This window comes from Salmo salar, chromosome 02 (genome assembly GCF_965601325.2).
Source record: "Salmo salar chromosome 02, fSalSal1, whole genome shotgun sequence".
Lineage (NCBI taxonomy): Eukaryota > Metazoa > Chordata > Actinopteri > Salmoniformes > Salmonidae > Salmo > Salmo salar.
In genome coordinates, this window is record NC_138292.1 from 32563823 (window position 1) to 32634179 (window position 70357).

Consider the following 70357-nt stretch of genomic DNA (forward strand, 5'->3'; position numbering starts at 1 on the left):
CGGGCACTGATGTTGGCCAATTAGGTCTGGCTCGCTGTCAGTGTTCCAACTCCCCCCAAAGGTGTTCAATGGGGTTCAGATCAGGGCTCTGTGCAGGCCAGTCAAGGTCTTCCACACCGATATTGACAAACCATTTCTGTATGGAGCTTGCTTTGTGCAAAGGGGCATTGTCATGCTGAAACAGGAAAAGGCCACAAAGTTGGAATGTCAAGATTCCAGCGTTAAGATTTCCCTTCACTGGAACAAAGGTGCCTATCCCGAACCGTGAAAAACAGTGATGTAAGGCTGGTGTGCGGCTGCTTGGCCATGGAAACCCATTTTATAAAGCTTCCGACGAACAGTTCTTGTGCTGATGTTGCTTGCAGAAGCAGTTTGGTGCTTCCAGAGGCAGTTTGAAACTCTGTGAGTGTTGCAACTGAGGATAGATGATTTTTATGCACTACGCACTTCAGCATTCAGCCGTCCCGTTCTGTAAGCTTGTGTGGCCTACCACGTCACGGCTGTGCCATTGTTACTCCTAGACATTTCCATTTCACAATAACAGCGCTTACAGTTGACCGGGGCAGCTCTAGCTGGGCAGAAATTTGATGAACTGACTTCTTGGAAAGAGCTGAAGTCACTGAGCTCTTCAGTAAGGCCATTCTACCATCAATGTTTGTCTAAGGAGATTGCGTGACTGTGTGCTGATTTTATACGCCTGTCAGCAACGGGTGTGGCTGAAATAGCCAAATCCACTAATTCGAAGGGGTGTCCACATACTTTTATATAAATAGTTTATATACACTGCCTTCAGAAAGTATTCAAAACCCATTCCTTTTTCTCTATTTTGTTGAGTTACAGCCTGAATTTAAAATTGATTACATTTGTTTTCTCTCACTGGCCTACACACAATACCCCATAATGTCAAAGATCTACACTGTATCGGCAGGATAGAACAGCAGCATCTGGTAAGACAAGGGGTGACGGTCTATGTATATTTGTAAACAACAGCTGGTGCATCTAAGGATCATCTAAGGAAGTCTCGAGGTTTTGCTCGCCTGAGGTAGAGTATCTCATGATAAGCTGTAGACCACACTATCTACCTAGAGTGTTTTCATCTGTATTTTTCGTAGCTGTCTATTTACCACTACAGACCGATGCTGGCACTAAGACAACACTCAATGAGCTGTTTACCGCCATAAGCAAATAGGAAACGCTCATCCAGAGGCGGCGCTCCTAGTGACCGGGGACGCCCTCCATTATGAAAATCTGACTATAATTCTATCCTTCTGATTCTTGCTTACAATAAATAATTAAAGCAGGAAGCACCAGTGACTCGGTCAATAAAAACTACACTTTGCACAACCAAATGCTGTTTTAAGAGCCATCCACATTGCAATAAGAGTATTCTTCCATTTACTTAGCTATGTTACCTGCACTCAACTGCAATTCCCAGTTTCTCTCCTTTTTGATTTCTACTTCTCTGGTGAGGGTGCTGTTCAGGTAAGGGTGACGTCTGTACAAAAACAAGGTATTTTAACAGGCTGACCACACCACTCGCGTTGCGTGCGCGAGCGTTGCAAAAATAAATGTAGAAATCTATGTTATTCAATTATTGCACCCACACACCGAGCGTCTTGTGGTGGCTAATTTCTGCATTACCAAATGAGGAGAGTTAAACTTCACACACCAGTCAGTTATACTTAAACTACATCTTTAATAATTAAGAGCTTTGTATTAGCAATGACTTTCAATGATGCGCAATCTCTAATGAACCATTGAAAAGTGACAACACAAAAGTTCCTGCTTACAATAAATAATTACAGCAGGAAGCACCAGTGACTCGGTCAATAAAAAAGTGGTCAGATGAAGCAGATTGTAAGCTACAGGACTGTTTTGCTAACACAGACAGGAATATGTTCCGGGATTCTTCCGATGGCATTGAGGAGTACACCACATCAATCACTGGCTTCATCAATAAGTGCATTGATGACATCATCCCCATAGTGACTGTACGTACATACCCCAACCAGAAGCCATGGATTACAGGTAACATACGCACTGAGCTAATGGGTAGAGCTGCCGCTTTCTAGGAGAGGACTCTAACCTGGAAGCTTATAAAAAAATCCCACTATGCCCTCCGACGAACCATCAAAAAGGCAAAGCGTCAATACAGGAGTAAGATCGAATCGTACTACACTGCTCGTCGGATGTGGCAGGGCTTGAAAACTATTACAGTCTACAAAGGGAAACACAGCTGAGTGCTTCCCATTGACACGAGCCTACCAGACGAGCTAAATTACTTTTATGCTCGCTTCGAGGCAAGTAACACTGAAATATGCATGAAAGCATCAGCTGTTCCGGACGACTGTGTGATCACGCTCTCTGCAGCCGATGTGAGTAAGACCTTTAAACAGGTCAACATTCACAAGGCCTCAGTGCCAGACGGATTACTAGGACGTGTACTCTAAGCATGCGCTGACCAACTGGCAAGTGTCTTCACTGACATTTTCAACTTCTCCCTGACTGAGTCTGTAATACCAACATGTTTCAAGCAGACCACCATAGTCCCTGTGCCCAAGAACACTAAGGTAACCTGCCTAAATGACTACCGACCCATAGCACTCATGTCTGTAGCCATGAAGTGCTTTGAAAGGCTGGTCATGGCTCACATCAACACCATTATCCCAGAAACCCTAGACCCAATGAAATTTGCATTCCGCCCAATATGATCACTTCAAGAAAGAACAGCTGTGCAACCTGAGGCAAGGAACAGAGCGCAAGTTGTTTTTGTTGCTACTTTCTCAAATCATCAATAGCTTATGTTGCACCATGCAGCCCATATATGTTTTGATTTCTAAGACATTCTAAGGTTTGTATCATTCACAACTAAAGTTGCCAAGTAACTCTAAATCTATCATATAGGACCTGTTTAAAAGTATAATTTTACGCTCAACATAGCCACTTCATATGGGCACTCACTCTGTAGGCTAATGGGGAAAATATCCTTTCTATTTTATTCAGCTAAATGTAATTATATTCTTTCTATAAAATCTGATAAAATAAAATAATTGGACTTATAAGCATATATTGTCAGCTAAATGAACAAGCCTACAGCCTATGGCATGGAGCATAGCCAGATAACATATGTCTACAGTAGGCCAAAAAATATTCTGTTCTTCTGAAATACATTTTCTTCATATCATAATCAATGTTCCCTCAAACTGAGCAAATTTCAGGTCTGCTGAGCGCAAACTTAAACGTTGTGAACATTCTATGCAACTTCCAGGGCCGGTTTACTGTGAACACTGAGGCTGTACCTGCTTTAAGTTTCAGTTTTAACAGTGGTCATGTAGTCTACTGTGGCTATTTGGTCATAATGTAGGCCTACCAGAGTGGTCCTCCATCAAAAACAATGTAGAAAATGCATCCCATAACATTTTAACAAGGAAATAGCTGTTCTACCATTCAGCCTACAGTATAAGCCAATGTGTGGTGTTCAATGTAGACCTAGATTCCATTAGACTTTTGAAAAAAAACATGCAGGGCTTGACATTAACCTCTTTATCCACTTGACCTTCAGACAAGAAGGTGACTGAAAATGCTGTTGTGTTGTTTGATGCAAGAAACAGCTTTACAAAATAAAATTGTAAAGCCACCCCAATCATGGACACTCTTTCTGACAGTTTCTGTTGCTTTGCGTGATGTATTGTTGTCTCTACCTTCTTGCCTTTTGTGCTGTTGTCTGTGCCCAATAATGTTTGTACCCTGTTTTGTGCTGCTACCATGTTGTGCTGCTGCCATGTTGTGTTGCTACCATGCTGTGTTGTAATGTGTTGCTGCCCTGCTATTTTGTTGACTTAGGTCTCTCTTTATGTAGTGTTGTGTTGTCTCTCTTGTCGTGATGTGTGTTTTGTCCTATATTTTTATTTAATTTATTTTTAATCCCAGCCCCCATCCCCGCAGGAGGCCTTTTGCCTTTTGGTAGGCCGTCATTGTAAATAAGAATTTCTTCTTAACTGACTTGCCTAGTTAAATAAAGGTTCAATAAAATAATAAAATAAAAATCTGAATCCATGCTCCAAGACTGTTTTGATCACGTGGACTGGAATGTGTTCCGGGGTGCCTCTGGGGATAACATCAATGAATATGCCGACTCATTAACCGGATTCATAAAAAAATGCATAGATGATTTGATACCGATAGTGTCTTTCAAAACTTACCTGAATCAAAAACCGTGGATTGATGGCAGCCTTGTCAGGAAACTGAAGGAGAGATATGCTGCTTATAAATACGGCAAGGGACAAAGTGGAGAAGTAATTCAGCGGGTCGTACACAAGGCGTATGTGGCAGGGGCTTATAACGATTACGGATTACAAAAAGAAAGCCAGTTATGTCGCAGACACCAACGCCACCCCAACGGACAAGCTAAACACCTTTTTCTCATGCTTCAAGCATGACTCTGAGCTGCCGAGGAGAGACCTTGATGACAACGAGGGCTACGTGCTTACGGTCTTCACGGAGGACGTATGTAAGTCATTCAAGTGTGTCAACCCTGGCAAGGCTGCCAGCCCAGCTAGCTGTTGTGTTTTCAGACATTTTCAATCTCTCCCTCTAGCTCAGGCCGTTATCACCACCAGCTTCAAGATGTCCACTATCATTCCCGTGCCCAAGAAAGGGAAAGTAACTAAACTGAATGACTACCAACCCATAGAACTCACTTTTGTCATAATGAAGTGCTTCGAGAGGCTAGTCAAAGACCACATCAGCTCCTCCCTCGACCCTCTCCAATTCACCTACTGCCCTGACAGATCCAGACAATTACGCAATGGCAATTGCGTAATTGCCATTGCACTGCACACTGCCCTCACCGACCTGGACAAAAGGAATGTGAGGATGCTGTTCATTGACTACAGCTCAGCCTTCAATAACATAGTACCCTCTAAGCTCACCACAAAGCTCATGGACTGAACTGCTCCCTCTGCAACTGGGTCCTGGACTTCCTCATGGGCTATGCAACATTACCTCCTACGAACTGATCCTCAACACTGGGTCCCCACAAGGGTGCATCCGCAGTCCCCTCCTGTACTCCCTGTGTACACACCGCAGCCTCACACAGTTCCAACACCATCATCAAGTTAGATGACAATACGACAGTAGTAGGCCTGATTACCAACCATGACAAGATGGCCTACAGAGGAGGTAGGCACTGACGGCATAGACCTAGGTAAACAATCTCTCCCACAACATCAGCAAAACAAAGGAGTTGATTGTGGACTTCAGGTGGAACCAGGCTGGGCACGCCCCCATCCTCATTAACGGGGCTGCCGTGGAGACGATCAAAGCTTCCAAGAGAAATAAACTGTGCATGTGACTAATAAACTCATCTAATCTGAGAAGTGTAACAATGTTTATTAAACAACAAACATAACAATTCTGATATTGAGATTAAAACAATTACAGTATATTGACTATTGAACTGGAAAGACAATCATAAGTTTAAGCTTAAAGAGCAATTTAAGGCATTAAACAACATCTCTGGTATAAAACAGCCTATGTGGCATCAATATTAGTCAGAAACATTTATTTTAGCTTCAAAATTTTCTACAAAGTGTAAATAAGAACATTTGTCATGAAGTCAGTTTCGTCCAAAACAGAGATTTGCGAGATAATTATGAAGGGTACCGTAACAGTTTTCCTTATGTTGGGTTTATTTCAATCCTGCCCACAGCTGGCAGCACCCAAGTAATCATCAATTCGGAGTGCAGCTACATGTGACCCAATCGTAATGTAATATATTGACGTCCCTAACTAGCTCCAGAGATAGGCTATCCAAAGTCAAACCAACTTTGCCATGGTCGCACACCAGCCAGCTGAAGCTAATTGGAGAAAGAAGTTGGCCAACTGAAGCTAATTGGAGAAATAAGTTGGCTAGTACTTGCTAGCCTAAGTGACTTCAAGACACAAGACCTGGTTAGACTACTTCAAGTTATCTAGAAGGGCGAGTGACTGTGTACTGTTTTGGCAGAGTGAATGTACAAATGCTTGCCACGTGCGAACACAGACGTACACACATACATTAAACCACACCCCCAAGACAACTTGTTTGGCTTCAGTCATGGCCACCACATTTCTTATTGAGCAAGCCAAGGGCAACTGAGGTGTCATGATTCCAAAGTCTAAACCCTGGGAAGAGGGGCTCAGTGAATGTGTTTTGGAACGTGTGAATGTGGGTCAGGGTGTCAGAAGAGACGCTGTAGAAGGACAATGTGCCGGCTGGCCAGTCCAGATACACTCCTACTCTGTGGGAGCCGGAGGAGGGAGCAGGTATGGCAGTGCTGCTAGTATTATGATAGGCAACAAAAGTGTTATCAGAGCAGCGCAGACTCCAGGACTTGTCATTGTATCTTAGCCCACAATCATAACCCTCTCCTTTCCTGCCGATTCCTCCATAGGTCAAACCTACATGAGTCTCAGGCCCACTCCACTCTACCTCCCAGTAGCAGCGCCCAGACAGGCCCTCTCTACACAGCACCTGTGACCAGTGATCAAATCTCGCTGGGTGATGAGGATATGGTTGCTCCTCTTCCACCCATGTCACCTTCTTGTTTCCCTCAGACAGAAAGAGATGTTTGTGTGCTGTGTTTGGGTCCAGTGTGACCTGACAGGCATCTGATGGAGGACAAAATGAATTGCAAATCAACAACTATAGTATGAGAAGACAGTTTGTTTTATTCAAATGTTAAGGTTATTAGATAAGCAGCCTTCAGGAGTGCCATCAAAACTTACATTTCTTCAGGCCAGATTTTAACCAGCACTCTGCATCATGGTCCACACTGTAGGAAAGTAGAAGAACACAGTAATTTAAGTGTGAGAAGTGCAGTAAACCACACAATTTGTTTGAATCTGTATTTCTACCTGAGTGTCTCCAGTTTAGTTTGTGGATCCTCCAGTCCACTAGAGAGCAGTTCCACTCCTGATTCCCCTGGGTGATTATAGCTCAGGTCCAGCTCTCTCAGGTGTGAGGGGTTTGACTTCAGAGCTGAAGCCAGAGAAGCACAGCCTTCCTCTGTGACTCCACAGAATGACAACCTGCAGAAAGAGGAATTTCACTTTCAGAAATGGGTACCTTTTTGTTTTTCATTTCAAACACGGAGTCACATTATATTAAAGCAGAGAGACATTTTAACACTTTTAACATCCATGGTGGACACCAATAACAAATGTTAAATTGTAATTTTGGAATATCTTATACATCACATCCTGACAGTACTGACTTCAGTGTCTCCAGTCTACAGTGTGGACTCTCCAGTCCAGTAGAGAGCAGCTTCACTCCTGAATCCTGCAGGTCATTGTCACTCAGGTCGAGCTCTTTCAGGACTGATGAGTTGGAGCTGAGTGCTAAGGCCAATGCTCCACAGCATTTCTCTGTGAGGTTACATCCTTTCAGCCTGAAGAAGAATCAATGATCAATAATACGTTCATTTAAGGTAATTTCCCCTTTTAAAATGTTTGGTGTCTAATGAGGGTTTAGGTACACTCACACAGCTCTTCTGGAGGCTTTGACCACTGGCAGAAGCCTCAGAAGACCTTCCTCAGAACTGGAATATTTATTCAGCTCAAACACATCCAGGTCCTCCTCTGAAGTCAGCAACACAAAGACTAGAGCTGACCACTGTGCAGGTGAAAGTTCTTCTCTAGCTAGACTTCCTGAGCTCAAGTAGCTTTGGATCTCATCCACTAGAGAATGGTCATTCAGCTCATTCAGACAGTGGAAAAGATTGATACATCTCTCTGCAGAAGGATTCTCCCTGATCTTTTGCTTGATGTACTCAACTGTTTCCTCATTGGTCTGTGAACATCTTTCTGTCTTTGTCAGTAGGCCCCGTAGGAGAGTCTGGTTGGATTCCAGTGAGAGGCCCAGAAGGAAGCGGAGGAACAGGTCCAGGTGACCATTCTCACTCTGTAAGGCCTTGTCGACTGCACTCTTGTGTAGGATGGTTTCAGTTGTGTATTTCGATGTCTGATGCTTTCTGGTGTTGGTTTCCTGTTCAGCCATTAGATTCACACTGTTGTTAATGAATGTGAGAAACACATATAACGCTGCCAGAAACTCCTGAATGCTCAGATGCACAAAGCAGTACACCTTGTCTTGGTACAGCCCACACTCCTCTCTGAAGATCTGTGTACACACTCCTGAGTACACGGAGGCTTCTTTGACACCAATGCCACACTCTCCCAGGTCTTCCTCATAGAAGATCAGATTGCCTTTTTCCAGCTGTTCAAAGGCCAGCTTCCCCAGTTTCAAAATTATCTCTTTATCGATTTTCATCTGTGAATCTCTTTCAGCTTTCTGTGGTTCCCCTGGATACTTTTGTTTTTTTATCAGTATGTTGAAGATCAGGAAGTGTTCGTACATTTGAGTTAGAGTTTTGGGCATCTCTCCACTCTCTGCTTCACTCAACAGTCTCTCAAGAACCGTTGCTGAAATCCAACTGAAGACTGGTATGTGGCACATGATGTAAAGGCTCCTTGACAACTTAATGTGTGAAATGATTCTGCTGGCCAGGTTCTTATTACTGATTCTCTTCCTAAAGTAGTCCTCCTTCTGTGGGTCATTGAACCCTCGTATCTCTGTCACCTGGTCAACACACTCGGGAGAGATGCGATTGGCTGCTGCAGGCCGGGAGGTTATCCAGAGGAGAGCAGAGGGAAGGAGATTCCCCTTGATGAGGTTTGTCAGCAGCATGTCCACTGAAGTTGACACTGTGACATCACTCAAGCTCTCGTTGTTTTGGAAATCTAGAGGAAGTCGACACTCATCCAGACCATCTAAGACAAACAGAACTTTGTACTTTCCAAAGTCTGAGATTCCTGACTCTTTTGTTTCTATGAAGAAGTGATTGAGAAGTTCAATCAAGCTGTATGTTTTCCCCTTCCTCACATTCAGCTCCCGAAATGGGAGTGAAAATATCAACTGGATATCCTGATTGGCTTTTCCTTCAGCCCAGTCCAGAATGAACTTCTGAGCAGAGACTGTTTTTCCAACACCAGCGATTCCCTTTGTCAACACAGTTCTGATAGGTTTGTCTTGTTCAGGTAAGGGCTCAAAGATATCATTGCATTTGATTGATCTCTCTTGTGTTACTTGTCTTCTGGATGCTGTCTCAATCTGTCGCACCTCATGTTCTCTATTAACCTCTCCACTTCCACCCTCTGTGATGTAGAGCTCTGTGTAGATCTTATTGAGAAGTGTTGGGTTTCCTTGCTTTGCTATCCCCTCAAAAACACATTCGTATCTCCTCTTCAGATTGGATTTGAGTTTGCTTTGGCACACAGCAAGCTCGCCTAAATAACCTGATAATTCAGAAAATATTCAGATTAAAATCAGTAGCCTTTATATCATAGCTTTTATTGAATAAATGAGGCATTGATGACTAAAGGCAGAGAGTTTTTACTTTTCTCAAGTGTGTTAGCAAGTCCCTTCTGGTTTATGCCTCTCAGGATGTGCAGTGTGATCTTCAGAGCCCCCTCTTTGGCACTCTTCTCCTGCTTCTTCTCTTCAGCGTCCACTTTCTCCTCACCCTCCCTCTGGCTCTCAAAGCATTCTGGGAGATCTGGATTAAGAATCCTCTGAAACGTCTTCAACTCACTCTTCACAAAGGTAATGATTTTGTGTTCAAGTAGCTTAGAGAAAGAATGAAAAGGATATCAAAATGGAACAAATGTTATTCTTTAGTTTTTGCTTTTTGTTTTGATACCATTAGTATCATACTACTCACTTGTTGGCACTTCATGCAAATTACTGTTACTTTGCATATGAGCCAGCGGTGTATTCATTACTGAAACTGTTTAAGAAACAAACGGACGCAAACAGAGCAAAGCGAGATGTTTCTATTGGACAAATTCAGGTAGGTCCCTCCCCGTTTTTGTTCTGTTTGCTTCAGTTTAAGAAAGGTTTTGCAACATAACCGGCAGAATGAGCCCAGCTCACCTTGAAAATGCAAGACAGGTCTGTTGGATGACTCTGGGAAGACTGACCACTGGGAATCTCTGATCTCTGTTGTGCTCTGTGGCTTCAGGGGGAAAAAAAACATTTTCAAAATGTTCAGACAGGCTAGTCACTAGGTGCTTTCTATCTATACTGACAAATATATAAAATGTAACATGTAAAGTGTTGGTCCCATGTTTCATGAGCTGAAATAAAAGATCACAGAATTTTTCCATATGCACAAAAAGCTTATTTCTCTCAAATTCGGTGCACAAATTTGCTTACATTCCTGTTAGTGAGCATTTCTCCTTTGCCAATATAATCCATCCACCTGACAGGTGGGGCATATCAAGAATCTGATTAAACAGCATGATCATTACACAGGTACACCTTGTGCTGGGGACAATAAAAGGCCACTCTATAATGTGCAGTTTTGTCAGAACACAATGACACAGATGTCTCAAGTTGAGGGAGCATGCAATTGGCATGCTGACTACAAGAATGAGCTGTTGAATGTTCATTTCTCTACTATAAGCTGCCTCCAATGTTGATTTAGAGAATTTGGCAGTACGTTGAAATAGCCTCACATCCGCAGACCACGTGTAACCACGCCAGCCCAGGGCCTCCACATCATCTGAGACCAGCCACCCAGACAGAAGATGAAACTATGGGTCTGCACAACCTAAGAATTTCTGCACAAACTGTCAGAAACCGTCTTAGGGAAGCTTATCTGCGTGCTTGTCATTCTTACTAGGGTCTTGACCTGACTGCAGTTCGGAGTGATAACCGACTTCAGTGGGCAAATGCTCATCTTCGATGACCATTGGCATGCTGGAGAGGTGTGCCCTTCATGGACGAATCCTCGTTTCAACTGCACCGGGCAGATGGCACACAACATGTCTGGCGCCATGTGGGCGAGTGGTTTGCTGATGTCAAAGTTGTGAACAGAGTGCCCCATGGTGGTGGAGGGGTTCATGTATGGACAACGAACACAATCGCATTTTATCAATGGCAATTTTAATGTACAGAGATACCATGACGAGACCCTGAGGCTCATTGTTGTGCCATTCATCCTCCGCCATCACCTCATGTTTCAGCATAATAATGCACGGCCCCATGTCACAAGGACCTGTACACAATTCCTGGAAGCTGAAAATGTCTCAGTTCTTCCATGGTGTCATGACTTTTCCTCTTGGGTGAGGATCATAGGCTTCAGATCATCTAAATGTTGTGGAACTTATGTGATTAAATATGAAGCTATTTGTGAGAAGATGAAATATGATTTTAGCCTCTAAATGGGAGAATTGTTTTTCATATAAAGTTTTACCCAGTCAGTAACCTCGCCCATGCGAGCACAGACCTTGTGGCAACGTGATGAAACCGCCTTCCAAGGCAAGGGCATAAAAGAACTGCTAACGAAATTGACATTAGACCAGAGAATGTGAGGACCAACCACACGTTGAAATGGTTGGAATCTCTACAGACCAGTATACGGACGGTAAGCCGGACGTGTAAAATGGTTCGACTCTACATTAGACCAGTGTGACCGACAGCGCGAGCTGAAAGGTACGAAGTGGTTATAAACTCTGAAACTTTCAACAGAGAAGACGAAAATCTCTACCAGACCAGAAAACGTGGAGACCCTCAAACTCTCGAAGAAGACTACACAGGAACATTCAGTCTGCAGCTGTTTATGCACTGTAAGCCTAGGAAACTCGACCCGAAGACGAGAGACAAAGAACAATTTCCTCTCACCACTATAGGTATCTCTAGGGTATATATTCTAAACAAACAGAGTGAAGGACGAGGCCCGCTGAACACCGCGTGGTACTCTGAGACCAACCTACTACAACTACAAAGGACATGGTGACCTCTGGTGGACAACCAGAGATTCTGTCGACTGACTCCATAGACTGATCGGGCGTTTTCAACAGAGCGAGACGACAAAGACATACAAGCGTAAATATGTGTTGCATTTCTAAATCCGAATGAGCGATTGTTAGGGTGCTAAATATCCATATTTACGATGAGCGTATTATTCAACTGTATGTACGATAGCTGAATTCCTTTGTCTCTTCTTCTCCCGCCCCCCCCCCCTTCATTGTGTAACAAGCCGGCATATCGGGTAAGACTTTCCATTGCATTAGTCCTGTGTGTGTGTTTATGTAACTCTGTGTGATTATTTAGTTACTTAGTAAAGAAATAATTAAGCCAATGTGTGTATTGCTGATTCATCATGGAGACTAGGGTTGGTGCAGATTTGAAGTCAATGACGTTCAGAATGAGACTGATGAGGTAATAATAATTAATGGATGACTGGTAAAACGATATATTTATATCTTTAGAGTTAATTCGGGAAACGGTAACTCGTTAAACTTTTTCCGTGGTGCCCCAAGATTGCTAATGAGTTAATTGTTACATGAGTAATTGAATCATCGTAATAATTAAACAATCGTCATCGCATTAATGGTACCAACTTCACGACAATGGCCTGCATGCTTGCGATGCTCTGGATCAACGTGTACGACAGCGTGCACCAGTTCCCACCAATATCTAGCAACTTCGCACAGCCATTGAAGAGGAGTGGGACAACATTCCACAGGCCACAATCAACAGCCTGATCAACTATGCAAAGGAGATGTGTCGCACTGCAAGGGGCAAATGGTGGTCACACCAGATACTGACAGGTTTTTTTTATCCACACCCCTACTTTTTGGGGGGGGATTCTGTATTCCCAGTCATGTGAAATCCATAGATTAGGGCCTAATGAATTTATTTCAAATGAACCGATTTCCTTATAAGTCTAACTCAGTAAAATCTTTGAAATTGTAGCATGTTGCGTTTATATTTTTGTTCAGTGTAGAATGAAACAGGAGACCTGCTGTTTGTTCTCACCTCATTTGTTCAGTAGAAAACGGTTCCTTTCTGAAGTTGTATGGAGGATCCATTGACATGTCACTCTTCAAAGACACACAACTGGGTACAGGTGAGTCTGGTCTCTCCTGCTGGACCCTTTCAGAAGAAGTGACAAAAAATATGATTTTTAAGTGGGGCCTCTTGTTATAGTATACACACTAAGGGCCTTTTACAACCAAATGTGCCATAGCAATCTTTAGGTAAAATCTGTATCCACTACCCGTGCACATGTCTATAACTTACATATCAGCATCTACCTGTGGGTACTTAGTTATAGCCATTCTATGGTCGGATTTGGTCCCAGGACAAGGGGTATGATTAAGATTTCTTTATTGGTCAATCGCACACAAGGTCCAAACTAAATTTGAAAGACATGTATACATATACAGGTTTTGGAAATGTGCAGGGGGCTGCCACAGTAGGCGTTAGGGGAGATGTTGTTGTGGGGGGGTTAAGTGCCTTGCTCAAGGGCACAACGGTATGCAATAGCATCTAGGATTTTATACCAGCAACCCTCTGATTACCAGCTCACTTCCCAACAGATCTTTCCTGTCGGACCCGAGATTCTAACTGGCAACCCATTTAGGCTCGCCTCTCTAACCACAAGGATGCCTGCTACCCTACTACTATAGGATTATTTTATGTGGGATCTTATTGTTTTATAAGTCACTGTTAAATTTGGTGAATCAGTTGTTTGGAATTGTAATAGTAATTGATTATCACCTAGCAACTACTTTGCTCTATTCTGATTGGTCAGTTGTTTGTTAATTGTTGTTAATCATGAAATTTGTTAAATAGGAATTGGTCTCCATCCAGTGTTTGTCAACACAGAGTCATCCATCCACCATCTAAAAGAACCCTCAAACTACACTACTGCTTACAAAACAGAAATGCAGTGCTGATTTGCTTCAACTGAGTTCATGAGTTATTAAATGAAATCAGTTTTTAATTGTCACATGCTTCGTAAAAACAACAGGTGTAGACTAACAGTGAAATGGTTATGGGCCCTTCCCAACAATGCAGAATACAATATTAATAATAATTGTTTTTAAAAACAATAAAAAAAAGACTATCCCACTCCTTCAGTCACAGTTCAGTTCAGTGGTAGCAGGTAGCCTAGTGGTTAGTGTTGGACCAGTAACCAAAAGATTGCTAGATCAAATCCCTGAGCTGACAAGGTAAAAATCTGTTCTGCACCTGAACAAGGCAGTTAAGCAACAGTTCCTAGGCTGTCATTGTAAATAAGAATTTGTTTTTAACTGACATGCCTAGTTAAATAAAGGTTAAATAAAGAATAATGTCCCTAAACCGGCTCAGGTACCTGTAATGATGGAGTATTCATTGACAGGATTCCTTGTAATCCCTCTGCAGTAAAATCCCTGAGTCCCAAAAAAAACTCAGCGGCACTCACAATGATGCTTATTTTCTCTGATTTTAATAGACTACAAACAGGTAACAACCTTGATCCAAAAACCTTACTCCAACCAAAAACAAATCAGAACTAGGCTTGGTGCCGAAGGACATGGCTGCCGTTTTACAATCCCGTAACCAATTGTGCATGTTCTTTTGGCATTATTTGTAACTTATTTTGTACATAATGTTTCTGCCACCGTGTCTTATGACCGAAAATAGCTTCTAGAAATCAGAACAGCGATTACCCACCTTGAACTGGAGAAAGAATTTCTCTTTAATGAATCGGACGAGAGGGATTTACTCCAGACACCCGAACAGAGAGTTTATCTGTATTTTTCGTAGCTGTCTATATACCACCACAGACCGATGCTGGCACTAAGACCGCACTCAATGAGCTGTATACCGCCATAAGCAAACAGGAAAACACTCGTCCAGAGGCGGCGCTCCTAGTGGCCGGGGACTTTAATGCAGGGAAACTTAAATCAGTTTTTCTATGAGCATGTTAAATGTGCTACCAGAGGGGGGAAAAAAACTCTAGACCACCTTTACTAATTCCACTACCACTTGACCTCTCTTATTTCCTTTGGTATTCGCCACTGTAGTCCAATTCTTCTTACTCATCTCCACGACTGACTCAAACAGAACATCCACTTCCGCCATTTTCCGGACGCTCCACTGGTAGAAGCTATTACCTGTCTCACCTTTTTCCAATAGAATAGTCTCCCCTCCTGAAGTCTATTGGATGACCCATTGACTTGTCACACTTCAGGGACACACAGCTAGGTCCAGGTGAGTCTGGTCTCTCTTGCTGGATCCTGTCAAAAGCATACAGTCAGTGTTGGAGTTGATTCTCTGTCATAGACATCACATCATTGTATCTGTCTCATTATGGTGTATGTGAGAGCAAGGGCAGTGCCATTGAGGCCATCTCCATTTTGAAGTAGTCAATTTTCTTCTACAACTTCTATGAATTGGAAAACAAACTGAAACGGTGCATACTGCCACCTGGAGTGTGTTGTTTGAACAGATATAAAGCCAAAGTTTGTGATTTACTATCACCTGAAGTTATGGAATATTTGTTCTCGAGTGTAATTCATTGCCTAACCCCTCCTGATGACGTGGATGGAATCATGGGATCCTTCCTTGTTGACTACTTCGAAATGCTGAAAGTCTTGGACGCTGCCCATGCTAAAACTGGCTTTTGGGCACTAGTGTCCTCTGTCTATCTCTGTTCTCTGTACATTTTACAACACTTTACTAAATTTCCTGTAGAAAAAGGAAGAGGATGTGAAACACCCTATATCAGCAGAGATGTTTATTTTCCATCAACCCTCTTCGAGTCTGGTCTCTTCTGCTGGATTGGGCTTCAACGTAACAGAAACAGACCTTCTCTATCAGCTATTCTGATGATAATGAATGTAATTTAGGGTGCGTTGGTAAATTCACTCTGGCTATCTACTCCGATTTAAGAGCACTCTTGCCTGAGTGTGCCAGAGTGCAGAATAACTGATAAATTTACGAACGGACAACACCCGTTGAATATCACCGTTGTCAGTAAACGTCGGCAACAAAATGTATATTGTCCCCAACACAAGGTGCACCTGTGTAATGATCATGCCGTTTAATCAGCTTCTTGATATGCCACACCTGTCAGGTGGATGTATTAACTTGGCAAAGGAGAACTGCTCACTAACAGGGATGTGAACAAATTTGTGCACATCATTTGAGAGAAATAAGCTTTTTGTGCAAATTGAACATTTCTGGGATCTTTTATTTCAGCTCATGAAACATGGGACCAACACTTTACATGTTGCGTTTATATTTTTGTTCAGTATATTTACTTCATTTAGTCTGATCAGTGGAATAATTCTCATTCTTAACAATGGGCTAAACTATACTGTAATTAGGGTTCTTGTAGGCAAGTACACTGCTGATATTCTCCACACTTATTTTATGATTCAATTTCTTACCAATTTTGTCAGCATAGTCACATATTTGAAATCTGATATGCCTACTTGTGTCCTTGAAAATGAATTATGGGCAGTTTTCAATAAGTCATACAAATAAGCATTGGACATTGAATGCTCCAGGCCTCAAATAGAACTTTTTAGTATTGTGTACATGCTAGGCAGAGATAGTAGGGGGACTCAACTCATAAACGCATCATATTTTGTCTGTGTAGAGTAAGAAACTGGCAAGGATCTTCAACTAGCAGGCTAGAATATTGACATTTGTTATTTGTGGGGCGGCAGGTAGCCTAGTGGTTAGAGCGTTGGACTAGTAACCAAAATGTTGCAAAATCGAATCCCTGAGCTGACAAGGTAAAAATCTGTCGTTCTGCCTCTGAACAAGGCAGTTAACCCACTGTTCCTAGGCCATCATTGAAAATAAGAATGTATTCTTAACTGACTTGCCTAGTAAAATAAAAACACATTTTTCTTGAAGGTTGGGTGATTTTGAGAAATTAATTGTTATAAGAACTTTTTCAAACACCCAGCACTTGGGAAACATTAGATCAGGGGTGGCCAACCCTCCTGAGGCGCAAGCAGGAATTTCTTCCAGCCCTATTTTAAAGAGTTTCAAAATGTTTTTGTCTTTACCTTAAGCAACCTATTGACAAGGAGACCGCAATCTATGATTTGGTTACCCACTGCCATCAACCATTAATATTAGTATTTCCTGTGCAGAGCCGTGGTGTAGTGGTAATGCTCCCGGCACGTGTCGCATCCAACTTTCCATCTGAGAACTGGAATCGATCCCTGCTTCCAACCTTCTCACTTTTTTGGGGTTAATTTAATGTTCAAAGCAACCTGAATTCACCTGACCTGTGGTCACAAGCCTAAGCATGTCAAAATATGTAGAATTGCAGGAAATTAGCTTTAAAGCAGTTAGTCACCAACGCTCTAGATAACATGAAAACAGCCTAACCAGCTCTGTTAGGGCGAGTAAAATGGTCAGAGTGAGGTGTTCTCTCATTTGTGTCTGGAAGTAGCTAGCCAACTTAAGCCAGTTAGCTTGGATGCTTGACTACTGTTGTGAGGTCAGAACGCTCTGATCAACCCTACTCCTCGGCAAGATCGTGCAGTGTGTGCTCTGAATGTTTCGCTCTCGGAGCACTCTGATGAATGGACAATCTGATAAAGCTTTGAATTTACAAACACACTCTTAAAATCAGCAGAATGACACACTGACAGATATACAGAAACAAAGAACCATTATTTCACTCACCCAGCTTCCTTGTCTAGTTCCCCAGAGGGACTCATTTTAGGGGCCATGGCCCCCTCCTCTCTCCCCACAGAGTGACTCATTTTAGAGGCAGTTCCCCCAAATACTTGTAGTGACTCCAGATTTCTGTTGAATCAAGAGGTTTGGGTGGTTTTGATTGGGTGATATGCTGAGCTGTTCTGCCTAGACAAAACCTCAGACAATTCTGAAAGCGAAAGTATTTTGTCTACAACAAAATACTGTGGGCTTGAATAGGAATTTGCCTCGTACGTACGGAGCTTGCCAGATCCTGATCTGGCAAGCTCGGTACATTTCGAGCAGAGGCGGTGCCTCCGCTTGACAATGCTTTGCTCCAAATGATTGACCACTTCATGGGAGTTGGCGTGAACCTCTTTAAGTAAGTAAGTAAATACAATGTATTATTAGCTAGCTAGCTACAGCAGGCCACTGTGTGTAGGCTAATGAGCCGCTAGCTAGCTAGCCAACTTTACATACTATAGCTAAGTGAAAAATCATCAGCTAGCTAACTACATATTAGCTTGTTATCTTGAGTTAGGCCTATCTATAATTCTAAATCAAAAACCAAAATGCATTTGTAAATAACAGCTCCAGCTGTTTTTGTTTATACATTTTTTTTACCCCTTTTTCTCTCCAATTGGTAGTTACAGTCTTGTCCCATCACTGCAACTCCCGTACGGACTCGGGAGAGGCGAAGGTCGAGAGCCATGCGTCCTCCGAAACACAACCCAGCCAAGCCGCACTGCTTCTTGACACAATGCCCGCTTAACCTGGAAGCCAGCCGCACCAATATGTGTTGGGGGAAACACCGTACACCTGGCGACCGTGTCACCATGCATTGCGCCCGGACCGCCACAGGAGTCGCTAGTGTGCGATGGGACAGGAACATCCCTGCTGGCCAATCCCTCCCCTAACCCGGACGACGCTGGGCCAATTGTGCCGCCGCCCCATGGGTCTCCCGGTCGCGGCCGGCTGCGACAGAGCCTGGACTCCAGGATCTCTAGTGACCACTGTGCAACTCGAGAAGCGTTTTTACATTTTTGGTATTTAACTAGTCAAGTCAGTTAAGAACAAATTCTTATTTACAATGATGACCTACTCTGGCCAAATCCTAACCTGGACGACACTGGGCCAATTGCGCACTGTCAGAAAAGGGAGTACGTGTGCTAGTTAGTTAGGGCAGGTCATGGGATGACATGGAAAGATTCTCCAGTTCTAGTCCCTAGAGAGGAAAACTATGTAGCCAGACAGAGAGATAAGTCAGGGCTGTCTAATTGTAATAAAATGAAGCCTGTTCCTTTGTGCTGTCTGTCCTCAGATATGGAGAGCTGTCTGCAGATGAAGAGGTCCCAGTGAATGTCCTAAGAGACTGCTGGCACATCCTTGTATGTATGTGTACTTATGTTAGCAAATGTTGTATATAACAATACAGTTAAAAGTCACACACAATGTAGGCTACAAACATATTACAAATGTAGCAGGGCAATCCTAATCCTGGAGGTGCAGGCTTCTGTTCTAGCCCAGCACTAACACATCTGATTTAATTTATCAAACCTAATGAGTTGATAATAATGTATATTATTGCTGGGCTGGAATAGAAGCATGCTCACCCAGTAGATCAGGGAGTGGTGCAAGGTTGGCCACCTTTGGTATGGACTTTGTTCACCCGAAATTATGCTTTATTAATAATAGCCTATTTACTAAGATGTCTAACATTTAGAAACAAGTTGAGCTATTAGTACATTTTGAAATTATATGTTGATTCCTCCAATGTTGATTCATTGATGTGAAGTGTTTAAGCTTGTTTTAAGTGTTAACATTATTCAAGATAAACTAGTGTCAATGTTAATTAATCAAATCACAATTGAAAACAGGGGATCTGTTTCTAATTTGTCTGTGTTTCTGTGTTGCTTTCTCAAATGAACATGACCTTTTGTCCAGTTGTGAGCTCTCCAATCTGTTTTATTTGATTGTCACTGTCTCAGGATATCAGCTGAAGTGAACCCATTTTGCAGCTTATCATAATGGCATGCATCACCAATGCAGCCATAGGCCTACAGTATGATAGAATTACTGGTCTAATGGGCATGTGCAGTCAATGTGCTCCATGTCATTGTACATCTGAAGCAGAGAATAGCTAAACTCACATCATTTGCATATTGATGAGCTAGCTATATGTTCTCAATAAAAAAATGATACCAGGAGATAATGTATGAGGCTAACCGTAAACCAGATTTTCAACATGATTTTTCTGACATGAAATTGTTTAGTGCAAATCCAACCCTTGTATTCTAGGTACAGTTCTGTACATGAAAATAAGGCACTGACAATTTGTAGGCTAATTAAACATTTCAAAAAGGAAAATAATGGTGTGGGGGGAGCGTTGTAATTTTACCTCATTTATTTGCTGAGAATGATTATAGAAAACATAGACAAAATCATAAGGTCAATGGCATGGATGAGGATTGCTGAGATGTAGGTGTTGATGGTGGGTGAAGAGAGATTTGCACAACAATGTTTGCAAGTCAAAGCCACAATTTCCTTTACTCAACGTACCCATTCATTCATGCATTTTACATGTAGTCCTATGTATTTTACAGGAAATGTGCTATAATCATCAATGTCATGACACAAGTATAATGAAAGAGCCATCAACTATAATATATGAGAATCATAATGTTAAAATACCATAATCCAATTGGTAGAATATTAAAGTGGAAATTCATGCTTAGTGTATCATTTACAATCTCATAATGTGTGTTGCTGGTGATTTCTAGCCTTTCACAATTTAATTTAGTCAATGCATTCACAAATGGTGGGTTAGATCACAGTTTTTAGGTTGATTTCAAATCAAATTGTATTTGTCACATGCTCCGAATACAACAGGTGTAGACCTGTGAAATGCTTACTTACAAGCACTTAACCAACAATGCAGTTAAGAAAAATGTGTAAAAATAGATAAGTAAAAACTAAAATAAAAATAACAAATAATTTAAGAGCTAGAGTAAAATAACAGTAGCGAGGCTATATACAGGTGGTACTGGTACAGAGTCAATGTGCAGGGGCACAGGTTAGTCGAGGTAAATGAGGTAATATGTAAATGTAGGTTGAGTTTAAGTGACTATGCATAGATAATAACAAACAGAAAGTAGCAGCAGCGTAAAAAAAGGGGGTAGGGGGGACAATGCAAATAGTCTGGGTAGCCATTTGATTTGCTGTTCAGGAGTCTTATGGCTTGGGGGTAGAAGTTGTCAGGAAGCCTTTTGGACCTGGACTTGGCTCTCCGGTACGACTTGCGTGCGGTAGCAGAGAGAACAGTCTATGACTAGGGTGGCTGGAGTCTTTGACAATTTTTAGGGCCTTCCTCTGACACCGCCTGGTATAGAGGTCCTGGATAGCAGGAAGCTGGGCCCCAGTGATGTACTGGGCCGTACGCACTACCCTCTGTAGTGCCTTGCGGTTGGAGGCCGAGCAGTTGCTATACCAGGCAGTGATGCAACCAGTCAGGATGCTCTCAATGGTGCAGCTGTATAACTTTGAGGATCTGAGGACCCATACCAAATCTTTTCAGTCTCCTGAGGGGGAATAGGCTTTGTCGTGCCCTCTTCACGACTGTCTTGGTGTGTTTGGACCATGATAGTTTGTTGGTGATGTGAACACCAAGGAAGCACTCAACCTGCTCCACTACAGCCCCATCGATGAGAATGGGGACGTGCTCGGTCCTCCTTTTCCTGTAGTCCACAATCATCTCCTTTGTCTTGATCACATTGAGGGAGAGGTTGTTATCCTGGCACCACAAGACCAGGTCTCTGGCCTCCTCCCTATAGGCTGTCTCATCGTTGTCGGTGGTCACTGTTGCGTTGTCGGTGGTCACTGTTGTGTTGTCGGAAAACTTAATGATGGTGTTGGAGATGCACCGCTGAGGGGCCCCCGTGTTGAGGATCAGCGTGGCAGATGTGTTGTTACCTATCCTTACCACCTGGGGATGGCCTGTCAGGAAGTCCAGGATCCAGTTGCAGAGGGAGGTGTTTAGTCCCAGGGTCCTTAGCTTAGTGATGAGCTTTGAGGGCACTATGGTGTAGAGTTAGAGTTAAAATCAATGAATAGCATTCTCACATAAGTGTTCCTTTTGTCCAGGTGGGAAAGGGCAGTGTGGGGTGCAATAGAGATTGCATCATCTGTGGATCCGTTGGGGCGGTATGCAAATTGGAGTGGGTCTAGGGTTTCTGGGATAATGTTGTTGATGTGAGCCATGACCAGCTTTTCAAAGCACTTCATGGCTACAGACGTGACTGCTATGGGTCGGTAGTAATTTAGGCAGGTTACCTTAGTGTTATTGGGCACAGGGACTATGGTGGTCTGCTTGAAACATGTTGGTATTACAGACTCAGGGACAGATTGAAAATGTCAGTGAAGACACTAGCCAGTTGGTCAGCTCAAGCTCGGAGTACACATCCTGGTAATCTGTCTGGCCCTGCAGCGTTGTGAATGTTGACCTGTTTAACCTGTTAGGGCTAGGGGGCAGTATTTGCACGGCTGGATAAAAAAATGTACCCGATTTAATCTGGTTACTAATCCTACCCAGTAACTAGAATATGCATATACTTATTATATATGGATAGAAAACACCCTAAAGTTTCTAAAACTGTTTGAATGGTGTCTGTGAGTATAACATAACTCATTTGGCAGGCAAAACCCTGAGACATTTTCTGACAGGAAGTGGATACCTGATGTGTTGTATTACCTTTAAACCTATGCCATTGAAAAATTTTGACATTTATTTCGATTCAAATTTGCCGCTCTTGAAATGCACCTGCTGTTGATGGAGTGCACCACGGGTGGGACGCTTGCGTCCCACCTAGCCCATAGAGGTTAAAGGTCTTACTCACATCGGCTACAGACAGCGTGATCACAGTCGTCCGGAACAGCTGATGCTCTCATGCATGCTTCAGTGTTGCTTGCCTCGAAGCGAGCATAGAAGTAATTTAGCTCGTCTAGTAGGCTTGTGTCACTGGGCAGCTCGTGGATGGTTTCCCTTTGTAGTCTGTAACAGTTTGCGAGCCCTGCCACATGTCGGAGCCGGTGTAGTACGATTCAATCTTAGTCCTGTATTGATGCTTTGCCTGTTTGATGGTTCGTTGGAGGGCATAGTGGGATTTCTTATAAGCTTCCGGGTTAGAGTCCCGCTCCTTGAAAGCGGCAGCTCTACCCTTTAGCTCAGTGTGGATGTTGCCTGTAATCCATGGCTTCTGGTTGGGGTATGTACGTACAGTCACTGTGGGGAAGACGTCATCGATGCACTTATTGATGAAGCCAGTGACTGATGTGGTGTACTCCTCAATGCCATTGGAAGAATTCCTAAACATATTCCAGTTTGTGCTAGCAAAACAGTCCTGTATCTTAGAATCTGTTTCATCTGACGAGTCATTAGTGCTTCCTGCTTTAGTTTTTGCTTGTATGCGGGAATCAGGAGGATAGAATTATGGTCAGATTTGCCAATTGGAGGGAGAGGGAGAGCTTTGTGCGGGTCTTTGAGTGTGGAGTAAAAGTGGTCTAGAGTTTTTTTGCCTCTGGTTGCACATTTAACATTCTGGTAAAACTGATTTAATTTTCCCTGCATTAAAGTCCCCGGCCACTAGGAGTGCCGCCTCTGGATTATGGTTTTCCTGTTTTCTTATGGTTTTATCCAGCTCATTGAGTGCGATCTTAGTGCCAGCATCGGTTTGTGGTAGTAAATAGACAGCTATGAAAAATATTGATGAAAAATCGAAAGCCTTGGCCAGGTCGATGAATACAGCTACACAGTAATGTCTCTTATCGATGGCGGTTATGATGTCGTTTAGGACCTTGAGTGTGGCTGAGGTGCACCCATGACCAGCTCTAAAACCAGATTGCATAGCGGAGAAGGTACGGTGGGATTCAAAATGGCCGGTAATCGGGTTGTTAACTTGGCTTTCGAAGACCTTAGAAAGACAGGGTAGGATAGATATAGGTCTGTAGCAGTTTGGGTCTAGAGTGTCACCCCCTTTGAAGAGGGGGATGATCGCGGCAGCTTTCCAATCTTTGGGAATCTCAGACGATACGAAAGAGAGGTTGAACAGGCTAGTAATAGGGGTTGCAACAATTTCAGCAGATAATTTTAGAAAGAGAGGGTCCAGATTGTCTAGCCCGGCTGATTTGTATTGGTCCAGATTTTGCAGCTCTTTCAGAACATCAGCTATCTGGATTTGGGTGAAGGAGAAATGGTGGGGGCTTTGGCGGGTTACTGTGGAGGGTGTCGGGCAGTTGACCGGGGTAAGGGTAGCCAGGTGGAAAGCATGGCCAGCCGTAGAGAAATGCTTATTGAAATTCTCAATTATAGTGGATTTATCGGTGGGAACAGTGTTTCCTAGCCTCAGAGCAGTGAGCAGCTGGGAGGAGGTGCTCTTACTCTCCATGGACTTTAGTGTCCCAGAACTTTTTAGAGTTAGTACTACAGGATGCAAATTTCTGTTTGAAAAAGCTAGCCTTAGCTTTTCTAACTGCCTGTGTATATTTGTTCCTAACTTCCCTGAAAAGTTGCATATCACGGGGGCTATTCGATGCTAATGCAGAACGCCACAGGATGTTTTTGTGCTGATCAAGGGAGTGAACCAAGGACTATATCTATTCCTTGGTTCAGGAAGGCACTTTTAAAGAATAGCCAGGCATCATCTACTGACGGGATGAGGTCAATGTCATTCCAGGATACCCCGGCCAGGTCGATTAGAAAGGCCTGCTCGCAGAAGTGTTTTAGGGAGCGTTTGACAGTGATGAGGGGTGGGTCCCAGACCCATTACAGATGCAAGCAATGAGGCAGTGATCGCTGAGATCTTGATTGAAAACAGCAGAGGTGTATTTGGAGGGTGAGTTAGTTAGGATGACATCTATGAGGGTACCCGTGTTTACGGATTTGGGGTTGTACCTGGTAGGTTCATTGATAATTTGTGTGAAATTGAGGGCATCAAGCTTAGATTGTAGGATGGCCGGGGTATTAAGCATGTCCCAGTTTAGGTCACCTAGTAGCACGAGCTCAGAAGATAGATGGGGGGCAATCAATTCACATATGGTATCGAGGGCACAGCTGGGGGCAGAGGGAGCTCTATAGCAAGCGGTAACAGTGAGAGACTTGTTTCTGGAAAGGTGAATTTTTAGAAGTAGAAGCTCAAATTGTTTGGGTACAGACTTGGATAGTAATACAGAACTCTGCAGGCTATCTTTACAGTAGATTGCAACACCGCCCCCTTTGGCAGTTCTATCTTGGCGGAAAATGTTATAGTTAGCGATGGAGATTTCAGGGTTTTTGGTGGTTTTCCTAAGCCAGGATTCAGACACGGCTAAGACATCTGGGTTGGCAGAGTGTGCTAAAGCAGTGAGTAAAACAAACTTAGGGAGTAGGCTTCTAATGTTAACATGCATGAAACCAAGGCTTTTATGGTTACAGAAGTCAACAAATGAGAGCACCTGGGGAGTGGAGCTAGGCACTGCAGGACCTGGATTAATCTCCACATCACCAGAGGAACAGAGGAGAAGTAGGATAAGGGTACGGCTAAAGGCTATACGAACTGGCCGTCTAGCACGTTCGGAACAGAGAGTAAAAGGAGCAGGTTTCTGGGCACGATAGCATAGATTCAAGGCATAGTGTACAGACAAAGGTAAGGTAGGATGTGAGTACATTGGAGGTAAACCTAGGCATTGAGTAATGATGAGAGAGATATCGTCTCTAGAGACGTTTAAACCAGGTGATGTCATTGCATATGTAGGAGGTGGAACAACATGGTTGGTTAAGGCATATTGAGCAGGGCTAGAGGCTCTACAGTGAAATAAGACAGTAATCACTAACCAGGACAGTAATGGACGAGGCATATTGATATTAGAGAGAGGCATGCGTAGCCAAGTGAACATATGGGTCCAGTGATTGGTTTGGCTGACTGGGGACACGGCGATTCAGACAGTTAGCAGGCCGATGCTAACAGTTAGTAGGCCGGAGCTAAACAAGCTAGCAATTAGCAGACCGGGGCTGGCAAGCTAGCAGTTCGCAGACCGAGGCAGGCAAGCTAGCAGTTAGCAGACCGGGGCTAGCAAGCTAGCCTTTGGGGACGTCACGATGGAAGTAAGTCTGTTTTTGCCTCTTCGTGCGGTGACGTTGATAGACCAGTCGTGGAATTAGTAGGGTTCCAAGTAGCTCTAGATAGCTAGCAGGCCGGTTAGCAGAATGGGCCTTCAGCGGACATCGCGCCTGAGGGGCCTGTTGGAATCCTCGGGCAGATTATGTCGGTATTCCAGTCGTAGAGGATCGGCGGGGTTCCGTGCCCCGTACCGGCAGTAGAAGGGGTCCGGATATTGTAGCCCATTAGTGGGCTTCGGTGGTAGCACAGGAGCCCTGGCCGAGCTAGCTTCAGGCTAATTGGTGCTTGCTCCGGTATGGAAACGCTAGCCAGGAGTAGTCACCCGGGATTGCGGTTAGCTAGTTGCGAAGATCCAGATGAAAATGTTCAGAGTTTGCAGTGGGAATCCGGGATATGGGGAAAAAAAATATATATAAAATAATAATAATAATAATAATTCCGTTATGCTCTGGTTTGAGTCACGTTGTTCGAACTGGCGAGAGCTTTCCGAGCTAAAGGTTAGCTGATGACCGCTAGCAATGGTTTGCTGACTGATAGCTGGTAGGTAGTTAGCTGACTAACTTCAGTTCAGATATTCCAGATCCGAAGTAAATAGAAATACTTTAGAAAAAAATAAATAATAATAATAATAAATAAAAACAGATCCACGCCACATTGGGTGAGGCGGGTTGCAGGAGAGTATTTAGAAATGGAGGTTTAAGAAAATATTTTTCAAAGATATGCGAAGAAAAAGATGTAAAAAGATATGTACAAGGGACACGACAGGACAAAGACGTCTGACTGTTACGCCATCTTGGAAACGTTCAATACAATTGTATTAAAACTTTCAAACAGCAGCTAATTTAACTGTTCTCATCTAGACTATTCAAAGTGTCCCATAATAATAACGGATTTGCTAGTATTATATAAATTAATAAGATTAAGCTCACCAGTCCTGTTTTTGAAGGAGCTTTGTTGCCGAAATCTTCTTGTATCTGTCCTCTCCCCCTCTGGGCTTCAACATTGTAGTTTCACTTTTATTTTTTGTTTCGCTCTAGCTCAGCCAGAGATATTTTTGAGGAGATGGGAAACTCTCATTGAAAACCTGCCCCATCCCATGTCAATGAGCCGCATGGTGCATTGTGGGTGCCTCTGGGCCAAGGAGAGCTCTCCTTTAAGGAGTGAATGGGAGTCAATTGAGAACTAGCTCAAAAAGTCAACATTAGCATGAATTTCGCCAACAAGAAGTACAGAATTACGAATGTTTTCCAAGATGTGAGATACGTAATTTACTATCTTTATATAGCTTTGGAATCGTGACATTACGTACTGTCGAGGAAAATAGGCATGTTTCTCGACGCATACCCTGACGTTGAGAAGGGATTGCGTGACCAGCATGACAACGTGAACGCCATTGGTCGACAGTCTGCTGTGTGTGGCGTTATACGTTCATCCATTCATTGCCAATATCAATTCAATTTAAGAGCTTTAGTGGCATGGGAAACACATGTTAACATTGCTAAAGCAAGTGAAATAGATAATAAACAATACAAATTAACAGTAAACATTAAATTCACAGAAGTTCCAAAACAATAAAGGCATTTCAAATGTCATATGTCTATATACAGTTTTGTAGCAAATAGTTAAAGTACAAAATGGAAAATAAATAAACATAAATATGGGTTGTATTTACAATGGCATTTGTTCTTAACTGGTTGCCCATTTCTTGTGGCAACAGGTCACAAATCTTGCTGCTGTGATGGCACACTGGTATTTCACACAGTAGATTTGGGAGTTTATCAAAATGGGTTTGTTTTCTAATTCTTTGTGGATCTGTGTAATCTGAGGGAAATATGTGTCTCTAATATGGTCATACATTTTGCAGAAGGTGCTGCTCAGTTTCCACCTCATTTTGTGGGAAGTGTACACTTAGCCTGTCTTCTCTTGAGAGCCAGGTCTGCCTACGGCGGCCTTTCTCAATAGCAAGGCTATGCTCACTGAGTCTGTACTAGAGGTCGACCGATTAATCGGAATGGCCGATTAATTAGGGCCTATTTCAAGTTTTCATAACAATTGGAAATCGGTATTTTAGGACGGCGATTTAAAAAAATATATTTTTTAGACCTTTATTTAACTAGGCAAGTTAGTGAAGAACACATTCTTATTTTCAATGACAGCCAAGGAACGGTGGGTTAACTGCCTTGTTCAGGGGCAGAACGACAGATTTTTACCTTGTCAGCTCGGGGATTCAATCTTGCAACCTTACGGTTAACTAGTCCAACGCTCTAACCACCTGCTTTACATTGCACTCCACGAGGAGCCTGCCTGTTACACGAATGCAGTAAGAAGCCAAGGTAAGTTGCTAGCTAGCATTAAACTTATCTTATAAAAAACAATCAATCAATCATAATCACTAGTTAACTACACATGGTTGATGATATTACTAGTTTATCTAGCCTGTCCTGCGTTGCATAAAATCGCTTAGGTACACGTTGCTCCAACCATAAACATCAATGACTTTCTTAAAATCAATACACAAGTATATATTTTTAAACCTGCATATTTAGCTAATATTGCCTGCTAACATGAATTTCTTTTAACTAGGGAAAATGTGTCACTTCTCTTGCAAACAGTCAGGGTATATGCAGCAGTTTGGGCCGCCTGGCTCGTTGCGAACTGTGAAGACTATTTCTTCCTAACAAAGACAGCCGACTTCGCCAAACGGGGGATGATTTAACAAAAGCGCATTTGCGAAAAAAGCACAATCGTTGCACGACTGTACCTAACCATAAACATCAATGCCTTTCCTTAAATCAATACATTTTTAAACCTGCATATTTATCTAAAAGAAATCCAGGTTAGCAGGCAATATTAACCAGGTGAAATTGTGTCATTTTGCGTTCATTGCACGCAGAGTCAGGGTATATGCAACAGTTTGGGCCGCCTGGCTCGTTGCGAACTAATTTGCCAGAATTTTAAGTAATTATGACTTAACATTGAAGGTTGTGCAATTGTAACAGTGTAGGTTCCGTCCCTCTCTTCGCCCCAACCCGGGCTCGAACCAGGGACCCTTGCACACATCAACAACTGACACCCCACGAAGCATCGTTACCCATCGCGCCACAAAAGCCACGGCCCTTGCAACGCAAGGGGAAACCCTACTTCAAGTCTCAGAGCGAGTGACGTCACCGATTGAAACACTATTAGCGCGCACCACCGCTAACTAGCCAGTTCACATCGGTTACACAATGTAACAGGAATATTTAGACTTAGGGATGCCACCCGTTAGATGAAATACGGAACGGTTCTGTATTTCACTGACAGGAAAAACTTTTTGTTTTTGAGATGATAGTTTCTGGATTCTACCATATTAATGACCTAAGGCTCGTATTTCTGTGTGTTTATTATATTATAATTAAGTCTATGATTTGATAGAGCAGTCTGACTGAGCGGTGGTAGGCAGCAGCAGGCTTGTAAGCGTTCATTCAAACAGCACTTTCGTGCGTTTGCCAGCAGCCCTTCGCAATGCATTGCACTGTTTATGACTTCAAGCCTGTCAACTCCCAAGATTAGGCTGGTGTAACTGATGTGAAATGGCTAGCTAGATAGCTGGGTGCGCGCTAATAGCGTTTCAAACGTCACTCGCTCTGAGACTTGGAGTAGTTTTTCCCCTTGCTCTACATGGGTAACGCTGCTTCGAGGGTGGCTGTTGTCGATGTGTTCCTGGTTCGAGCCTAGGTAGGAGCGAGGAGAGGGACGGAAGCTATACTGTTACACTGGCAATACTAAAGTGCCTATAAGAACATCCAATAGTCAAAGGTATATGAAATACAAATCGTATAGAGAGAAATAGTCCTATAATTTCTATAATAACTACAACCTAAAACTTCTTACCTGGGAATATTGAAGACTCATGTTAAAAGGAACCACCAGCTTTCATATGTTCTCATGTTCTGAGCAAGGAACTTAAACGTTAGCTTTTTTACATGGCACATATTGCACTTTTACTTTCTTCTCCAACACTTTGTTTTTGCATTATTTAAACCAAATTGAACATGTTTCATTATTTATTTGAGGCTAAATAGATTTTATTTATGTATTATATTAAGTTAAAATAAGTGTTCATTCAGTATTGTTGTAATTGTCATTATTACAAATAAATAAATAAATAGGCCGATTAATTGGTATCGGCTTTTTTTTGGTCCTCCAATAATCTGTATCGGTATCGTCATTGAAAAATCATAATCGGTCAACCTCTAGTCTGTACATTTATTTTTTTATTTTATTTAACCTTTATTTAACTAGGCAAGTCAGTTAAGAACAAATTCTTAATTACAATGATGGTCTACCCCGGCCAAACCCTAACCCGGACAACGCTGGGTCAATTGTGCGCCGCCCTATGGGACTCCCAATCACGGCCGGTTGTGATATAGCCTGGAATCGAACCAGGGTCTGTAGTGATGCCTCTAGCACTGAGATGCAGTCAAAGCTTTCCTTAAGTTTGGGTCAGTCACAGTGGTCAGGTATTCTGCCACTGTGTACTCTCTGTTTAGGGCCAAATAGCATTCTACTTTGCTCAGTTTTTTTGTTAATTCTTTCCAATGTGTCAAGTAATTATCTTTTTGTTTTCTCATGATTTGGTTTGGTCTAATTGTGTTGCTGTCCTGGGGCTCTGTGCGGTCTGTTTGTGTTTGTGACCAGAGCCCCAAGACCAGACTCTTCTCGAGGTTCATCTCTCTGTGGGTGATGGCTTTGTTTTTTGAAGGTTTGGGAATCGCTTCTTGTGGTTGTAGAATTTAACAGCTCTTTTCTGGCTTTTGATAATTAGCGAGAATCAGCCTAATTCTGCATGATTTATTTTGTGTTTTACTTTGTACACGGTGGATATTTTTGCAGAATTCTGCAGAATTTGGAATATCTTTGGCTCAGCCACATTGAAGCTAGTCGAGGAACGCTCAACTCCGTTCTCTTATATCAAGGCGAGGTTGAGTTTTGATAATTGGTCACGGGATTTGATAGCAACAACATTGATCAGTCGTTACATTTCTTGTAAAGAGCTGAAATGCCAACTTTTTAAATATATATATTTGTTTTACCTTTATTTAACAAGGCAAGTCAGTTAAGAACAAATTCTAATTTACAATGACAGCCTAGGAACACTGGGTTAACTGCCTTGTTCAGGGGCAGAATGACAGATTTTTACCTTGTCAGCTCGGGGATTCAAATCTAGTAACCTTTTGGTTACTGGCCCAATGCTCTAACCACTAGGCTACCTGCCACCTCTTTTAATACAGACTTTTAAGGAATACAAGTACTCAACCACCGACTTTTTCCTCATTGCTCTGTAAAGTTACTATGTTAGCTGAGATTCAGTTGGGTCCGTGCTATCCGGAATCCTTGGGACTTCTCTACCCCATTGAAGTTGATGGTTATGGCACAGAGTTTCTAAACCCAGACGCGCAATATCGCGAGACTTCAAGGAACGCTTGCGAAACAGACCAGGGGGTTTGAGAAGTCAATGAGAGAAGTGAAAAATTCTTTGTTAGTTGTAAGTTCTCAAAATCTAAGGACACAACTTAGATTCTAGCCAATGTCTTAAGCAATTTAAATTGTTATTACTCCAACCTTGTGAAAGTGACAAACTGACACATTTTCATTTTTGTCAAAAACAACTTTATATCAAAGGAATGCCTTTGATTTGACAGCCTGCACATGCGCAGCTCGGCACGAGACAACGTAGGGATGAGGTCCAAACACTTAAAAGACACACCCTCGTCCACTTACCCTCACCTTATGCCCTTTGCGGGAATCCTCGTCGCCATCTTGGTGGGTGGTCCAAATGATTAGCCAAGCAAGGGAAGTTTGCAATGTAAGCCCCTCAGCCCTCAGTTTTTGGTCGGCTTTGCGAGTGTATAATTATGTTTACTCCGGGGCCTGAAACTCCCCATAATTCAATTTGCGACGATTGTACATCATCTAAGAAAAGTCTGCGAAAACTTAAAAACAACATCAATGGAGAAGTCAACATACAAGTGTAAGTAAAAACAAATGCAAATAGTTAGAAATTGTGCTACTCATGCACATGGTGGCACAAACATGTCTTGTAAAATGTAAATATGTTTGTTTGATTATCTTTTGGAAATTGTAGAAATAAAACATTTTCCTTCTTCAGAAGTTCCAGCTAGGCAGGCTAACGTTAGTTACAGTAGATAATTAATTTGATAGCTATCATACAGTAGGTGTATATTAATAATGATATATTTAATATAAGTAGACATGCAATCATAATTGACTGTAGCGCACCCACAAGTTACCGGTGGCTGAAAGCACAATCATCACGGTGTCACGCCCTGATCTGAGAGAGACGTTTTTCTCTGTTTAGTTAGGTCAGGGTGTGATATGGGGTGGGCATTCTATGTATTGTATTTCTTTGTTTTGGCCGAGTATGGTTCCTAATCAGAGGCAGCTGTCTATCGTTGTCTCTGATTGGGAATCATACTTAGGCAGCCTTTTCCCACCTGTGTTTGTGGGTAGTTGTTTTCCGTTTAGTTCTGTTGCCTGACGGAACTGTTTGCTTTCGTTTTGTTTCTTTGTTTAAGTGTTTCGTTATAGTAATAAATATGAGCATGCTGTGTTTTGGTCCCCTTCTCATTACAACGAAAGCCATTACACACGGGATGAACGAGTGACGAATTTCCAGCCAAGGGTGGTCCATTTAAAAATCATTCCTTCCTCCCTCGCCCCTTGCCCTGCAAGGGTATACTCGTCAGACGTCATGATACGTCATTAGAAGTGTTCACTTAATTTGAGAGCTGAGGGGATAGGGTGTGTCTTTAACCTGTTGGGGCTAGGGGGCAGTATTTTCACGGCCGGATAAAAAACGTACCCGATTTAAACTGGTTACTACTCTTACCCAGAAACGAGAATATGCATACAATTAGTAGATTTGGATAGAAAACACTCTAAAGTTTCTAAAACTGTTTGAATGGTGTCTGTGAGTATAACAGAACTCATATGGCAGGCCAAAACCTGAGAAGATTCCATGCAGGAAGTGCCCTGTCTGACAATTTGTTGTCCTTCTAGGGCATCTCTATCAAAAATATAGCATCTCTGCTGTAACGTGACATTTTCTAAGGCTTCCATTGGCTCTAAGAAGGCGCCAGAAAGTGGAATGAGAGCTCTGCAGTCTCTGGGCGAAAAAAAGCAGGAGTTTTTGTGAGTGGTCAGGCAGGGAACACTGACACTGGAGCGCGCGTGCACGAGAGGACCCTCTTTGAACGAATACAACGTCGCCCGGTTGGAATATTATCGCTATTTTATGAGAAAAATCACATAAAAATTGATTTTAAACAGCGTTTGACATGCTTCGAAGTACGGTAATGGAATATTTTGATTTTTTTTTGTCACGAAATGCGCCCGCGCGTCACCCTTCGGATACTGACGAACAAAACGGAGCTATTTCAATATAACTAGGGATTATTTCGAACCAAAACAACATTTGTTGTTGAAGTAGAAGTCCTTGGAGTGCATTCTGACGAAGAACAGCAAAGGTAATCCAATTTTTCTAATAGTAAATCTGAGTTTGGTGAGGGCCAAACTTGGTGGGTGTCAAATTAGCTAGCCGTGATGGCCGGGCTATCTACTCAGAATATTGCAAAATGTGCTTTCACCGAAAAGCTATTTTCAAATCTGACACGATTGCATAAAGGATTTCTGTATCTATAATTCTTAAAATAATTGTTATGTATTTTTGAACGTTAATCGTGAGTAATTAAGTAAATTCACCGGAAGTTTGCGGTGGGTATGCTAGTTCTGAACATCACATGCTAATGTAAAAAGCTGGTTTTTGATATAAATATGAACTTGATTGAACATAACATGCATGTATTGTATAACATAATGTCCTAGGAGTGTCATCTGATGAAGATCATCAAAGGTTAGTGCTGCATTTAGCTGTGGTTTTGGTTTTTGTGACATATATGCATGCTTTGAAAATGGCTGTGTGATTATTTTTGGCAGGGTACTCTCCTGACATAATCTAATGTTTTGCTTTCGCTGTAAAGCCTTTTTGAAATCGGACAGTTTGGTTAGATTAACGAGAGTCTTGTCTTTAAAATGGTGTAAAATAGTCATATGTTTGAGAAATTGAAGTTATAGCATTTATGAGGTATTTGTATTTCGCCCCACACGATTCCACTGGCTGTTGACTAGGGACGCAAACGTCCCACCTTGCCCAGGGAGGTTAAAGTGTTTGGACCTCAGCTATGTTTCCATTACATGAGTTTAGCAAGCCAATGACTGTGGTCCAAACACTGAAAAGACACACCCTCATCCACTTACCCTCGCCTTATGCCCTTGGAGGAATCGCCATTGCCATCTTGGAGGGTGGTCCAAATGATTAGCCAAGCAAGGGAAGTTTGCAACGTAAGCCCCCTAGCCCTCGTTTTCAGTTGGCTTTGCGAGTGTACAATTATGTTCACTCCGGGGCCTGAAACTCCCCATAATTCAATTCGTGACGATTGTACATCCGCTAAGAAAAGTCTGCGAAAACCATTGATGTTGTTTTTAAGTTAAGTCAACATACAAGTGTAAGTAAAAACAAATGCAAATAAGTTAGACATTTTGCTACAACGTAAAATGTAAATATCTTTTTGTTTGGTTATCTTTTGGAAATTGTAGAAATAAAACATTTCCCTTCTTAAGAAGTTCCAGGTATGCAGGCTAACGTTAGTTAGCTAATTAATTTGAACGAGTGACGAATTTCCAGCTAAGGGTGGTCCATTTAAAAATCATTCCTTCCTCCCTCGTCATGATACGGCAAGAAAATGGCCTTTGCCTGAAATCCCCCCTTCTAATTTCCTTAATTTTGTGTCAGTATAAATGTTTCAAAGACAAAATGACATGTATTTAAATATTTTTGGTTGTTGTAGTGGGGACAGTCACAAAAAATACTTTAAGGAAAATGTTTTTCTATTTTTTTTATGTTTAGCTCACATAATACAATTGAAAAAGTATGCATTAAGGTCTCTGTAATGAAATAAACACGTCAAAACGAATTTATGCATTTCTATAGCTTCCAAAATATATTTTACAATTGAGGAGGAGTGCCAAGATGGCTGCGAGCAGGGTTCAATACAGCACCCCCTGTCAGTCATCCAGGGTTTATACACGTCATTGATCAAATCTCAATTTCGCCTCGGTATAAGAGAACGGATCCGTTCCTCAGCTACATCGAAGCCTGCCATTATTTTATCTTTTTTAACTAGCCAACCCAGACAATTGTGCGCCGCACTATGGGACTGCCGATCCCAGACGGTTGTGATACAGCCCAGGATCGAACCTGGGTCTGTAGTGAGGCCTACTAGCACTGCGACGCAGTGCCTTAGACCGCTGCGCCCATCGGGAGTCATAGGCCACAATTAAAAACAAGCTGCAGCTGCACATAGACTGTATACAAATAACTGACATAGCTCACACTGCATTAAACACAATGTGTCACATTAACAGTAATAATAGTAGCACAGAAATTAGTGTAAAATAAAAGTTGACACTTGTTTATTTTGTCTTCCCCACTAGATAGAGCTGTTGGCACAGACATGAAGCCTAAACTGGAACCTAAGCTGAAAGAAGAGGTATGTGGGGATTTTGGACTGATGCTGTGTTTAAGTAATATGGGAGGACATGCTCTTTGTCAAATGAGTTAGACCACATCTCATACCAACACTTAGATGGATTGCATCTCCTCTTCTCCAGCCTTCTTCTGCACTAATGTGAAACTGGTGACCTTATTCTGTGTGTATTCATGAAGGAGATGAGACCAGAAAAGGAAGGCCACTTTAGACCGCAGAGATGCACCTTAAAGTATGAATGGTCGCAGACGGTGTTAAGTAGGAAATCCTTTTACACAGACAGTTAGGAGCTTACAATGGTTAATGAGGTCTATATGACAAAGGCTGGTCTTTATCAATGGGAGTGTGTGTACAGATACGTCACACACACACACGCACGAACTCACACACACACACACACACACACACACACACACACACACACACACACACACACACACACACATTACTCATGAGTTCATATCCCATTTGAACTAGCCCTCTCTTTGTCCACCTGTATTAAGCTGTCAGTGTCAGATCCACCTCACCTCACAGAGATAAGGAGTGAGTGCGTCGCAAGGCCAGCCCACTCATTAGGCAGGATTAGGCGGCTGCCTATGGTGACAGATTGAAGAGAGCAGCATAAAACGTCACATAATTCTGCCCAAAAACAATAACAATTTCCCTCAACCAGTATATGGACTTTTTAGGTGAGCGCTGATGGCAAAATATTTTGCATGTCCATTCCCAGCTCTGTTGAAGAGACGCATCACTGCCACGCTCCACCAACGTTCAGTCCAAAAAATAATCTAACATAAATCATGTAGCAGATATAGTATATGGCAGAAAGAGTATGTGCCCTTTTCTGTAGCCTACAGGCAGGAGATAAAATGTATGACAATGCATGTTTCTCCGATCAAATAGCTTAGCCTAAATGGTGCCCAATCAACAAGAAAATTGCTGACGTGTTAACAAACATATCCTAAAAACAGAACATGTCAAAGTAAAATGGAATTTCTGGAATGGATAATCAGGCTACTCACAACTGCTGTCCAGGAGTGTCACCCCGTGGGCTAAATTGTCATGATCAGTGGTTTCAAGTTTGTATCCATACATTTTTGACGAGCTGATCATAGAGAAAAATAAAATACTTCTGCATTTCCCGCTGGGTAAACACATTGCAAATAGGCTCAAGATAACTCCTGATAAAGTTGGGTAGCTGATATTCAGAGCTTAAATAGCCAAATTCACAGGAGTCAGGACTAATAATGCAATGTCCTGTTTTACAAATGGTGGGCATAACACATGCATTGGCATTCAAAACATTACGTTGCAGGCCAACATGATACGCTACACCCTAGTAAGCACGGACAGACACTGATGTCTTTTTTTGGTCCTGTCCTGACCAGTTTTTTTTTGGTGCAGTCCAGACCGGCCTTGATTTCAACATCCACGGAGAATAGATTTTTTGGTCCAGTCCAATCATCGTATATGTTTGGTTCAGATTTAGTTCGGTCTGGACCGGCCTTGATTTGGTCCAAACATAGGCGTCTATACATGGACCTGATTTTAACATCCAGAAAATACGTATTTTTAACGTCCGGAAAATACGTAGTTTCAATTTTCATTCAGAACCGAAAATGAACCTGATTTTAATGTCCGGAATAGACGTCTTTAAACCTTTCATTCAGAACCTACATTTAAAACTTCTTCAGGCTAGTGTCCTTTTTTCTCAATTTCCGCCTGACTGACATGCCCAAAGTAAACTGCCTGTTGCTCAGGCCCTGAAGCCAGGACATGCTTATAATTGGTACCATTTGAAAGAAGACACTTTGAAGTTTGTAGAAATGTTAAAATAATGTAGGAGACTATAACACAATAGTAACACAATAGCAACACAACCTCAGCTACCAAGATCAAGTTAGAGTATCTAGCTTGTCTAGCTATCTTAGCTGGCATGTCTGCTGGCAAGGTTGGTAGACTTTAGAAAAGCAGGCAATAAAATAAATGTACTGAATAAGACTCACATTTCTTTCAATCTTTTACCCAGATTTTAGCAGAAAATAATATTTAGTTTCTTTAAAAAATAAACACTTGTCAGGAGGAAACAGACAGCTCAAGAGGTATGCTTAGATAGGCAGAAAAATACAAATTTTGTACATAGAATTAAGCACAATGATTATGGCTCTAGATTGCAACTTACGGTCAGACCACCCACAAAACCACCCTCACATATTTTGTGCCCCCGCTGTGTGTGTGAGGATGGGTGCATAAGTGATTTCATTTATAGAGAAGCTCTTTCAGAGGGACAGTGGAGACATTTATCCATGCAGATATATCTCTGCTGTCAAAGGTTGGTACTGCGACCTGTGAGTTGTGGCTCTCTTTCGCTCTCTCTCCTTCTGGCTGTTCCAACCATTTATATCCCTCCTCTCTCTATCTTTCTCCCACTTCTCTATCGATCTATCTTTCCTCTCTTCTTCTCTCCCTCACAGTCTCTGTCCACGTTCACCACGTTGTCCTCTCCACTCTGTTCTCCTGTCATGTGTTTCTCAGGCCGTTAACATTGATGCAACATTATGGAGTTAACTATGGAGATATGAAAAAGTACTCAAAATGTGAAATAACTTGGATAGCTTGTGTCTATTGTTATTCTCCATCGGTTATAAGCAGAGGTTGAGGACTTTTTGATAACTGTTGCAGTTCAATCTCATCCTCATTACAAAGTATTGTGTGTGGGGGGATACGAAGATAAAAGAGACCTTATTACCAGGAATGAAATTATCAGCAGAAGGAGGAGGGAGTTTATTTTGACCCAGTAAATTCCCAATGTTTTGTTTCAGAACTCTACAGTTCAGTAAGAATTTAGCTGGCCTTTGTGATGTCATCAGGTAGAACCACATATAATGTTCCACAGAGGATGGAAGTATTCAGCCAGTACATCTAGCAGGGTTAATAGGAGGTAAGCACCTGTCAATGCAATGCAGCAAATGCAAAACTTAGAGTGTATTCAGTAGTGGTGTGTGTGTAAAATCACTGGGGAAGCCAAACCCCCCCCCCCCCCCCCCCCCCCAAAAAAAATGCCATTACAACCTATGTGTTGCAATAATTGCTTCGTTTGCTCTATAACCTGTTAATTCATATGCCTTGCGACCGTGATATATAGGCCTAAAGGCTGAGACAATAAGAAGAATAAATTCAACCACCCCTTTGTTTTATCACAAAACCAGATAGCAACCTCTGTCCAGTGAAGTCCACAAAACATATTGCATGTAACAAACAGTAACATGACCTACAGTATGGTCAAGCAAGTTAATGTTTCCGACATTTTTGGACCACTAAAAAACTATTGATTTAGAACCACAGAGAGTTACCGGAAGTCGTAAAGAAAACAGGAGCTGCCTCCGCTATTCCAGCACCATTTCAACATCATCAAATCACCTCTGATTAGTCTAATACAGTGAAAACTAAAAGATACCAAAAACAATTTAGTCCAATCAACGTAAACTAAATATGATGTGGCTGTCCATGGTTCTGATTTCGTGTGTGTGTGTGTGTGTGTGTGTGTGTGTGTGTGTGTGTGCGTGCGCGTTCGTGCAAGTAGAAAAACATGTTGACTAACCAACTTGTAGAGAAACACCGATGCTATTCTCCTCTCTTTCATGCTGGCAAAACGGTCTATCACTCTGTCGTACACTACATGCTTTTATTTTTTTGTTGTCCTAGGCTACCTGGCTAAAATGCTTGCTCGCTAGCCTAACTTCCATTCATGGACAACATTAGCTAGTTAACATTAGTCTTCTACATCAAGCTACATATTGAACTTCCATCCTCTCAGGCCAGGGGCACAACAATGTATGAATTAATGGTTGGATCCGAATCGCCGTTATAATCATTGACCAGTATGGAGAATTAAGTAAAACCACAAGTCCTAATCCTTATCTCCATCCATGGCTAATTTCGGAAAGGGACAATTTTAGCTAGCTGGCTAGCTAGCCACTGGAGGACAACAACACAACCAGATGTAACAAATCAAGTTGTATGTCAATGATGTATGCTCTCAATGGGATTTGATAGGAGTGATGCCAAATCCAAGCTGGTTTCCCTTAACACTTTTTTTTTGGTGCGCCAGGACGAATCACAGTGGAGCTTGCTCAATTTAGCTCAACGCTGATTGGCAAATTTTTTAAAACTTTTTTTTGTCAAGGGAGGCCAGATGCTTGCTGGCTTCCCTTGCCTTCAATGCTATGGGTGGCAACAATGTTATACTCGTTTGGACCAGACAGCATCAGATAGATGGCCTACATGTAGAGAGACAGAGGGGTGTAGTTTCGCTCACTCGGATGCTTTCTCCTGTGAGATCCATTCAGCCACTTGCGAATTGAAGAAAAAATTCTGAAACACAGAGAGACGAAGGATAAATTATTTTATGTTATTAAAAAAATATATTGGTACGTTTTTGGGGGAAGCCTGGCTTCCCTTAGTGTTCATGAATACACGCTACTGAGTGTATTTGAGGTTTAAAAATGTTGCTGACGTTTATAATTTCCACTTAGAAATTTCCAACTCGATTTACCCTTATGAAAAATGTGTCAACCCCAACAAAAATTGGCAGTTAATTATAATCCACAAAATAATTAATATTTCCTGTTGCTGCGGATTATTTTCCTGCTGTAGCAAACTGGCTCAAATTAAGATACTACATCTGTATCTATGTGAGAGAGGGAGGGAGGGAAGTGATGGAGAGATTCAGTCAGAGAAAGCAAGAGAGATGTGTGAAAGAGTGAGATTGTGAGGCAGAGAGCATGAGAGACAGTGTGAGAGAGTAAGAAAGAGGGAGATAGAGAGATGATGGTTTGTCTGGGGAGAGCTGGCTGACTCTAAGCAGCAGAATGTATCGTCTTAATAGGCCAGTGCAGTTACACACACACACACACACATGAGCACAGTTTTAAAAGTCTGTTTAAAGTTCCTAATGTGCTTTAAGCAATTTAGCTTTTGGAGAGGAGCAGAGTGCATGTAGGATATTAACCCCTGGCAGTAACCTGCTGTAATTAAATTACCCTTACACACACATCTATAACACACACACACACACTCTTCAAAAATAGGATGAAATTAGTGAGGAGGAGGATAAGGGAGATAAATCAGATGATTACAGTGGGCGTCTGTGCTAGTGGTTTATAGATTGGGGCGGCAGGTAGCCTAGTGGTTAGAGAATTGGGCCAGTAACTGAAAGGTTGCTAGATCAAATCCCTGAGCTGACAAGGTAAAAATATGTCGTTCTGCCCCTGAACAAGGCAGTTAACCCACTGTTCCTAGGACATCATTGTAAATAAGAATTTGTTCTTAACTGACTTGCCTAATAAAATAAATATCTGTATTTACTGACTGTTTCTTATTGATTATGTATTATGTTTTGATAGCCTGTTCAGAGCACAATCTATCACTGGTCGCTGCATGCCTCCTAACATGAATCCTGAGTTGATATTTTCTTTGTAGAGATTGGCTTTTTAATGGAATATGTCACCCATCTGTGGGGCTTTCTGTCCTTCTTTGTTTCTTCCTTTGTTTCTTTCTCTTTAGCCTCAATTCAATTAATTGCAGAAAAAGGAAACAGCCCAGAATGTTTACGCAGTATTTTAAGGACAGGTGTATTTGTGTGTCCTACAGTGTATCGGAGGTGTCAAGCTCTTTCTCTTGCAAACATTGTAATTGGATATTGACACAAAACCACACCTAAAATATAGAGGACATATTTGAACCCATAGTGCAGTTTCCTTTTCCTGATGAAATATGTCTAGACTCTCTTACTTTGCATCTCCCTGAGGTCAATTCAGGCTACCAGATTCAGAGGGTGTGTGTGTGTGTGCCATGCTGAGGAGCACTGTTGTGGCGAGACAGGAGACTGTCTGGGAAAATGCTGGACTGGGGAGAGCGGTTAGCAGCATGTCAGCAGCTGTCATTCACACACACACACACACACACACACACACACACACACACACCCATACATATATACATATATATATATATATATATATATATATATATATATATATATATATATATATATATATATATATATATACACACACAAACACGCACAAACAATGCTGCCGTCAAGCGCTGACAAATGGAGAGACAGTGCCAGGTAACTCCCATTCAACACACACACACACACACACACACACACACACACACACACACACACACACACACACACACACACACATTACTCATGAGTCCATCCCATTTCATATTCGAGCTAGCCCTCTCTCTTTGTCCTCCTGTATTAAGCTGTCAGTGTCAGATCCACCTTACAGAGATGAGTGGGTGTGTGTTGGTTTTGGATCATACCACCTACTCCTCTATGTAGGAACCTCTACCATAGACAGCTATACATTTTATTGTCTTTCTTTGTGAGAAACGTTGACTGATCTGTTTTATAAAACGGAGAGTGTGATAAGGCCATGGTGTATCATGAATGTAGTCACAGCCTAACACCTTGCCTTATAATCAGAGGTGTCATGCCCATAGGGGGCACAGGATTTTTCCTGTTTAATATACACTGCTCAAACACAATGTAACTCCAAGTCAATCACACTTCTGTGAAATCAAACTGTCCACTTAGGAAGCAATACTGATTGACAATAAATTCCACATGCTGTTGTGCAAATGGAATAGACAACAGGTGGAAATTATAGGCAATTAGCAAGACACCCCCAATAAAGGAGTGGTTCTGCAGGTGGGGACCACAGACCACTTCTCAGTTCCTATGCTTCCTGGCTGACGTTTTGGTCACTTTTGAATGCTGGCGGTGCTTTCACTCTAGTGGTAGCATGAGACGGAGTCTACAACCCACACAAGTGGCTCAGGTAGTGCAGCTCATCCAGGATGGCACATCAATGCGAGCTGTGGCAAGAAGGTTTGCTGTGTCTGTCAGCGTAGTGTCCAGAGGATGGAGGCGCTACCAGGAGACAGGCCAGTACATCAGGAGACGTGGAGGAGGCCGTAGGAGGGCAACAACCCAGCAGCAGGACCGCTACCTCCGCCTTTGTGCAAGGAGGAGCAGGAGGAGCACTGCCAGAACCCTGCAAAATGACCTCCAGCAGGCCACAAATGTGCATGTGTCTGCTCAAATGGTCAGAAACAGACTCCATGAGGGTGGTATGAGGGCCCGACGTCCACAGGTGGGGGTTGTGCTTACAGCCCAACACCATGCAGGACGTTTGGCATTTGCCAGAGAACACCAAGATTGGCAAATTCGCCACTGGCGCCCTGTGCTCTTCACAGATGAAGCAGGTTCATACTGAGCACATGTGACAGACGTGACAGAGTCTGGAGACGCCGTGGAGAACGTTCTGCTGCCTGCAACATCCTCCAGCATGACCAGTTTGGCGGTGGGTCAGTCATGGTGTGGGGTGGCATTTCTTTGGGGGGCCGCACAGCCCTCCATGTGCTCGCCAGAGGTAGCCTGACTGCCATTAGGTACCGAGATGAGATCCTTAGACCCCTTGTGAGACCATATGCTGGTGCGGTTGGCCCTGGGTTCCTCCTAATGCAAGACAATGCTAGACCTCATGTGGCTGGAGTGTGTCAGCAGTTCCTGCAAGAGGAAGGCATTGATGCTATGGACTGGCCCGCCCGTTCCCCAGACCTGAATCCAATTGAGCACATCTGGGACATCATGTCTCGCTCCATCCACCAACGCCACGTTGCACCACAGACTGTCCAGGAGTTGGCTGATGCTTTAGTCTAGGTCTGTGAGGAGATCCCTCAGGAGACCATCCGCCACCTCATCAGGAGCATGCCCAGGCGTTGTAGGGAGGTCATACAGGCACGTGGAGGCCACACACACTACTGAGCCTCATTTTGACTTGCTTTAAGGACATTACATCAAAGTTGGATCAGCCTGTAGTGTGGTTTTCCACTTTAATTTTGAGTGTGACTCCAAATCCAGACCTCCATGGGTTGATAAATTGGATTTCCATTGATTATTTTTGTGTGATTTTGTTGTCAGCACATTCAACTATGTAAAGAAAAAAGTGTTTAATAAGGTTATTTCATTCATTCAGATCTAGGATGTGTTATTTTAGTGTTCCCTTTATTTTTTTGAGCAGTATATTTTTTTAAATAAATTGTTGTTAATGTTGTTCCGCTGTAATACTACTAGCCACCTAGCAATTTTATGAAGTTGGAATTAACTAGTCCAGATCGGTTCCCAATCTTCCAACGTCATAACTAGCTACAAAGATCAAGTTAGATTATCTAGCTTGTCTATCTATCTTAGCTGGCATGTCTGCTGGCAAGGTTGGTAGACTTTAGAAAAGCAGGCAATAACTAAATGTACTAAATAAGACTCACATTCCTTTCAATCTTTTATCCAGATTTTAGCAGAGATGCAGAGAAGAATATTTAGTTTCTTTAAAAAATAAGCACAGGCAGGAGAATAAAGATAGCTCCAGAGGTTTGCTTAGATATGCAGAAAAATATACATATATTTGACATGGAAATAAGCATAATGATTATGACTCTAGATTGCAGGAGAAAGCTATGTTAGTTGTTTGAAAAATGCTAAATTCTACAACTACCGGCCATCCTTACATACTTTGTACCCCCTCAGATTTTTGGGGCGCATTACACCTCTGCTTATAATAATGTATTATCCATGATATACAGTGCTGTTAAAAAGTATTTGCCCCCCTTCTAATTTTCTCAAGTTTTGCATACTGAATGCAAAACTAATATTGGACGAGATGGGTCTCATTTTGTCTGGCGAAAACCAAACACTGCATTCCACAGTAAGATCCTCAGACCAACAATCAAGCATGGTGGTGGTAGTGTGATGGTTTGAGGATGCTTTGCTGCCTCAGGACCTGGATGACTTGCCTTCATAGAGGGAACGTTGAATTCTGTTCTGTATCAGGCCATCCGTCTGTGAGCTGAAACTGAAACACAGTTGCGTAATGCTGCAAGACAATGATCCAAAACACACAATCAAGTCTACATGAAAATGGTTAAAAAGCAACACATTTGAAGTTTTGAAAGGGCCTAGTCAAAGTCCACACCTAATCCCAATTGAGATGTTGTTTCAGCACTTGAAATGAGCAGTTCATGCTTGAAAACCCACTAATGTCGCTGAGTTAAAGCAGTTGCAATGTAAGAGTGGGCCAAAATTCCTCCACAGCGATGTGAGAGACTGATCCACAACTACAGGAAGCATTTGGTTGCAGTCATTGCAGCTAACGGTGGCACAAACCGTTATTGAGTGTAAGGGGGAAATTACTTTTTCACACAGGGGAATTGGGTGTTGCATAAATTTGTTAACAAAAAAATATACTTATTTTATTTATTTATTTGTAAACTCAGGTTCCCTTTATCTAATATCAGGTTTTGGTTGAAGATCTGATAACATTCAGTATCAAAAATAGAGAAAATCAGAAAGGGGGCAAATACTTTTTCACAGCACTGTACCACGTTCTCAAACACATTATGGCTTAAACTCAGAACAGAGACAAAGTTTATAGTTTACAGTAATAATAAAAAGGTCTGGAGAGCAGATGGAACAACAGGAGAAATGGGAGTATGTGTTTTCTAGTGTCCACTGGGCAGCTCAATGCTGAAACTTAATCATCACAAATGAACACACACACACACGCTCACTTCTGCGCATACTCACACACACACGCAACTAGACACACACACACACACACACACACACACACACACACACACACACAAAACATGCACAGAAAACACACACATGCACGCACTCACTCATATAGGCTTATACACATACCAGAGATACACACACACACGAAGAATGACTTAATAAAGAATAACTTTTTTCTGCATTCTCCCTCTTCTCCTGCAGTCATGGATCATGGGAGGCTAGGGAGACAAAACATAGTCTAATATAGAAGGAGAATGCAGGACCACAGTCTTGGGGAGTGAGAAACAGCAGGTGTGTGTGTGTGTGTGTGATGGGGAGAGAGGGACTGAGAGAAAATGAGATTGGTGAAATGGATAGTGCGCTTTCTTTCCCCAAATGAAAGTGGCTGTCATATTTGGGGAGAAAGTGATGGGGTGTGAAGAAAATCCATCTGAAGGAGGGAGGGATGCCAGTAACCCTGAAGAAATGTCAAAGTCCCACAAACAGAAAACGAATTAGGGGGAAAAGCAGACAAACAGACTGTATAGATAGCTAAGTGCTCCCTATGAGACTGTTAGAAACTTTACTGAATCTTTACTGTAAGACTTTACATGGAGAAAGTTTACTCATTGTTACATGTAATGTACATAAATAAAGTATACGTCAAAAATATCAAACTTACAGTTTATGCTTCAAAACCAAATTCATAAGAGGTTTTAAAAATGTGTTTTATTTCACAAAACATTCCATGATGTACAGGATGGCAGGGTAACACATTGCTTGAACGGTCATAACCATGTCATAATATGCCATAACAGCTGACATAACTTGTCATAATATGGTCATAATACTGTCATGACACATATTTAAACCTGTTGTGACATATATTGCATTAATTTATGGCTGGTTATGACATCTACATATGTGTCTAAACCCACAAAACCTACCACACAAGGAAAAACATTCTATTACACCAGGTATTCCCAAACAGGGGTAGGCGCAATCACATGTAAAAAATCTTCACATTTTCAAACAGTCCATTTATACCCCCCCCCCCCCCCCATTTGTTTTGTACACTGCTGCTACTCGCTGTTTATTATCTATGCATAGTCACTTCACCCCTACCTACATGTACAATTTACCTCTAACTTTTACCCCCGCACACTCACTTGGTACCGGTACCCCTGTATATAGCCTCGTTATTGTGTTATTTTTTACTTTAGTTTATTTGGTAAATATTTTCTTAACTCTTCTTGAACTGCACTGTTGGTTAAGGGCTTGTATGTAAGCATTTCACAGTAAGGTCTACTCTTGTTGTATTCAGCGCATGTGACAAATAAAGTTTGATTTGATTTTTGTGTTAACAACACAATGTTAAATGCAGGTGGCCTTGTCAAAAAATTAACAGCAGTACTACACCTGCACCTGTTGACGACACAAGCTGTTCTGCTTCCACGAGCACATCCAATGCTAGCATCAGTAATTCTACATTTGTTGTTAGCCCAGCTAGCATGGTCACTGACAGTTGTGAATCTGATGCAGCCGAAGAGCTACTGCCCCCTTACCTGGGAAAGCACCGAACAACAGACAGGACGTTGGACCAGATGCGCAAATATGATGAGAACTACATTGATTTGGGGTTCACTTAAATTGGGAGTGGTGCCTTTCCTCAGCCACAATGTGTTATAGGTGCAATAGTACTATATCTCACAACTCGATGAAACCTTCACTCTTGCGCAGACATTTAGAAAACAAAACATGCCAATTTCAAAAATAAGCTACAGGAGTTTTTTGAGCGAGAATTAAGATGACTTTCGAGTAGTAAGACATGTATAAAAGCAACAGATACCATTAATAAGAAGGGGCTAGAAGCGTCTTATATGGTGATCTACCGAGTAGCTAGGACAGGCAAGCCCTATACTATTGTGGAGGACTTAATTCTTCCTGCTGCTGCGGATATGGCTGGGACAATGCTGGGGCAAAAGGCCCAAAAATTCAACAGACAATGACTTCATCAAACAACACTGTTTCACGACGCATCAGTGACATGGCAGGAGACGTTTTGAAACAATTACTGCTTCACATACAAGCCAGTGAATTCTGTGCGTTACAGCTGGATGAGTCAACAGACGTGGCGGACCTGGCACAGCTCCTGGTTTATGTCCTTTACATTTATGGGGGGTCAATTAAGGAAGACATCCTCTTCTGCAAACCACTGGAAACCAGGACAACAGGAGAGGATATTTTTAAAGTACTGGACAGCTTTGTGACATGAAATGGTGGTGGTCAAGACGTTTTGATATCTATACTGATGGCGCAAAAGCCATGACAGGGAGACATAGTGGAGTGGTAACATGCGTGTGCAGCATCCACCGAGAGGCTCTTGTTGCCAAGGGAATGCCTGACAGCTTGAAAGATGTTTTGGACACTACAGTGAAAATGGTTAACTTTGTTAAAGCAAGGCCCCTGAACTGTCGTGTATTTTCTGCGTTATGCAATGATATGGGCAGCGACCATGTAACGCTTTTACAACATCCAGAAGTGTGCTGGTTATCAAGGGGCAAAGTATTGACACGTTTGTTTTTAATTGAGAGACAAACTTATAGTTTTCTTTACTGACCATAATTTTCACTTGTCTGATCGCTTGCATGATGACGAGTTTCTCACACGACTGGCCTATGTGGGCGATGTTTTTTCTTGCCTGAATGATCTGAATCTAGGATTACAGGGACTCTCCGCAACTATATTCAATGTGCAGGACAAAATTGAGGCTATGATTAAGAAGTTGGAGCTCTTCTCTGTCTGCATTAACAAGGACAACACACAGGTCTTTCCATCATTGAATGATTTTTGTGTTTAAATGAACTCAAGCTTACGGACAATGTCAAATATGATATAGCGAAGCACCTGAGTGAGTTGGGTGCGCAATTACGCAGGTACTTTCCTGAAACGAATGACACAAACAACTGGATTCGTTATCCCTTTCATGCCCTGCCTCCAGTCCACTTATCGATAACTGAACAAGAGAGCCTCATCAAAATTGCATCAAGCGGTTCTGTGAAAATATAATTTAATCAGAAGCCACTGCCAGATTTCTGGATTGGGCTGAGCTCAGAGTATCCTGCCTTGGCAAATCACGCTGTTAAGACACTGATGCCCTTTGCAACCACGTATCTATGTGAGAGTGGATCCTCGGCAGAGTTATGTGCATCCTGTCAAGCACACCCTTCTCATTAACCTGTGGTGAGTTATTCACAATTTTTGATGAACAAATAAGGTTTTATATGTAAGATGGCTAAATAAAGAGCAAAATTATTGAATATTATTATTATTATTATATTAATATTCGTGTCCTGGTCCTACAAGAGCTCTTTGTCACTTCCTACGAGCCGGGTTGTGACAACAACTCACACTCATTCTTATGTTTAATAAATGTATCGTATAGTGTCTGTGTGGCAGGCTTACAATGATGGCAAAAAACAGCATTTGAGAGTGCGCTGACCCTGGTGCTAGAGGGGGTATGCAGCTGGTTGAATGTTTGAAGGGGTACAGGACTATAAAAAGTTTGGGAACCACTGCATGGCACCACTACCTTTTTTAAGCCTACTTGCCAACAGTGTGTTTATGTTAAATAACATTTTCTGAAATTGACCATATTAAATTATCATTGTAATTGCGCACACATTGATGTCAGACATGCACCTACCCCCAATGCTCTGTTGCTGATGATTGGTATGAATGCAGGGGCAGGACAAGACACCCTCTTTTGACTGGTGACTGACATACTGGCATGCATGTGATAGGGCTATCTGGCTTATATGATTATGATGGTCATAATGCTTCTTGAAAGTGTCAGTGTATTTTCTTAGTCCTAGTAAAGTGACACTGGATGGTCATAATGCTTCATGACAGTGTCATAAAGTGTATTTTCTGCTAGTTATTTCAAATATGATTTGAATGTGATTGAACAACAACAACGGACTTTCAAAGGACTTTCAAACGAAAGGAAACATCTTGGCAGGGCAAAAACACATTTATTTAGGTGTTATAACCAGCCAGAAAATAATGTAATCTATGTCACAATAGGTGTAAATATATAGGTCATGGCAGTTTTATTACCATATTATGACATGGTTATGACCATTATGATGCTGGGTGTAAAGTAAAGTATTACCGTTGGCAGAATAGAAGGAAGCAGTTCAATGCAGCATGATTAATATAATTCATCAAACATTTCTTGGTAGTCCAAAAAATCTTGCTATCAAGTTGTAAATCACAGCTGGCCTGGTATACTGCTTGCTTCCTCTAACAATTCGGGATGCACTGTTTCAGTTTCAATCACTCAATATTTTGAACAAAAATGGATGACTATAACTAAGGCTGGGAATGTCAACAAGTCAGTCATGATCACAAGTCAGTCATAACATGGCTGATAGGCTAGCGCACTTGTGTCAAACACAAGACCTGCGGGCCGAATAGGACACACAAATGAGTATAAATGAGTCAACAGTTGACTTATCTACTTTATAAAATTACAGCTTGATGCACTCGCATCGGTGAATTCAACTTCAATTGCTTTCGTGTGTCCCATTTACAGTGCAGCAGAGGGAAAGTGTATAGACACATGCCACTAGGCTACTAAAATGTTGCACTCTTGCTTTGGTTTTTAAAGCTTGACAATGAATAACCAAAAAACTAAACCTGCAACAAAACACCATGCAAAGGAGAAACATGTAGGCCTATTATAGCAACATTTGAGCAGTAGCCTATGGTGGCTATTCAACTACAATACATTTTGAGTGCTTCGGTGATCCATGCAGTGCAAGGAGTATTTCTTTCTGAGGAGTATTTCTATCTGTAATAAAGCCCATCTGTGGGGAAAACTCATTATGATTGGCTGGGCCTGGCTCCCAGTGGGTGGGCTCCAATGTAGGTAGGCCTATGCCCTCCCAGGCCCACCCATGGCTGCGCCCTTGCCCAGTCATGTGAAATCCATGGATTGGGGCCTAATGCATTTATTTCAATTGACTGATTTCCTTATATGAACTGTAACTCAGCAACAGTATCTATTTATGTCGCTAGATATTTATTTAGCACGCTAAAAACACGGAGCCTAACATTAACTAGCTAGCTGCTGGGAGGATGTCATGTCATTGGTGGAGTGGGTGAGTGACTGGCTTTTTCCCCTCACATCGTTTTTCAGTGGCTACAGCTAGAGATTAAGGTGTCATTAGCAAGAAATGTGAATAGTTTTGCTAGCTAGATATGCTGAACTTGAACGACTGTTTTGTTATCCACAGTTCGCATATCTCTTAGTTGTCAATCAAATGTATTTGGTGTCGATCAAATGGGCGGCCAGGCAGACAAGTTCCCACTCGGTTGTCAAAACGTGGGTTTGGACAAGCATGCTTTGGCAGGCAAGCTGTAGAAGGACGAGCATGCTACTACTGCAATTTTGACGGCCAACTAGCTGAGAGTGTTTATCTAATGTTCCCTCGTTAGATTTTAGCTCATCTCGCTCTGGCTAGCATTAGTTGTTAATCTTGTTGTTGTTGATATACATAGGCAAGTGAGGGAGAGATTGCCTACCTTTTCAAGGTTGTTTGATCAATAGAACTGTAAAGTTCCCAAATGTAAGAGGACTCCCGTGCTATTCACATATTTGCATAATTAATTTCAGGTGTATTTTGAGGCTTTTGGCGAATGCGTTCTAATGATCTAAAGTCGCTCGATTGTCAGAAAAGAAAACGTGTCATATTCTTCCTGTGGGTGTATATGAACAGATTTTAATAAGATTTCATGTTGCTAAAACGCTGTCAGCTCCACATTAAATATTGAGCTTCAGTGCTCCTTTGAAAAAGGAAGAGCAATGCAGGGCTGTTGCGGTCACCATATTACCGGCAGTCATGAGTCATGACCGTATTTAAATTCCACATGACCGGTGAGTCACGGTAATTTCCTCTCATGCACTCTGGACATGCGTTGGTTATAACCAAGTCGCTAACAACCATTAGGCCGCTAACGGCCTGGTACTCAGGGCTCTATTGTCCCTCTAACCACTTTGACATCAATGAAAATGCTATCAAAAATCACATCATAAAAACAGTATCATGCTTTTTAAACTTGCCTCACTGTGATTGATCAAATTGAAGAAAGAAGTTCAACAACAAGGTAAAACTGAGTGAAAAATATGGTCGTTGTGGAAGTTGTTTCAAAGCTTAACAAAATGGACAGTGCTTTCAGAGGTGATGATTCATTCAAAACGTCCATACGCATATTAGAGATTATGCATAGGCCTATATACAGTGCATTCAGAAAATATTCAGACCCCTTGAGTTTTTCCACATTTTGTTACGTTACAGCCTTATTCTAAAATTATTTAAATAGCATTTTTTCTCATCAATCTACACACAATAGCCCAGAATGACAATCTAAAAACAGGTTTTTAGAGATGTTTGCAAATATATTACAAATAAAAAATAGAAATACCTAATTTACATACATTTTCAGACCCTTTGCTTTGAGACTCGCAATTGAGCTCAGGTGCATCCTGTTTCCATTGACCATCCTTGAGATGTTTCTACAACTTGATTGGAGTCCACCTGTGGTAAATTCAATTGATTGGACATGATTTAGAAAGGCACACACATGTCTATATAAGGTCCCACCGTTGGCAGTGTATGTCAGAGCAAAAACCAAGCCATGAGGTTGAAGGAATTGTCCATAGAGCTCAGAGACAGGATTGTGTCATGGCGCAGATCTGGGGAAGAGTACCAAAAATGTGTCTGCAGCATTGAAGCTCCCCAAGAACACAGTGGCCTCCATCATTCTGAAATAGAAGAATGGAACCACCAAGACTCTTCCTAGAGCTGGCTGCCCAGCCAAGCTGAGTAATTGAGCGAGAAGGGCCTTGATCATGAGTGTGACCAAGAACCTGATAGTTACTCTGACAGAGCTCCAGAGTTCCTCTGTGGAGATGGGAGAACTTTCCAGAAGTACAAACATCTCGAGAGCACTCCACCAATCAGGCCTTTATGGTAGAGTGGCCAGATGGAAGCCACTCCTCTGTAAGAGGCACATGACAGCCTACTTGGAGTTTACCAAAAGGCACCTAAAGGACTCTCAGACCATGAGAAATAAGATTCTCTGGTCTGATGAAACCAAGATTGAACTCTTTGGCCTGAATGCCAAGTGTCACATCTGGAAGAAACCAGGCACAATTCTTACGGTGAAGCATGTTGGTGGCAGCATCATGCTGTGGCGAAGTTTTCAGCGTCAGGGACTGGGAGATTAGTCAGGATTGAGGCAAAGATGAACGGAGCAAGGTACAGGGAGATCCTTGATTAAAACCTGTTCCAGAGCGCTCAGGACCTCAGACAGGGGCACAGGTTCATCTTCTAACAGGACAACAACCCTAAGCACACAGCCTAGACAATGCAGGAGTGGCTTCGGGACAGGGCTCTGAATGTCCTTGAGTGGGCCAGCCAGAGCCCGGACATGAACCCGATCGAACATCTCTGGAGTGACCTGAAAATAGTTGTGTAGTGAGGCTCCCCATCCAACCTGACAGAGCTTGAGAGGATCACTAGAGAAGAATGGGAGAAACTACCCAAATACAGGTGTTTTAAGCTTGTAGCATCATACCCAAGAAGACTCGAGGCTGTAATCGCTGCCAAAGGTGCTTCAACAATGTACTGAGTAAAGGGTCTGAATACTTATGTAAATGTAATAATTCCTGTTTTTCTTCGCCATTATGGGGTACTGTGTGTAGATTGATGAAGGAAAAAAAATATTTAATCCATTTTAGAATAAAGCTGTAATGTAACAAATTGTGTAATAAGTCAACAGGTCTGAACATCTCCCAAATGCACAGTATGAGCCCCCCCCCCCCACCCATTTTTTTTTTTAACGGATTTAAGATGTCTTTGGTAAATAATTGGTCTAGCCTGTACTCCAAAATTAAAAGAATTCTAGTAATTGCCTTTGATTTTATTATTATGCATACTGGGTGGACTGGTTACATTATGCCATGCTCCAAACTTTCTATACATGAGTCTTGGAGAGAACATATAGGCCTAGGCGACAGTGTTTTATTGATTGTGCAAGCGGCTTACAGTTAGCCTACGATTATAGTGAATTTGTATTTGTGTAAACATAATACTATCGATGTTCCAGAACAGATTTCACTTGGTTTCCCAAACTAATCATTGGGTAGTTGCAGGAACAGCGTTGGAGAGCCCATGGCATACAGAGTTTGGGCGTAATATCACTATCAGCGAGAGGCTGCACGCTCCTCAATCAATGGTTGATGCATTGAGTGATGATGCATTTAGTAGCCTAATGTCATGACTGTCCACGAGAATCCAAATAAGTCAGATAAGGATTGCAATAAATAACTTAAATCAGACCCTCTCTCACCCGTAGAGGAGGGAAGGAAATAACTAGTGGGGATGAACAACTCACATCCTGTTGTAAATCAAGGGAGAAGATCTCTCTCTCCCTCTCCAAGATTCACCAAAGGAATGCGTTTTGTTTCAACAGACTTTTTCCCGCCGAAACGCTAACATGCTGACCAGACCGGGTCACATGCGCGAGTGTTGCAAAATACATTTACACATACATGTTATTCAATCATTGCACCCACACTGCTTGCTAGTGTGTCAGTGATCTTCTGCATGGCCAGGTGCTAAAATAGAACTTGCAAGCCGAAGAACACCATCCCAACCGTGAAGCACGGGGGTGGCAGCATCATGTTGTGGGGGTGCTTTGCTGCAGGAGGGACTGGTGCACTTCACAAAATAGATGGCTTCATGCGGAAGGAAAATGATGTGGCTATACTGAAGCAACATCTCAAGACATCAGTCAGGAAGTTAAAGCTTGGTCGCACATGGGTCTTCCAAATGGACAATGACCCCAAGCATACTTCCAAAGTTGTGGCAAAATGGCTTAAGGACAACAAAGTCAAGGTATTGGAGTGGCCATCACAAAGCCCTGACCTCAATCCTATAGAGAATTTGTGGGCAGAACTGAAAAAGTGTGTGCGAGCAAGGAGGCCTACAAACCTGGCTCAGTTACACCAGCTCTGTCAGGAGGAATGGGCCAAAATTCACCCAACTTATTGTGGGAAGCTTGTGGAAGGCTACCCTAAACGTTTGACCCATGTTAAACAATTTAAAGGCAATGCTACCAAATACTAATTGAGTGTATGTAAACTTCTGACCCACTGGGAATGTGATAAAAGAAATAAAAGCTGAAATAAATAATTCTCTCTACTATTATTCTGACATTTCACATTCTTAAAATAAAGTGGTGGTCCTAACTTAAGACAGGGAATTTTTACTTGGATTTACTAGGATAGCGTTGTTTGCATGCTGGTTGTATTGGTGCTAGCTTGGTACCAAGCTAAAGCTAGCTACCCAGAATTTGCGGTCGAACAAATGATGCTTTATTACCAACGTGGTATTGTAAACTCATCATTCGTGGCCGGTGTGTGCTTGTTTGCTGACTTTTTTGTACAGCTTTGACAGGGCTACTGTATCTTTTTTGACACGCAAAGACCCAAACGGCGTTCCATAGAATGTATGTCGTGAAGCTAATAGTAGTGACGCTATTACTGTGTGACTCCTGTAGGGCAACAAATTAGAAAAATAACGCACTTGGTAGTGTTAACCGGTGCTAGACCAGTCGGCGAAAGCCAACATCACCCACGACAGAGAACAGTTGATTGTCAAGGGCAATGAATTCCATTATCTTGGCTTTAATGGATTTTGCCTTTGAGTTGTCTCGCTGAATTTTTTTTACTCTTGCTCAAGCCAAGAGTAAAAAAGGGCTAGTTTAGGAATGCTGTGTACCTTTGTTATATACGTAGGTATGCACGTCAGCTTTGACATCGGTTTTTCACATCGGGCGTTTAACTAGACATCGATTTCCATATGTTCACCAATATATCATGCATCCCTACTACAAACATAAAACTGAAATAGTTTAGGATTGCAAAAGAGGTTACAAAACAAAATGCATAGCTCTCTCTCGTGTTGTCTTTCCCTCCTTTTCTTTCTCTCTTATCCTTCCTCTCTCTCTCTCCTCTCCTCTCACAGGCTTAATTAAACTCCCAGTCTTTAGCTCAGTGAAGCCTATGTGCAGTAATTAGTATTAAAGTATTAGAGTTAAAGAGATAATGATTAAACTATAATCCAACAATCCCTTGTGGGTTTATAAAACACACTATTATCCAATCATTCAACTACACATCATTATAACAAACTACACTAGAAGCTGTGTTGGTGTGTGTGTGTGTGTGCTTAAAGAGAGTGGCATGTGAGTCTGTATATCTGGGTGTGTGTGAAATAGCTTTATCTATCTGCCATTCTCTTTTTTTTAGTAAACTGACTTTTCCTCTCCTGTGTTTAAACATGAATGTCCTCACTACTGCTCTCGCCTGTCACTCTCTCTTTTACTCTCTCTTTCTTTCTCTATATCCCCTTCCCTCCCGTATCCTATTTCTACCCCACCCCCTCTGTCTCGCTCTGAACATATTTCATCAAAGGCCTCCTCCTAGGTAACACTAACCCTGATCTCATTAACTGCTGCTAAGCTCAGTGTCATATCAGCTCCTGCCACGCCCTCTAGTGCTCACCCGGTGTCTCCTTGACCTGCCGCCACTCCCCCAGTGCTCTCTCCCTCTTCCTCTCTCTCTGTGTGTGTGTGTGTGTGTGTGTGTGTGTGTGTGTGTGTGTGTGTGTGTGTGTGTGTGGGCAGAGACAGGTGTGCTGGAGTCAATGCAGATCCCCACCAGCTGCAACCTGTTCCATAATCAAGACCTCTACAAATACTCAGTCCTGCCACTTCCACACTTGCCAGATCGTAATCTCTGCCCAGTCAGTCCATGTTTCTAGCCATTTGTGCTTATTTTCCCTTGCCTGATGCTGTTTTCCTCTCCGCTACAGTTCTGCCCGCTCTGACTCTGGTCCCTGTCTTCAGTCCGACTTCTCATCAGTCCTGCTACTCTGTCCTAGATTCCCCACTCTACGCTCCCTTGGATTCCCCTCTGGACCTGCTTACCCTATCCCCACACCTCTCGCTCCAGCCTCAGCCCCCGCACCTGGTTTCCAACAACCCGCCAGAGCTTCCCTTGGCCTGCACTCAATCTTCTCCCCGTGTTTCAATAAATTCCTTGGTTACCTCATCCCAGTCTCCCCATCTGAGTCTGCTCTTGGGTTCACCTGTTCCGCACCGCATGACACTCAGAGAACAACACACACACACACAAGCTAGCTGTGGGCATTTTTATCTCTGACCCAGGACACTGTAATCAAAGGCAGTGGGTTTCCAGGCGTCTTATGTTTAATGCTGAAACAGAGGAAGGTTCTGATGATTCTAATGATCCAGTGTTTTAACAGTCTAGCAGAGGGGACGGAGGGAGACAACTATATCTCATCCTCGCTCCATCACTGTACTGCTGGTTCAGTAGCTCCTGTATGCAACTGTATCTCTGGCTCGTTTCAGTACTTTAGAGGACAGTACTCCCCAGGGGTGCATTTATATGACTTAACATTTAGCATCAGTATATACAGAATGATGCAGCCATCAACTGGACATTCAAATCTTTAGTGTTTTCCGGTGTAACAGTTTGCTATGTTTCCATCATCCTGAACACAGCTCAGATGACAGTTATAGCTCTGGTTTACAGCATTATCCCTCTACACTCCTGGAAGGGGTGAATTGCTGATGTTTTTCACCCTTCTTCTCTAATCAGTGACTGATTTAGTCAAGTGTGAAACCAGGTGTGTGGAACTTCTAGGGTAAATCAGAAACATCACTGGACACACGGTTTGTTGTTTTTGATTAAAACAACCAATATTTGTTAAATATAAATGCTGAACTTGGTTTTGCATGGATTCTGCGACACGGTTAGCTTTTAACAGCTAGGACTGCTATTTCTTATCCTGGAATCCTGCTTAACAGACAGGTTGAAGCCTGCTTGACAGAGCCGCTAACCTTAGTTAGCTAGCTAAGCTGCTAGCCATCAAGTTAACTTCTATGGGCTAGGGACACAGCCAGTGAAATATCAGTGCGGCAAATTCAAAAACAACAAAATGTCATAATTCAACTTTCTCAAACATACAACTATTTTACACCATTTTAAAAATACACTTCTCCTTGATGTAACCACATTGTCCGATTTCAAAAAGGCTTTACAGCGAAAGCAAAACATTAGATTATGTTAGGAGAGTACATAGACAAAAAATAATCACACAGCCATTTTCCAAGCAAGGACATGTGTCAATAAAACCCAAAACACAGCTAAATGAAGCACTAACCTTTGACGATCTTCATCAGATGACACTCCTAGGACATTATGTTACACAATACATGTATGTTTTGATCGATAAAGTTCATATTTATATCCAAAAACAGCATTTTACATTGGCGCGTGATGTTCAGAAAATGTATTCCCACCAAAACGTCCGGTGAATGTGCACATCAATTTACAAAAATACTCATCATAAACGTTGACAAAATATATAACAATTATTTAAAGAATTATAGAAGGACTACCCCTGGATGCAACCGCTGTGTCAGATTTTAAAATAGCTTTACGGAGAAAGCACATTTTTCAATATTCTGAGTACATAGCTCAGCCATCACGGCGAGCTATTCAGACACCCGCCAAGTTCGGGGCAACCTAAACTCAGAATTAGTATTAGAAATATTCTCTTACCTTTGCTGATCTTCGTCAGAATGCACTCCCAGGACTGCTACTTCCACAATAAATGTTGTTTTTGTTCCAAATAATCAATATTTATGTCCAAATACCTCCGTTTTGTTCGTGCGTACAGATCACTTATCCAAAGGCATAACGCACGAGCGCGGAACGAGAGACGAAAAGTCAAAATGTTCCATTACCGTACTTAGAAGCATGTCAAACGCTGTTTAAAATCAATCTTTATGGTATTTTTAACATAGAATTGCGATAATATTCCAACCAGACAATAGCATATTCAAGCATATTCAAGAAGAAAAAGAAGGAACGGCGTGCTCGCGTGACCGCGTATATCCAATCCCTTTGTTGCCAGGCAGAACACTCAGTGAATGAGCTCCTATACTCTGCCCAGTGACAGGAGAATGCTCAAACCACTTTCTGAAGGCTTCAGACAGCCAATGGAAGCCGTAGGAAGTGCAACGTCACCCCACAGACACTGTAGCTTCGATAGAGAATCAAAAGAAGAACTACAATTCTCAGACTTTCCACTTCCTGCTTGAATTCTTCTCGGGTTTTTGCCTGCCATATGAGTTCTGTTATACTCACAGACACCATTCAAACAGTTTTAGAAACTTCGGAGTGTTTTCTACCCAAATCTACTAATAATATGCATATTCTAGTTTCTGGGCAAGAGTAGTAACCAGTTTAAATTGGGTACGTTTTTCATCCGGCCGTGAAAATACTGCCCCCTAGCCCAGACAGGTTAACAAAGTTAGTCCCAGATAAGTTTTGCAATGGAGCCTTCTTTGGAGAAGTAAATGAACAGTTCCAGCTCTGTAGGAGCTGTATCTACTACGCTTTGAGACAATGACTTATCAATGACCCATGCCCAGCTCAGTTAATCCCAACCATTGTGTCGCTGAGTTGTCATAATACTTCAGCAAATGTACATTATACCAGGGGCATTGGTAGACACATTTTAAGTAACCAAATCCATGTCCCTCCAACTTCTCTGTATGCCTCTAATGATCCTACAGCTATTGTATGCATTAATCATGTGCCTATGAACCAGAGTTATACTGTTAGCACTGAGGCAGTGTGCCCTAGTAAGAAGTCCACTGTGTGCAGCTCACCCTGCACTAACATAAATAACATAACTTGTATGGTTGAGAGGGAAAAGGCAAAAGAAATGGCAAATAAGTTTGGCTGCACAACCGATTGGCAAACATACAGCAAATTGAGAAATGATGAGACTAAACTGAATAAAATTAAGAAGAAACTATGAAACACAGATAAATGGTATAAAGAATGTATAGTAAAAAGCTCTGGCGCACCTTAAATGAAAATTTGGAGAAAAGGGTAAACTCAGCTCCGTCATTCATTGAATCAGATGGCTCATTCATCACAAAACCCACTGATATTACCAATTATTTTAATGATTTTTTTCATTGGCAAGATTAGCAAACTTAGGCATGACATGCCAGCAACAAACGCTGACACTACACATCCAAGTATAAAATTATGAAAGCTAAGCATTGTCATTTTGAATTCTATCAACAATGACACGCCACCGGGGACTGACAAATTGGATGGAAAATTACTGAGGATAATAGTGGACAATATTGCTATTCCTATTTACCATATCTTCAATTTAAGCCTACTAGAAAGTGTGTGCACTCAGACCTGGAGGGAAGCAAAGTATTTCCGCTACCTAAGAATAATAAAGCCCCCTTTACTGGCTCAAATAGCAAACCAATCAGCCTGTTACCAACCCTTAGTAAACTTTTGAAAAAATGTGTGTTTGACCAGATACAATTCTATTTTACAGTAAACAAACAGACTTTCAGCATGCTTATAGGGAAGGACATTCAACAAGCACAGCACTTACACAAATGGCAGATAATTGGCTGAGTGAAATTCATGATAAAAAGTTTGTGGGGGCTGTTTTGTTAGACTTCAGTGCGTCTTCTGACATTATCGATAATAGTCTGCTGCTGGAAAAACATATGTGTTATGGCTTTACACCCCCTGCTATATTGTGGATGAACAGTTACCTGTCTAACAGATCATAGAGGGTGTTCTTTAATGGAAGCCTCTCCAACATAATCCAGGTAGAATCAGGAATTCCCCAGGGAAGCTGTCTAGGCCCCTTACTTTTTTCAATCTTTACTAACAACATGCCACTGGCTTTGCAGTTAGTTTCAGAATGGGTGGCAAGGAATAAGTTAGTCCTAAATATTTCAAAAATGAAAAGTATTGTATTTGGGACAAATCATTCACTAAACCCTAAGCCTCAACTAAATCTTGTAATGAATAATGTGGAAATGTATCAAGTTGAGGTGACTAAACTTCTTGGATTAACCCTGGATTGTAAACTGTCATGGTCATGGTTACAACAGTAGCTAAAATGGGGAGAAGTCTGTCCATAGTAAAGCGTTGCTCTGCCTTCTTAACAACACTATCAATAAGGCAGGTCCTACAGGCCCTAGTTTTGTTGCACCTGGACTAATGTTCAGTCGTGTGGTCAGGTGCCACAAAGAGGGACTTACTACAATTGGCTCAGAACAGGGCAGCATGGCTGGCCCTTAAATGTACATGGAGAGCTAACATTAATGATATGCATATCAATCTTTCATGGCTCAAAGTGGAGGAGAGATCGACTTCATCACTACTTGTTTTTGTAAGAGGTGTTGACAAGATGAATGTACCAAGCTGTCTTTTTAAAATATCTACAACACAGCTCTGACACCCATGCATACCCCACAAGACATGCCACCAGAGGTCTCTTCACAATCCCCAAGTCCAGAATTGACTATGGGAGGCGCACAATATTACATAGAGCCATGACTACATGGAACCCTATTCCACATCAAGTAATTGATGCAAGCAGTTGAATCAGATAAAAAAAACTGGGAAAAATACACCTTATGTGTGAGGACAGACACTGGAGACGATAAAGCTGTTCCCAAGAAAGCTAAGGTAACTGAACTACATGACTATCGCCCCATTGCACTCACTTCTGTCATCATGAAGTGCTTTGAGAGACTAGTCAAGGATCACATCACCTCCACCCAACCTGATACCCTAGACCATGGGTGTCAAACTCTGGCCCGCGGGGTAATTATATTTGGCCCGCGAGACAATACCAAATTACTACTAGAGCTGGCCCGCCGGTATTATACAGCGCATTCACCGCTAATACTACGAATCCCATAATGCTCTGCTGTTGTTTTCGCGCGACAATCAGGACAGGACCCAGAAACGCCCTCTCTGTGACAGTAGTCATAGCAACATAGACGCTACAACTGTCCGCGCGCTATCCCTTCCCAAAAATGGCGAAAAGAAAGGCAGAAAACAGGAGCTTTCTGGACAAGTGGGAGGCAGAATATCTGTTTACATATGTAAAACACAAACCTGTTTGTCTTGTTTGTGGAGTCAACGTGGCTGTAAGTAAGGAGTACAACATTAGACGACACTATGAAACGAAACACCATGACAAATACAAGGACCTGGACATGACTCAAAGGAGCCAGAAAGTAGAGGAGATGAAAAGAAGTTTGGTTTCACAACAGAATATGTTCAAAAAAGCCACATCACAAAGTGAGGCTGCTGTAAAAGGCTAGTTATATAGTGGCAGCAGAGATCGCAAAATCAGCCCGGCCCTTTAATGAGGGAGAGTTCGTGAAAAAGTGCATGATGAAAGTTTGTGACCTCGTATGCCCAGAGAAAAAGCAAGCATTTTCAAACGTGAGCCTGAGCAGGAACACAGTAGCTGATCGCACATGTGATCTTGCCACCAATCTGTATGACCAGCTGATGGAAAAGGGAAAAGATTTCGTTGCGTTCTCCCTCGCTGTGGATGAGAGCTGCGACGCATCTGATACTGCTCAGCTGTCAGTCGTCATCCGTGGAGTATTATCATTTTATTTGTAAAATTATTAGCCAGTGGAAAAAGTTTATTTTGGTATTTAAATCAGAAGGCTGCAAATAGAAAAGAGGCATACGATTTTTCTTTAAATTTTATTTATTTAATAAATGAATGCCATTGATGTGTTTTTTCATTTGAAATTCGATTTTGCATGTCTCCACTATTAAATTATATATTGTATGGTAATAAGCGATGCTTGTTCCATATTCAATGTTAAAGCAAAACTTGTTTGGGTCCATATTAAAAGGTTCATTTGTTCAATGTTGGCCCGCGACTTTGTTCAGGTTTTACATTTTGGCCCACTGGGTATTTGAGTTTGACACCCCTGCCCTAGACCCACTCCAATTTCCTTAAGCGCCAATCGGTCCAATGATGATGCAGTCGCCATCCCACTGCACACTGCCCTATCCCATCTGGACAAGAGGAATAACTATGTAAGAATGCTGTTCATTGACTACAGCTCAACACCATAGTACCCTCCAAACTCGTCATTAAGCTCGAGACCCTGGGTCTCAACCGCGCCCTGTGCAACTGGTGGGGTTGATGGGCCGTCCCCATGTGGTGAAGGTAGGAAACATCTCCACCCCGCTGATCCACAACACTGGGGCCCCACAAGGGTGCGTTCTCAGCCCTCTCCTGTACTACCTGTTCACCCATGACTGCGTGGCATTGCACGCTTCCAACTCAATCATCAAGTTTGCAGACGACACTACAGTGGTAGGCCTGATTACCAACAAAGATGAGACGGCCTACAGGGAGGAGGTGAGGGCCCTCGGAGTGTGGTGTCAGGAAAATAACCACACTCAACGTCAACAAAACAAAGGAGATGATCGTGGACTACAGGAAACAGGAGAGGGAGCACCCGCCCATCCACATCGATGGGACAGTAGTGAAGAAGGTGGAAAGTTTTAAGTTCCTTCGGTGTACACATCACGGACAAACTGAAATGGTCCACCCACACAGACAGCGTGGTGAAGAAGGCGCAACAGCTCCTCTTCAATCTCAGGAGGCTGAAGAAATTTCGCTTGTCATCTTAAACATTCACAAACACTCACAAACATATGCACAATTGAGAGCATTCTGCCGGGCTGTATCACTGCCTGGTACGGCATTTGCACCGCCCTCAAACGCAAGGCTCTCCAGAGGGTAGTGCGGTCTGCACAATGCATCACCGGGGGCAAACTACCTGCCCTCCAGGACACCTACACCACCCGATGTCACAGGAAGGCCAAAAAGATTATCAAGGACAACAACCTGCCGAGCCACTACCTGTTCACCCCGCTATCATCCAGAAGGCGAGGTCAGTACAGGTGCATCAAAGCTGGGACCGAGAGACTGAAAAACAGCTTCTATCTCAAGGCCATCAAACTGGCCATCACTAACATAGAGAGGCTGCTGCCAACATACAGACTCAAATCTCTGGCCACTCAAATAAATTGACTTAATTAAGGTATCACTAGTCACTTTAAATAACACCACATTAATAATGTTTACATATCCTACATTACTCATCTCATATGTATATACTGTATTCTATACCATCAACTGCATCTTGCCTATGCCGTACACCATCACTCATCCATATATGTATATGTACATATTCTATTCATCCCTTTACATTTGTGTGTATTTGTGTGTACAAGGTAGTTGTTGTGAATTTGTTAGATTACTGTTAGATATTACTGCCTAGTCGGAACTAGAAGCACAAGCATTTCGCTACACTCACATTAACATCTGCTAACCATGTGTATGTGATTTGATTTGATTTGAGAAGCAAGTACAGGGAGTGAACATTTAATGAGGCACCCCTGGTTCCTACGGCAGCGGCACCTGGACCCGACGTTACCAACAAAACAAAAAACCTACCTGATGCTTCAAATATTGATGTCAGAATTCTATGAAGACAGACGCTGGAGACGAGAAGCAAGAACAGGGAATGAACATTTAATGAAACACGGACAGGAACAGAATACGGACAGCGTCTGGACAGGGGAAAACAAAATGACAATAATGCTGACATAGGGATCTAACCGAGGAACTGACAGATATAGGAGGGGCAATCAACAAACGTGAAGGAGTCCAGGTGAGTCCAATGAGTGCAGATGCGCGTAATGATGGTGACAGGTGTGCATACTGAAGGGCAGCCTGGCGCCCTCGAGCGCCATAGAGAGAAGGAGTGGGAGCAGGTGTGACATTATGGAACAGCGGGGACTGTGAAGAGACACACACAGGTACAGACACACGTATACACATAGGGGCTAGCATGCTCACTCTGCACACATGTACAGTGTAATATTGTTATGTGGTGGTATCATACATTTTGTGTTGTAGATGCATTATGTAGTGGTGTAACAATGTTATATGATGTACTGTATTATCTTTTATTGTATGTGTATTGTAAGTGCCTTAATGTGTTTGGACCCCAGGAAGAGTAGCTGTAGCTAATGGGGATCCCTAATAAATACAAATACAGATACAGATTATAGGAAAAGTCCAAGTTTTCAAGATATAGGACTTTCAAGACGCTAAGTGTCACTTGCCACACAATCACGATGATGTAAAATGCATTGCATCATCATGATGATGTGGCAAGTGAAACTTTGTCTCTTGAAAGTCCAGTATCTGCTGATATGCAAAACATTTTGGGACTGTATTAACAGTGAACTAATGAAAAAAAGGAAAAAATATAGTTTTTAATTAAGTGAATTTTTCCTTTAAGTGCCAGGGAGAGAAGAAAGGAAGCAGAGTGTGTAGGCCTGCAGGCCTGGAGCGTTACAACGATTTGAGAGGCAACCTGGCACAGTTAACTGGTATTATACATGACTGTCAGAGTGAAATATTCAACAGAGTGTGGTCAGAGGGATAAATTATAGATGGACTACAGTCAGGAATTTGTTCAAGAGTGGGATTTGATGTCAAAGGGAATGATAGTAACAAAGAAAATGTGTAGAAAGGAGTGATCGTGAGGAGGGAGTGGTTGTATGGAGAGATGGGAATGAAGGTAAGAGTGTATTGTCAGTTTCCAGGCAGATGAGCAACTGGGAGACGAGCTGGTGGAGACAAGGTGGAGCCTCCATGGTCTCACACACACACACACACACACACACACACACACACACACACTGGTCATCCAGGGTGCTGAAAGCTCATCTCTCATTGGAGAATCACTCATTGATGTTTTACGACTGCCGTGATTGAAATGCTATAAAGCTTCTGGGATCATGTGAGCGCGTGTGCGTGTAACAAGGAGATATTAGATCTGACCCATTTAACTTTACAGGCCTCACACGGAGCACCACTGGAGCAGGGGTCAAGAGGGAGATTCCACCGTACAGTATATCACCCAAACTATCACACGCACACATACACTGTTGCTTTCACCAGCCTGTCCATATCACAGGGAAAAGCTCAGCTTGCAACATATCCCTGTCTCTTTCCAAAGATAAATGTTGCAATACGGCAACTGGACTTTACTCCCCTTCTGTTGCGAGGAAGGAGGATAGGAGAAGTAGAGGAGGAGCACCATTTCATCATCATCTCTTCATTCAACTCATTTTCATCACCATCTCTCCATTTGACTCACTTTCATCACCATCTCTCCATTCGACTCATTTTCATCATCTCTCCATTTGACTCATTTTCATCATCTCTCCATTCGGCTCACTTTCATCACCATCTCTCCATTCGACTCACTTTCTTCGTTACCATTCGCCCCTCTTGACATCAAATCCCACTCTGGAACAAAACCCTGACTGTAGTCCATCTATAATTCATTCATATGACCATGCACTCTGTTGAATAATTTCCACTGATATTTATGTGTCTGATAGTTCTCTCCCTCCAAGCACCTACTCTAATAACCCCAGTTCTTCTATGTAAGGTTCAGCCCTTTTCACACATCCTCCAACCTCAAGTCTCAATCTGATTCAGGTCCCAACTCAAGTAGTTGCATTTTCCCTTAATCTGTGAATTTCCTGTTTTGGGACCTCAGTCAGTGGTCTCCCATGCTGGTCCTGGGAACTCAGGTTGTGTTGACTCCTGTTTTGGCTTTTGATGGTTATGGACTGGGGCTGGGGCTGAGACTGGAGGGTCTTTGAACTGTTGGTTAGTAATAAGGGGGGTAGAGAGCTGTTCAGGTCACACGCACTGCTGACAGGCCAGCTGTAAACAACGAGATACAGATAAAACAAAAGAAAACAGTTTTATCTTGGCTTGTGACCCACCCAGTAACATCAACACGGCCTCTGTCTGGTCCTTAGCTAATACCAAACAATAATAAGCCTGATCAACCTAAGTCTGATTAACTACATTAATCACAGTCTTTTACTGCTGGGCAAGAGCAAAAACCTGCAAATTCCAATAGCGGTCAAAGCCAAAACTGAAGAACCTTGTTATTATGGGAGGAAGTGAATGCATATTGTTAGTTGCCAGGTAGCAGAAACTTTGCTGGTAAGGGGACAGACCAATCAGAAGGCCAGTAACTATGCCGGCGCTGTACCCCATTATCAGTTTGTTTGTGTGTGTGTACGTGCGCTTGTATCTTCCCCTCCCGTCTTATGAGATAATGACTGCTGGTGAGTGGGTGTGAAAACCCACAAATTACAGGCTAATGTAAGACCTAGCCTCTCTCTCCCTCTCTAGCTATTTCTCTCTCTCTCTCTTTCTTTCTCCAAATACAAATACACGAAATATTATTATGTAGGACTTAAAGGTCAAGGTTTAACATCATTACTCAATTCCAATTCTGAAAACTCCTCTTCCTGTGTTCATAGAACACCATAATTGCTGTGTTTGGGTTAAGGTGAACGACAGTACTGCTGACCTGTGATTGCTCCCTGTGGTATACTGTGGGTGGGTGGGTAGCAGTGTGTCTATGTGTGCCTGTCTTTGTATGGTTCATGATGTGTATGGGAGGGTTGTTAATGTTGTTCCCACACACAGAGTCTGATCACAAAGAGACACACACAGAGAGAGAGAGCTCAAATCAAATTTTATTGGTTGCGTTCACATATTTTGCAGAGGTTATCGCAGGTGCATCGAAATGCTTATGCTTAGCTTCAACAGCGCAGTGTACAGTACCTAACAATACAAAACAATACACACAAATCCCCAAAAATGTAAAGAAAGAAATTAAAAAATATCTGAACGAATGTCAGAGTCAGGAATATTCATTAATATATTACTGAACAAAAATATAAAGGCAACAAGCAACAATTTCAATGATTTTACTGAGTTACAGTTTATATAAGGAAATCAGTCAATTGAAATAAATACATTTGTCCATAATCAATGGATGTCATGACTGGGCAGGGGTGCAGCCATCGGTGGACCTGGGAGGGCATAGGTCCACTAACTTGGGAGCCAGGCCCACCCACTGGGGAGCCAGGCCCAGCCAATCATAATTAGTTTTCTCACACAAAAGGGCTTTATTACAGACAGAAATACTCCTCAGTTTAATCAGCTGCCCAGGTGGCTGGTCTTAGACGATCCCACAGGTGAAGAAGCTGGATGTGGAGGTCCTGGGCAGGCATGGTTACATGTCGTCTACGGTTGTAAGGTCGTTGGATGTACTGCCAAATTCTCTAAAATGATGTTGGAGGTGATTATGGTTGAGAATTGAACATTCAATTAAATTCAGTAGCAACAGCTATTGCAGACATTCCTGCAGACAGCATGCCAATTACACGCTCACTCAAAACTTGAGACATTTCAAAGTGGCCCCAGCACAAGGTGCACCTCTGTAAGGATCATTCTGCTTAATCAGCTTCTTGATATGCCACACCTCTCAGGTGGATGGATTATATTGGCAAAGGAGAAATGTTCACTAACAGTGACGTAAACAAATTTGTGCCCAAAATTTGAGAGAAATAAGCTTTTTGTGCATATAGAAAAATTCAGGGATCTTTTATTTCATCTCATAAAACATGGGACCAACACTTTACTTTACATTTTTTGCTTTTATACTTTTGACCAGTGTGTGTGTGTGTGTATATATATATATATATATATTGTGGCAGATGGCAGGAAGAGATGAGGGGAGTGGTGATTTCAGGAAGATATCTTGCAGCCCACTGGCTCCACCCCTGGGCCTTATATGGACTTCCTGCCCCAACGAGGCAAGGCTGGGGATCATTAAGCCATGGCGTGATTGGGGTAAAAGAGGAAGCGAGCTGCACAAACAGTGAGAGGACTGAGAGGTAAATGTTTTATGGAAAGTGTGAGAAGAGGGAGCAGTAGCTGTTGCCTGTTGTGACCTGGACTGTGATTACCCCCACTGTGTACCGAACTGGTTTGGCTGAGGACCCGGGATTTGTGATTACCCCTGGAGAACGGAATGGACAACAAGAACAGATTGTGGACTATGAACTGGTTGCAGAATCCCCCCCCCCTTTCCCACAGTCTGCAAATCTCCCTAATAAATGTGTCATTTGCATTGTAGTTGTGCTTCATGTGCGTGTTTGATTATTGAACTTGGTGACATGGAAACCCCACCCCCTTGAGCCTGCTAGAATATATATATATATATATATATATATATATATATATATATATATATATACAGTACAAGTCAAAGGTTTGGGCGCACCTACTCATTGCATGGTTTCTCTTAATTTTTTTACTATTTTCTACAATGTAGAAAAGTAGTGAAGACATCAAAACTATGAAATAACAAATATGGAATCATGTAGTAACCAAAAAAGTGTTTAACAAATCAAAAAATATTTGATATATTAGATTCTTCAAAGTAGACACCCTTTGCATTGATGACAGCCTAGCACACTTTTTGCAGGAGTTCCCATATATGCTGAGCACTTGTAGGCTGTTTTCCTTCACTCTGCGGTCCAACTCATCTCAAACCATCTCAATTGGATTGAGGTCAGGTGATTGTGGAGGCCAGGTCATCTGATGCAGCACTCCACCACTCTCCTTCTTGGTCAAACAGCCCTTACACAGCCTGGAGGTGTGTTGGCTTATTGTCCTGTTGAAAAAAAAAAGATTGTCCCACTAAGCGCAAACCAGATGAGATGGCGTATTGCTGCAGAATGCTGTCATAGCCATGCTGGTTAAGTGTGCCTTGAATTCTAAATAAATCACAGACAGTGTCACCAGCGAAGCACCCCCCACACCATCACACCTCCTCCTCCATGCTTCACGGTGGGAACCACACATGCGGAGAACATCCGTTCACCTACTCTTCATCTCAGAAAGACACGGCTGTTGGAAACAAAAATCTCAAAATTTGACTCATTAGACCAAAGGACAGATTTCCACCAGTCTAATGTCCATTGCTCATGTTTCTTGAACTAAGCAAGTCTCTTATTCTTATTGGTGTCCTTTAGTAGTGGTTTCGTTGCAGCAATTTGATCATGAAGACCTGATTCACGCAGTCTCCTCTGAACAGTTGATGTTGAGATGTGTTTGTTACTTGAACTCTGTGAAGCATTCATTTGACTGACCTTCATGTCTTAAAGTAATGATGGACTGTCGTTTCTCTTTTCTTATTTGACCTGTCCTTTCCAGAATATGGACTTGGTCTTTTACCAAATAGGGCTATCTGTAACCTACCCCTACCTTGTCACAACACAACTGATTGGCTCAAACGCATTAAGAAGGAAAGAAATTCCACATATTAACATTTAACAAGGCACACCTGTTAATTGAAATGCATTCCAGGTGACTACCTCATGAAGCTGGTTAAAAGAATGCCAAGAGTGTGCAAAGCTCTCAACGCAGAGGGTGGCTACTTTGAAGAATCTCAAATGTACAAAATAGTAAATGTTAAGAAAAACCCTTAAATGAGTGGGTGTGTCCAAACATTTGACTGGTACTGTATATACAGTGCATTCGGAAAGTATCAGGACCTCTTGACTTTTTTCACATTTTGTTACGTTACAGCCTTATTCTAAAATGAATCACATAGTTTTTTCCCCTCATCAATCTACACACAATACCCCGTAATGACAGGGCAAAAACAGGTTTTTAGAAATGTTTGCAAATGTATTACAAATAAAGAAATGAAAATATTAAATTTACATAAGTATTCATACCCTTTACTCAGTACTTTTTTGAAGCACCTTTAGCGGCGATTACAGCCTCAAGTCTTCTTGTGTTTGACGCTACAAGCTTGGCACACCTGTATTTTGGAAGTTTCCCCTATTCTTCTCTGCAGATCCTCTTAAGCTCTGTCGGGTTTGATAGGGTGGGTCACTGCAGAGCTAATTTCAGGTCTCTCCAGAGATGTTCAATCGTGTTCAAGTCTGGGCTCTGGCTTGGCAACTCAAGGATATTCAGAGACTTGTCCCAAAGCCACTCCTGCGTTGTCCTGGCTGTGGGCTTACGTGAACCTACGCCCCAGTCTGAGATCCTGAGCGCTCTGGAGCAGGTTTTCAGAAAGGATCGCTCTGTACTTTGCTATGTTCATCATTTCCTCCATCCTGACTAGTTTCCCAGTCCCTGCCACTGAAAAACCTCCCCACAGCATGATGCTGCCACCACCGTGCTTCACCGTAGAGATGGTGCCAGGTTTCCTCCAGACGTGACGCTTGGCATCCAGGCCAAAGAGTTTAATCTTGGTTTCATCAGACCAGACAATCTTGTTTCTCATGGTCTGAGAGTCTTTAGGTGCCTTTTTGCAAACTCCAAGTGGGCTGTCGTGCCTTTTACTGAGGAGTGGCTTCCATCTGGCCAATCCAATTAATGTCCAATCAATTGAATTTACCACAGGTGGAAACATCTCAAGGATGATCAATGGAAACAGGATGCACCTGAGCTCAATTTTGATTTTCATAGCAAAG

At 42.3% G+C, this 70357-nt stretch overlaps 1 protein-coding gene across 2 annotated transcripts; it reads right to left on the minus strand.

The window, feature by feature from the left end:
* Positions 1-5372: 5372 nt before the first annotated feature.
* On the minus strand, positions 5373-26977 carry LOC106579984 (NLR family CARD domain-containing protein 3). Of its 2 annotated transcripts, XM_014160479.3 has the most exons (11): positions 26619-26765; positions 17528-17650; positions 15001-15114; positions 12866-12982; positions 9974-10055; positions 9438-9666; positions 7524-9336; positions 7257-7430; positions 6898-7071; positions 6769-6815; positions 5373-6651 (listed from the first exon to the last, which is right to left on the minus strand). In XM_014160479.3, exons 2-11 carry the CDS (start codon positions 17605-17607, stop codon positions 6092-6094), a joined length of 3390 nt encoding a protein of 1129 aa, XP_014015954.2. In that variant the 5' UTR covers positions 17608-17650; positions 26619-26765; the 3' UTR covers positions 5373-6091. The 2 variants fall into 2 exon arrangements, with proteins under 2 accessions (XP_014015954.2, XP_045558284.2); XM_045702328.2 differs by lacking the exon at positions 17528-17650 and having other exon boundaries at positions 26619-26977.
* Positions 26978-70357: the final 43380 nt, after the last annotated feature.

Coding starts and splice junctions, on each gene's coding strand:
- LOC106579984 (XM_014160479.3), bottom strand. CDS start 17,607: ATGAGTCACTCTGTGGGGAGAGAGGAGGGGGCCATGGCCCCTAAAATG. Junction 9,337..9,437: donor TGCTAACACACTTGAGAAAA/GTAAAAACTCTC, acceptor CTGAATTATCAG/GTTATTTAGGCGAGCTTGCT. Junction 7,072..7,256: donor TGTAGACTGGAGACACTGAA/GTCAGTACTGTC, acceptor CTCTTTCTGCAG/GTTGTCATTCTGTGGAGTCA.